The sequence below is a fragment of the Schistocerca americana genome, chromosome X (genome assembly GCF_021461395.2).
Source record: "Schistocerca americana isolate TAMUIC-IGC-003095 chromosome X, iqSchAmer2.1, whole genome shotgun sequence".
Lineage (NCBI taxonomy): Eukaryota > Metazoa > Arthropoda > Insecta > Orthoptera > Acrididae > Schistocerca > Schistocerca americana.
In genome coordinates, this window is record NC_060130.1 from 628,732,012 (window position 1) to 628,804,100 (window position 72,089).

Consider the following 72,089-nt stretch of genomic DNA (forward strand, 5'->3'; position numbering starts at 1 on the left):
ACGCTTTCCTTGCCATTGCCAGTCTACATTTTATATCCTCTCTACTTCGACCATCATCAGTTATTTTGCTCCCCAAATAGCAAAACTCCTTTACTACTTTAAGTGTCTCATTTCCTAATCTAATTCCCTCAGCATCACCCGACTTAATTCGACTACATTCCATTATCCTTGTTTTGCTTTTGTTGATGTTCATCTTATATCCTCCTTTCAAGACACTGTCCATTCCATTCAACTGCTCTTCCAAGTCCTTTGCTGTCTCTGACAGAATTACAATGTCATCGGCGAACCTCAAAGTTTTTATTTCTTCTCCACGAATTTTAATACCTACTCCGAATTTTTCTTTTATTTCCTTTACTGCTTGCTCAATATACAGACTGAACAACATCGGGGAGAGGCTACAACCCTGCCTCACTCCCTTCCCAACCACTGCTTCCCTTTCATGCCCCTCGACTCTTATAACTGCCATCTGGTTTCTGTACAAATTGTAAATAGCCTTTCGCTCCCTGTATTTTACCCCTGCCACCTTTAGAATTTGAAAGAGAGTATTCCAGTCAACATTGTCAAAACCTTTCTCTAAGTCTACAAATGCTAGAAACGTAGGTCTGCCTTTCCTTAATCTTTCTTCTAAGATAAGTCGTAAGGTCAGTATTGCCTCACGTGTTCCAGTGTTTCTACGGAATCCAAACTGATCTTCCCCGAGGTTGGCTTCTACTAGTTTTTCCATTCGTCTGTAAAGAATTCGTGTTAGCATTTTCCAGCTGTGACTTATTAAACTGATAGTTCGGTAATTTTCACATCTGTCAACACCTGCTTTCTTTGGGATTGGAATTATTATATTCTTCTTGAAGTCTGAGGGTATTTCGCCTGTTTCATACATCTTGCTCACCAGATGGTAGAGTTTTGTCAGGACTGGCTCTCCCAAGGCCATCAGTAGTTCCAATGGAATGTTGTCTACTCCGGGGGCCTTGTTTCGACTCAGGTCTTTCAGTGCTCTGTCAAACTCTTCACGCAGTATCATATCTCCCATTTCATCTTCATCTACATCCTCTTCCATTTCCATAATATTGTCCTCAAGTACATCGCCCTTGTATAGACCCTCTATATACTCCTTCCACCTTTCTGCTTTCCCTTCTTTGCTTAGAACTGGGTTTCCATCTGAGCTCTTGGTATTCATACAAGTCGTTCTCTTATCTCCAAAGGTCTCTTTAATTTTCCTGTAGGCAGTATCTATCTTACCCCTAGTGAGATAGGCCTCTACATCGTTACATCACGATATGATATGTTGTTGCAAATAAGGTGGTGGAAACTATGGACTACCATTTGGCGAGCACGTATCTCTAAGTTTCCCTTTGTTCATGTTCGGTCAATCATGGCGCCTGTGCTGTTAAATCCTGGCGATATGTCTTCTCTTTTTTCCTTTTTTTTTTTTTTAGTACACATTCCGAAGCGCTGGTGTTGGGTAGCCTCTGGTTTGTCCTTAGGATTTCAGTGAGGAAGGACTCCCACGCCAGCAGGTATACAAGTCTGTATCGTGTTGTTTTGAGCACTTCGATAGCATTCTTTATGCATGTCAACTTCACTCTTTCTAGTGTCGTCATATTTTTCTCTGTAACATGTGGTCCAATGGTCTCTAAGCCGTATATCAGTATTGGCAAGCTTTTGGCTCAGAATAGTGCCACTGCTGTTTTAAGCTGAGGGATTTAATGTGTTCTATTTCATGAATAGCCATTATTGCTTGGATCGCTGACTCTGTTACATGTTTTGTGAAACATTTTGCCCTTGTTTTTATCGTGACCGCTAGGTACTTGAAGTCTGATATGCTGTTCACTTTTCTGTGTCGCATGGAGATCTCAGCCTATGCAGGTGCTCTACCTCCATTTCTGAGACCATCATTTCTGTTTTTGCCACATTTATTTCGAAGTCGTGTTCGACGCATGAATCTTCCATATGGTTTATTGTTTCTTGTAGCTTTGCAATGTCCTTTGAGCCTATCACAATATCGTTTGCATATACGTATGAGACTACAACCTCCCTCTGGGGTATTCTTACAATTTCTTTCACTGGAAGGATAAATAACAAAGGACTCAGTGGGTCGCCCTGAAATTCCCCGTTTGTCTGGAGTATCGACTCTGATAGGGAGTGGTTATCTGAGGTCCTTATTTCGTTCCTTCGCAGTTTTACACTTATGATTCGTGTCCACATGTTTTTTCACATAGGATTTCCTTTAACTTTTCTGTCACTAGCTTTCTGTTCATACAGCCAAGGGTTTTTGTGGAGTCTATAAACAGTACACATAATTTTTCTCTCTCTTCAAGGGCTTCCCATATGCTCTTTAGCACGAGTTATATTGCGATCAGAGTTGGTGTTAGTTTTCTGAATCCCATTTTGCTTTCGGGGAGGTATTCGCCGAGTGTTTCTATTATTCTTTCCGTTATTATTTTTGTGAATATTTTGAAAGTAAGGTTTTCTACTGCTATGCCTCTGTATTTGCTAGGGTCCTTGGGGTCTCCTTTCCCTTCACTGTTCTGGAATGGCAACTGGTTTTTTTTCTGTTAATGGCACCTTTAACCTCTTCTGTGGTCAACAGGATCCATTCCGAAGTTGTTTGTGGCAACGTATCCTGTTTGCCCTCTTGTCTGCTTTTAGCGCCTTCTTGTTCAGTATGTTGTCGAAGTGCGTCTCCCAATCTTCAATATTGATGTAATGTGTTTCGGTTCGTTTTCTGGGCCTTATTACTGTATATGGCTCTCTTGTGGCTTCATCTACTAGTTTCTTTCCTTCTCTTTAGCAGAATGTTCTTTTCTTTTAGAGTTTTCTTATAGATGTATCGTTTTACGGCGTACGTCCTGAGGAGTGTAGGGTTCCCTGCGCACCGTTTTAGGAGGTGAAGACTTTCTAGTACATGTTTTCTTAGCGTGCAGCACTCCGCGACGGACGATTTTTTCGCTTTTCTTTTGTTCCTGGGACTGGAGGCTTGTCCTAGAAGTTCCCGTAACGCTTCTGTTGCTTCCTCTAGTCGCGCTTTGTGTATTACCATTTCAATTTCTTTTATTCGTCTGATTTTGCGTCCAATTTCCTGATGTCTGTTGTTCTCGAAGGTGCTTGTTCTCTTTTTCTTGTGATTTTCACCACTCTCCTTGGATACGTGTTTCCAGTGGGATATGTTTCCGGAGTGGTTTGTGGTTTTCAGTCCAGAGAAGTGTTATATTACCCCTGGTTGGTCCTCTTATGAATAGTATGTCGTTCTTTTGTCATTGTGGGAAATACAGGTAGGAATGTTGGGATTGTTTAATAGCGTAAGGAGACAAAACTGTAGGAGAACTTGGAGCAGAAGTCGGAGCCAAGAACTGCAACGAGGCCGCAGCCAGACAGTAGATGCTGTTCACTGAACTGCGCGATCGGCTCCCGTGCCTCGGACCACGAGCTCTGAAATCACGTCGCAAACCGGACATCGGCCGCAGCCGACCGTCGCTCCTGCTTGATCAGCACCCGTCAGCAGCAGCAAGACTTCCGTGTCAATGCCCTGTGGCCAGCCTTCGAGAAGCCACTCCGGCTCGATTCACTTCCGCGTCGTCGACGATTACGCCTGACCCCGGTCATTGCCCTGTTCAAACTCAGCCATTCCGCGAATTCAGCGCCAGGATCCAGCATTTAAGCCCTGGCCCATTCGAGTACGTCACGTTCGGGCACGGCAGGACCACACCCTGCGCCTGGCGTATGTAAGCCGGGAATCCTAGCTGTGAACTCTGCCGCCGCCGGACCGCGAAGGAGGGACCTCTGCCTGCCTGCCCAGCCCGGGCAGTCAACACCGAGCCATCCGCCTGCCCCTGCTCCTCACGGCCGAGACTTCGACTCCGGGCACCACATCGCCGTGCCAATGGAACGGCGCGACCGTCCGCTTAGAGAAGACCTGGTGCCGCCACGACCGCAGCGCGGCTGCGCCCTGAGCTTGCCTCACATACCGGAGACGCCAGCGCAGCGCTCTGTCCCTCGCGCAGCGTATGCACACCGCCCGCCATACGTCAACGTCTGCAGGTGTAGCGCCGGAATACTACGAGGATCTCCGGGCCGCGCCGGAGAATGGAGCACAGTCAGAAGAATGTCTGAACTGTACGAATTAGTGAAGAACATACCTTCACTAGGGTCCGCCTCTGCTGCTGTCCACATCCCCGATCTTCGACAGAGAACCCAGCCCACGCTCAGACAGCCTACGTCTCTCATCTTTACAACAGAATAAAGTCTTCCTCCTGCAACAGTTACACTATTATTTTTGCTTTATAGTTTCGTACAACCATTCTAAAGTTTAATTCTCTGACAATAATTAGTGGTTTTCGTGTTTACTCGGAGTGATCAGCTGGCCTATTTCACTATTATAGCAATGGCTGTTTTATTCTGTTGGAAGAAGCTGATATTATTGTAATCTGTATCGTTTTTGTCAGGAGTGTATATTCCAGTTTAATAGATGTGGTTATTGGTGTTAGTTCCGGTTTCACGAGAACAGTTCAAAATGGTTCAAATGGCTCTGAGCACTATGGGACTTAACATCTGAGGTCATCAGTCCCCTAGAACTTAGAACTACTTACACCTAACTAACCTAAGGACATCACACTTATCCATGCCCGAGGTAGGATTCGAACCTAACCTGCGACCGTAGCGGTCGCGCGGATCCAGACTCAAGCGCCTAGAACCGCTCGGCCACACCGGCCGGCCACTAGAACAGTTATTCGTGCAATGGGTCTTCCTCTGGCGCCTTGTTTTGCGTGTAACTGAGTGCAGTAAAATTGCGGGAGTTGCCAGTTTTCGGCTAAGAATGTTTCTGTTAGGATTGCTATGTTATTTCATTTTCATTATTTTAAATATTTGTTACGTGTCTGTGTACGTAACATCTATGTACTTATTTGACCTATGCTCTTTGACCATAACCTCTGTTTTTCAATGTACACACATTAGATGTTGTTAGTGCATGTGCTTCTAAAGTTACTAACGTATAAAGTGCCACTACTTTATCAAAGACATGATACCAGCACTACCATGGTGCCTGCGATACAGTTCATGTGTAACTGGTTCCACTGGCTCTGAGCACTATGGGACTTAACTTCTGAGGTCATCAGATCCCTAGAACTTAGAACTACTTAAACCTAACTAACATATGGACATCATACACATCCATGCCCGAGGCAAGATTCGAACCTGCGACCGTAGCGGTCGCGCGGTTCATGTGTAAAAAACGAAATATTTTAGCAAAAAACGTGATAAATGTAGGATGAAAACGATATAGATAAACCAACCATATGTAAGTACTATAAAATTTTAGATCACATGTCGCTTAGCCACTTAGCCAATGTTTCATTTGAGTCTGTTTAGTCATCATGACTTTTATTGTTTTTTTATTTAAACAATGATCTCTAGCTCTGAGTGTGGAAACGTGTACATGAATGTAAATCACCTCAAGATGGACGCATATCCGCAGCTCGTGGTCTAGTGGCTAGCATTGCTACCTCTGGATCACGAAGTCCCAGGTTCGATTCACAGCCGGGTTGGGGATTTTCTCTGCCCGGGGACTGGGTGTTTGTGTTGTCCTCATCATTTCATCATCATCATCATTCATGACAGTGGTTAGATTGCAATGTGAAAAAATTGGACCGTGTGAAAAATTGGGACTTTGTACGGGGGCTGTTGACCGCGCAGTTGAGCGCCTCACAAACCAGACATCATCATCATCAAGATGGACACAGTCCCGAAACCGGTCGTGAGTTAAATAATATCACCTTCTATTGTGGCTGGCAGCGGTTATTATTCTAGTCTGTAAAGGAACTGTCACGGTGTTGAACTGCATCCATTTTGGATAAAACACACGTAAATGAAAATGTAGCAGCTATTTCAAAGTCGAAAAGCAGAAGTTCCTTCACCAGGCATCGAGATAATACATTTGTGAATCATTAACAATTTCATTTTTACGGAGTTAGTTAGTTTGGTGATTCATGTGGCCTGTTGACCGTCGTCCAGTAACATTCCTTCTTTCCAATGTTTCGTCAGCGTGCGTGGCTAGCATTTACAGGGGATTACTAGTGACGGTTATTCTGCTCGTCTAAATCTCAGTTTATAGTTACATTATTCCGGTGATTGATTCCTGGGCATATTGGAAATCACCCACTTACATTTATTCTTCCCGTAAAGTTCCCTCCGCCACACACCATTGGGTGGCTTGTGGAGTATAATGTAGATGATGTGAAGATATAAACGCTAAATGAGGAAAATCCTGATGCAATAAAGACAATATTATGAAAATGGTAATTGCTACTCACCATATAGCGAAGATGCTGAGTAGCAGGCAGGCACTACAAAAAGACTGTCAAACAAATAAGCTTTCGGGCAAAAAGGCCTTCATCCGAGTGAAACACATGGAAGAAGAGAAATAAGGACGGACACTGACTATAGGCTTTTTGGCCAAAAGCTTATTTGTCTGACAGTCTTTTTGTTGTGTCTACCTGTGACTCAACACCTCCGCTATATGGTGAGTAGCAACAATCCTTTTCATAACATTGTCAGTACAGATTGAGGTACACACCGGTGACAGTAAAGCGTCGAAAATGCTAACCACATACCGCGAAGAGTTGAGAAGAAGAAAGTCAGTAGATGATGTGCAATATACCTGAGAAACAACCACCAGGTGAAGTCTGAAAACGACTGACGCGATTTCCTGAATAATCGTATTAATTTCAATCTTTCCATTTTGCAGAACAAGAAATCAAAATGAATGTAATGTAATCCAAAATCTCCAGAAACACGATAGTTCTCACACAGACGCTTAAGAGAAGAAAACATATTTCCATTTCTTTTTCTGAGTTAAATTGGCTGAGATAGTTGAAGTACATAACTTTTCCAGTCGCACAGGGTAGCCATGCAGTCTTGTGGGCGCCTTGCCATGGTTCGCGGGGCTCCGGGGCTCCCCCCCCCCCCCCCCCCCCCACCCCGTTGAAGGTTCGGAGGTTCGAGTCCTCTCTCGATCATGGGAGTGTGTGTTGTCCTTAGCGTACGTTAAAGTTACATTAAGTAGTGTGTAAGCCTAGGGACCGATGACTTCAGCAGTTTGGTCCCGTAGGAACCACAATTTTCCAATATTTTTCCATCATAAAATCATTGGGGCTCGAGCTTTGAAATGCATGTTACCCGCAAAGGCTAATTTTTTTTTCGAAGGATAAATTGATGTATCTCGCTTTTGATACTGTGTACGCCACACGGGATTAGCAGAGCGGTCTAGGGCGCTGCAGTCAGGAACTGTGCGGCTGGTCCCGGCGGAGGTTCGAGTCCTCCCTTGGGCATGGGTGTGTGTGTTTGTCCTTAGGATAATTTAGGTTAAGTAGTGTGTAAGCTTAGGGACTGATGACCTTAGCAGTTAAGTCCCATAAGATTTCACACACATTTGAACATTTTTGATACTGTGTACAAGGCCCTGGAGACCCACATCATTACGTCCATTGCAGTACATGTTACTCAAGGGCAGTAGATTGCGGTTGACGCTGCGTGTGTTTATAATGTGCGATGTTTTAAAAACCAATTATATTTGAGTTTGTTACAAATTTTGCGAAGGTGATCAGGTCACAGAGGTTGATCTTCACAACGATGGGTATATCAGGGAAAACATCACTTAACTACAGCGCCCAGTCTCATTTATCACTTTATTAGTAGTGCCCGTCAAGCAAATGAGTTTATAGTGATCACCTGCAATTCCTCTTTTAAAAATAGGGGTGGCGTCAACTATTTAAAAAAACACAGTACAACTAACGTCTGCAATTTTTCAAGTTTCAAAACACGAAATAGGCCAACATACCTTATTTTTAACTTTGAACAGTACAGATATTGGTGCGGTAAAATGGTAAGCTATATACAAAAAGCAATATCCAATTTCGAAACTGGAATCCTACGACATTAGTATTTCGATATGTAAATACATCATAACGTTACTGATAGACGTTTTGAACAACATCAAACGATTCCCTCCTTTATCACAGTTTTACAAAATCTAGATTTTTGTTATTTTCAATTTACTTGTGTCCACAGCCGTGCAGTATTGCAGAAAGGACCACATTTCCCGCCTGGACTGTTATTCTACGTGTTTATTCACCACTACTGCCATTTCGCCTATTACGGCATTTTCAAGTAATAGCTCAATATGAAGTGTGTCAATACATCGTTCCTTTTAAAAGCGCAACAAGGACACTGTTCTTTCATCAGCCATATTTATATATTCCATCTGTATCGTATGATAGGAGTCTTCGTCACTTACATAAAAGAACTTAGTACTTCATGTAACAACAGCTGCCGAATCCTTGTCATCTTCGCACATAATTTCCACCGTGCCTCCACCAGAAAATGGTATAGGCATGCGTATTCAGAAACATAGATGTGTAACAGGCAGCATACGGCGCTGCAGTCTGCAATACCTATATAAGACAACAAGTGGCTGACGCAATCGTTACATCGGTTACTGCTGCTACAATGGCAGGTAATAAAAATTTAAGTGAGTTTGAATGCGGTATTACAGTTGGCGCACTAGCGATGGGACACAGCATCTCCGAGGTATCGATGAAATGGGGATTTTCCCGTACGACCATTTCACGAATGTACCGTGAATATCAGGAATACGGTAAAACATCAATAATCCGACATCGCTGGGGCCAGAAACAGATCCTGGAAGGCCGGGACCAACGACGACTGAAGAGAATCGTTCAACGTGACAGAAGCAAAACCCTTCCACAGACTTCAATGCTGGGTCATCAACAAGTGTCAGAGTACGAACCGTTCAACGAAACATCATCAATATAGGCTTTCGGAGTCGATGGCCCACTCGTGTACCCTTGATGACTGTACGACACAAAGCTTTAGCCTTACCTGGGCCCATCAACAACGACATTGGAATGTTGATGACTGGAAACCTGTTGCCTGGTCAGACGAACCTAGTTTCAAACTGTATCGAGCGAATGGACGTGTAGAGGTATGGAGACAACCTCACGAATCCATGGACCCTGCATGTCAGCAGGTGACTGTTCAAGCTGGTTTAGGCTCTGGAATGGTGTGGAGCGTGTGAAGTTGGAGTGATATGGGAGCCCTGGTACGTCTAGATACGTCTCTGACAGGTGACACTACGTAAGATCCTGTCTAATCACCTCCATCCTTTCATATCCATTGTGCCTTCCAACGGACTTGGGCAATTCCAGGAGGACAATGCGACATCCCACACGTCCAGAATTGCTACAGAGTGGCTCCAGGAACACTCTTCTGAGTTTAACTACTTCCACTGGCCACCAAACTCACCAAAGATGAACATTATTGAGCATATCTGGGATACCTTGCAATGTGCTGTTCAGAAGAGATCTCCACCCCCTCGTACTCTTACGGATTTATTGACAGCCCTGCAGGATTCGTCGTGTTAATTCCCTCCAACTCTACTTCAGACATTAGGCGAGTCCATACCACGTCGTGCTGCAGCCCTTCTGCGTGTTCGCGGTTAGGCATGTGTACCAGTCTCTTTGGCCCTGTAGTTTATGATACTTGTTACTTATCAGAGGTGGTCGACTTAGGACAGGGGTTGGACAAAAGTATGGAAACACCGTGAGCAATGCATGCATGAACATAAACGCAGATCCTAGCCAAGCCTGAAGGCTGCGTTGGTGTACTTGACCACGAGCGACAGGTGTGCAATGTCCTCAGTACGTTTCAAGCATCAGTCGTTGTCAGAACAGAGTTCAGTGCAATTGTGATTTCGAACGCTGGCAAGATGTTGGTGCTAGTATGGTGGGTGCTTCCTTAGACAAGGTAGCTGAAGTGTTTGGTTTTTGAAGAAGCACCGTATCGAAGACTTATACCGCACACAGAGAAATCGGAAAAACATCATTTGCTAACAGAATGAGATTTTCACTCTGCAGCGGAGTGTGCGCTGATATGAAACTTCCTGGCAGATTAAAACTGTGTGCCCGACCGAGACTCGAACTCGGGACCTTTGCCTTTCGCGGGCAAGTGCTCTACCATCTGAGCTACAGAAGCACGACTCACGCCCGGTGCTCACAGCTTCACTTCTGCCAGTATCTCGTCTCCTACCTTCCAAACTTTACAGAAGCTCTCCTGCGAAACTTGCAGAACTAGCACTCCTGAAAGAAAGGATACTGCGGAGACATGGCTTAGCCACAGCCTGGGGGATGTTTCCAGAATGACATTTTCACTCTGCAGCGGAGTGTGCGCTGATATGAAACTTCCTGGCAGATTAAAACTGTGTGCCCGACCGAGACTCGAACTCGGGACCTTTGCCTTTCGCGGGCAAGTGCTCTACCATCTGAGCTACCGAAGCACGACTCACGCCCGGTGCTCACAGCTTCACTTCTGCCAGTATCTCGTCTCCTACCTTCCAAACTTTACAGAAGCTCTCCTGCGAAACTTGCAGAACTAGCACTCCTGAAAGAAAGGATACTGCGGAGACATGGCTTAGCCACAGCCTGGGGGATGTTTCCAGAATGAGATTTTCACTCTGCAGCGGAGTGTGCGCCGATATGAAACTTCCTGGCAGATTAAAACTGTGTGCCAGGAAGTTTCATATCAGCGCACACTCCGCTGCAGAGTGAAAATCTCATTCTGGAAACATCCCCCAGGCTGTGGCTAAGCCATGTCTCCGCAGTATCCTTTCTTTCAGGAGTGCTAGTTCTGCAAGTTTCGCAGGAGAGCTTCTGTAAAGTTTGGAAGGTAGGAGACGAGATACTGGCAGAAGTGAAGCTGTGAGCACCGGGCGTGAGTCGTGCTTCGGTAGCTCAGATGGTAGAGCACTTGCCCGCGAAAGGCAAAGGTCCCGAGTTCGAGTCTCGGTCGGGCACACAGTTTTAATCTGCCAGGAAGTTTCATATCAGCGCACACTCCGCTGCAGAGTGAAAATCTCATTCTGGAAACATCCCCCAGGCTGTGGCTAAGCCATGTCTCCGCAGTATCCTTTCTTTCAGGAGTGCTAGTTCTGCAAGTTTCGCAAGGGAGCTTCTGTAAAGTTTGGAAGGTAGGAGACGAGATACTGGCAGAAGTGAAGCTGTGAGCACCGGGCGTGAGTCGTGCTTCGGTAGCTCAGATGGTAGAGCACTTGCCCGCGAAAGGCGAAGGTCCCGAGTTCGAGTCTCGGTCGGGCACACAGTTTTAATCTGCCAGGAAGTTTCATCATTTGCTAAGTCACAGAGCGGACGAAAGTGTGTGTTGAGTGATCGCCACGTACGGTAACTGAAGAGGATTGTGGCGAAAGAAAAGAGGACGATAGCTGCTAAAGTCACTGCACTATAACTTCTCAAAGGGAGCTCCATAAGCAGGTAATTGCCGGTTGCCGGGCGAGCTGGAATCCCAAAACCACTCCCCAGTTTTGCAAATATCTGGAAATATGGTCCCGAGGTTATAAAGCCGGCCGGTGTGACCGAGCGATTGTAGGCGCTTCAGTCTGGAACCGCGCGACCCCTACGGTCACAGGTTCGAATCCTGCCTCGGGCAGGGATGTGTGTGATGTCCTTAGGTTAGTCAGGTTTAAGTAGTTCTGAGTTCTAGGGGACCGATGACCCCAGATGTTAAGTCCCATAGTGCTCAGAGCTATTTGAACCATTTGAGGCTATAAAACCTGCACAGTAAGAAAGTTTCTGGTTGGCTGAGACTTGTTTCATTGTTTCACACTTTTTCCAACTTCTGGACGAGTTTGTGTCCGAAGAGTAAGACATGGTGGGGATTTGGTGATGATTTGGGTGGTGTTCCATAGGTCCCACACATGCTCCGCGAGGTCACATTACTGCCAAGGATTATGTGACCGTTTAGGCTGACGACGTCCATTTAATTGTACAATATTTGTTCTCCAGGGATGATGCTGTGTTACAAGACGACAGAGCCCCTGTTCACAAAGCTCTCATCAACCAGGACTGGTTTTGTGAACACGAAGATGAATTGTCGGATCTCCTGTGGACATCACAGTCAGCAGATCTCACTGTTATTAAGCTTTTCTTGTCTACTTTGGAGAGAACGGTGCGTGATCACTATCCATCTCCACCGTTGTTATCTGAACTTGCCACTGTTATCCAAGAAGAATGGTGTTAAATACCCTTGAAAACTATACAGGACCTGTATTTATCGATTCCGAGACGACTGAAAGCTGTTTTGAATGCCAATGGGTATCATACACCGCATTAGGCATGGTTATGTGTTGTGACTTCTTATTTCCATATTATTGTTCGTCTCTGTATGGTCGCAACTGATAATAATTCGTTTGACTGTGTAGATCTCAGTTAAAAAAATTCAAGTTTTATGGAACTGATGGCTTTACACAAAACTTGTTTTGTGTCATGCTTATAGACAAAATGAGACAATGTCGCAAAGGTAGAAAATGTTAGTGACTTGGAAATAAAAGCACAAATGGAGTTCAGTTTTGGTCCCCTTCTATTCCTTATACACACATCAAAAGTGTTTTTTATCGCCTCGGTTCAGAGAGTTCCGGAACCTGTACAGAAAATTGGAATAGAGGTCAACATAAACATCATTTCCGCCATTTTTATTGCTCACGAAAACCACACATTGCATGTTGTACCACCGTACAGCGAGACATTCAGAGGTGGTGGTCCAGATTGCTGTACACACCGGTACCTCTAATACCCAGTAGCACGTTCTCTTTCATTGATGCGTGCCTGTATTCGTCGTGGTATAATATTCACAAGTTCATCAAGGCACTGTTGGTCCAGACTGACCCACTCCTCAACGGCGATTCGGCGTAGATCCCTCAGAGTGGTTGGTGCGTCACGTCGTCCATAAACAGCCCTTGTCAATCTATTCCAGACATGTTCGATAGGGTTCACGTCTGGAGAACATGCTAGCCACTCTGGTCGAGCGATGTCGTTAGCCTGAAGGAAGTCATTTACAAGATGTGAACGACGGGGGCAGGAATTGTAGTCCATGAAGACGAATGCCTCGCCAATATGCTGCCGATATGGTTGCACTATCGGTCAGAGGGTGGCATTCACGAATTTACAGCCGTTACGGCGCCTTCCATGACCACCAGCGGCGTACGTCGGCCCCACATAATGCCACCGCAAAACATCAGGGAACCTTCACCTTGCTGCACTAGCTGGACAGTGTGTCTAAGGCATTCAGCCTGACCGGATTGCCTCCAAACACGTCTCCGACGATTGTCTGGTTGAAGGCATAAGCGACACTCATCGGTGAAGAGAACGTGATGCCAATCCTGAGCGATACATTCGGCATGTTGTTGGGCCCATCTGTACCGCGCTGCGTGGTGTCGTGGTTGCAAAGATGGACCTCGCCATGGACATCGGTAGTAAAGTTGCACATCATGCAGCCTATTGTGCACAGTTGGAGTCGTAACACGACGTCCTGTGGCTGCACGAAAAGCATTATTGAACACGGTGGCGTTGCTGTCAGGGTTCCTCCGAGCAATAATCCGTAGGTAGTGGTCATCCACTGAAGCAGTAGCCCTTGGGCGGCCTCAGTGAGGCTTGCTATCGACAGTTCCTGTCTCTCTGTATCTCCTCCATGTCCGAACAACATCAATTTGGTTCACTCCGAGACGCCTGGACACTTCCCTTGTTGAGAGCACTTCCTGGCACAAAGTAACAATGCGGATGCGATCGAACCGCGGTATTGACCGTCTCTGGCATATCAGCAGAGGACGTGGATGAGTTCATGGGAAATATTAAGGTTACCGCTGCAATCAGTGGTCGGTAGAGCAATTACTCTCTGTGTAGCTAATTTACGATTGACAGGCGAGGCAAAGACATACATGTTGTACCACAAACTTCTCAGTAAGGCAGAAACATTTCAGCAGCTAGATAATGGTTTACGACAACGTTATCAGAAGCAAAATAGACTAAGATTTTCCCATGAATATTTCAGTACCTTAATCAAGAAGCATAAGGAATCGGAGGAAACTTTTGCAGATACTACCCAGAGGATCAATGTGCAGACATACCAGCTGACACAAAATGCGGAATCGTATAGACTCTTGCTGCAGGAAACCGAGAGTAGAGCTTTGGAAGTTTTTCTACTACTATCCATACCGGGATGTCACATAGGACAAGGATGGGAAATCCTGTGTTACGTACAGAAGCAGTGTCAGCAACCTGAATGTTATAAGTGCTGTCATGGTGGACACTGAGCGCAGGATTGTGAGAAACAAAGACAGGAAAAAAAACCACATCAGAAGCAGTGGTTAAATGCTAATGGGACTGCCTGATGTAGTGTAGGGCCCCGCGAGCATGCAGAAGTACTGCAGCACGACGTGGCATGGACTCGACTAATGTCCGAGGTAGTGGTGGAGGGAAGAAACACCATGAATCCTGTAGGGCTGTCCATAAATCCGTAAGAGTATAAAGGAGTGGAGGTCTCTTCTGAACAGCACTTTGCAAGGTATCCCAGATATGCTCAATACTGTTCTGTCTGGGGAGTTTGGTAGCCGGTGGAAGTGTTTAAACTCAGAAGAGTGTTCCTGGAGCCACCCTGTAGAAATTCTGGGCGTTTGGGGTGTCGCATTGTCCTGCTGAAATTGCCCAAGCCCGTCGGAAGGCACAATGGACATGAATGGATGCATGTGATCAGACAGGATTCTTACATGCGTGTCACCTGTCAGAGACGTATCTAGACGTACCAGGGACCCCATATCACTCCAACAGAACACGCCACACACCATTACAGAGCCTCCACTAGCTTGAACAGTCCGCTGCTAACATACAGGATTCATGAGGTTGTCTCCACACCAGAACACGTCTATCCACTCGATACAATTTGAAACGAGACTCGTCCTACCAGGCAACATGTTTCCAGTCATTAACAGTCCAATGTAGGTGTTGACGGGCCCAGGCGAGGCGTAAGGCTTTGTGTCGTGCAGTCATCAAGGGTACACAAGTGGGCCTTCGGCTCTGAAAGCCCATATCGATGACGTTTCATTGAATGGTTCGCACGCTGACACTTGTTGATGGCCCAGCATTGAAATCTGCAGAAATTTTGATGGATTGCACTTTTGTCACGACGAGCGATTCTCTTCAGTCGTCTTTTGTTCGTTCTTGCAGGTTCTTTTTCCGGCCACAGCGATGTCTGCGATTTGATGTTTTACAGGTTTCCTGACATTAACCGTACATTCGTGAAATGGTCGTACCGGAAAACCCCAACTGCGCCAGGCACTTGTTGTGTTACATAGACGTTGCCGAGCGCAGCGCTGTATTCTGCCTGATTAGATATCTCTGTATTTGAATACGCATGCCTATACTACTCAGCATAGTATACCTTACTGTAATAATGCTCCAGTTTACAGAAAATCATACCGTATAGCAAAGCATCTCCAACCCATAATGGAGGAGTTTACAGATCATCAGTTAACGGAACGAAGGTATAATCAGTAGAGTGAGAGCCCATATGGTACAAATGTAGACATTGCTACAAACAAATCATCAGATATTGTTTACACCCAAACCTCCATATGTCAGACATTCAGATCGGTACCAAAAGTTGTATGTCGATAGAGTATCAACCAAAACACCAATTTAGTTCGTGCCATGTGCTGTCGTTAAGTAGAACATGCGTTAACGGTAACTAAAAGTAACACCAGAACTACGGATACAGGAAAAGTGAATCTGTGAATAATTATGTTGTATATATCGTGTAGGTTAATTGATAGAGCATGCGGTAGTCGTACCGAAGGTTGTCTGTTCAAATTAAATTCCATGCGCGACTTTTTTTTATGCGTGAAACTTTTATGTGTCAGAACAGTTTGAGTTTCCTGAGATGTAAAAGGGCTTTTAGAAGTTCGTAGCAATGTCCTTTTGGTAGCCTGCTTTCGCTTCGTTAGTTGAGAGAAGCAAACCTATAGAGAACTTTGTGTAGATAGGTGTGGTGTTCTGTTGGACATGTGGGAAAGAGCAGACACCACTCGTGATGAAGTAACTAGTATATTTGTACTTTCACAGAATAAACATAAACAATCGGAGCAGTAGAGTAAAGAAACAACTGCATCACACATGCGGAAGTATTAAAAGACCCATGTATCACTTCCAAGCACAAAACAGTGAAAAAAAAAAGAAAAAATTGTCATCTCTGGGATTAGAGTCAGGACCCTTCGTACGACGATCTAACTCTCTACAAACTTCCCCACGGAAGCTATACGTATTACCTACTCACAGTTATGCTTTTGCTGTGCTCCGTAGTTCTGGCATTACTTTTAATAAACGCTTACGCCCGTTACGCTGGACGAGAACACATAGTACGAACTAAATCGGTGTTTTGGTTGATACTCTATCGACATACAACGTTTGGTACCGGTCTCATTGTCTGATATCTGGAGGTTTGGGTGTAAGAAGTACATATTCTGTTACAATTACCACTACCTGAATGCGAAAACTGTGAGAGGTGCATAACCCATCATCAGTACTATGGAAATGTTAGACAATCTAGGACAGTGCCAGTACTTTACAACAATGGGTCTCAGAAGCAGACGTAGCCCCAACGACAGACAGAAGACTGCTTTCACAGACTCATGAGGATGTAACCTGTATAAAAGGATGCTGTTCGCGCTGAAAAACACACCAGTCACGTTCCAAAGGTTATTACATGGGGTCTTACATGGTTCAAAGCCGAAAACTTGAATTGTATATTTGGGCTATATCATCGTATTCTCGATGGATATGCCAGAGCATGTGAAACATAATCAAGGCAGTATGTAACTTCGCAGGACCGCAAACTGCACAACAACTACAGTAATTTCTGTGTTTATGCAATTATTAACGCAAATTTGAAAAGAATTTTGTGCAGACTGCAGAACCTTTGAATCGACTGTTGACGAAGGGCGTGAAATTCTAGTGGTCGGCAGAATGCCAAACAGCATTTAAAGCACTGAAAGCAGCATTATTTTCTGTTTCAGTACTAGTCTTCCCCGACTTTAGGAAGGAATTTGCCCTCTCCTGTGATGCCACCAATGGGGTGGATGGTTGTATTTTGAGCCAAAATGTCAATAAGTAAATGGGACAAGTAAAGATGTTTGAGGCGTTAATAACTTCTCAGCATAGAGAAGCTCACGTTCTTATATCACTAAGAGACCTACAAAATTGTTTGAAGGAAAGTATCACCATTTGTCCAATCACAGAAATGCAGACTGATGCAGAGATATGCAAACTGCAACTGTTTCGGGGAAAAGCAAAGTCAATGGAATTTCAAAAAGAAGTATTGACGTCAAGCGTCATTTTTGGAAGATAGGAGCAGATTGGATGTATTCAGCTTTTGCACACTAAGCTGTGTTCATGACTACCAATAGGAATGACGATGATGTTTGGTTTGTTGGGCGCTCAACTGCGCAGTCATCAGCGCCCATACAAAGTCCCAATTTTTACACAGTCCATTATCTTTTCAAAAGCCAATCCAGTCACTCTCATAAATGATGATAATGAAATGATGAGGACAACACAAACACCCAGTCCCCGGGCAGAGAAATTCCCCAACCTGGCCGGGAATCGAACTCGGGACCCCGTGATCCACAGGAAACAACGGTAGCCCCTAGACCACAAGCTGCGGGGAATGGAAAACCCCAGGGTATGGAAAAATTCACAATATGTAACAGCGGTATTTTGGTGAATGGCAGAACATGTGAGATAGCTGGGATGAACTTCCGCCTTCCAGCTACATTCAGTGGTTCACCTGTACTCCAATTATAACCCACTCTGTATTGTTCTGTCCAGAGAAACCTTTGCAAATACTGCGAACACAAAATTTAACCTTCTTTAACGACACCCCATATTCTGATCTCTTACACTCTCTAGCACATTAATAGCAATTCAGGAAGGCAAAATTTCCTTACGGCTGAAATGGCTCTGAGCACTATGGGAATCTATGGTCATCAGTCCCCTAGAACTTAGAACTACTTAAACCTAACTAACCTAAGGACAGCACACAACACCCAGTCATCACGAGGCAGAGAAAATCCCTGACCCCGCCGGGAATCGAACCCGGGAACCCGGGCGTGGGAAGCGAGAACGCTACCGCACGACCACGAGCTGCGGACTCCTTACGGCTAATGTTGCAACATATTCAGCAGTATAAAGAGAACCAATGCTAAAATGTGGTGACCATAAGCACTATGACCACTCATTCAGCAACTTGCTTACTTTGCTTTTGTCTCAGACACAGAAGTATCCATTGTCTAGGCATTCTGAAGCATCAGATATCTGTCAACTGGTTAATTAACATAACCAAAGAAATGTACATTAAGAAAAGAGTAGGATCATCATCACTTGAAAAGACGGAAATAAGGATAATATAGTACAATTGTGAAAATGGTTCAGCAAACCGAAACTTAAGAAAAATGGTACACCATTGGGAAACAAAAAGACAGTGTATATCGGTTAACTTTCACAAGAAAGAACGGAATGCAATGGCCACAATGTACAATTCTGTAACTAAATCTATTAGCTTGTTGTGTAGGATATTCAAAGACCAAATTCTGGGCGAATTTTTTTAATCAGAAGAGTTATATTGCACTGCAGAGTAATTCTATTTTACACATTTAAATTTTTTATTGTTCCACCGGGCTAGCTCAGAACAGAGAAGGCTAGCTCTGGGCTGCTGTACGAATGAGAATGACAACAATATGTACCGACGATGTAACGGACGTCACGGCATAGAACCAACATTGTCACACAATCTCTGAGCGAGGAAGGCAGAAATGCAAATGTTGCAGTGCTACGTATCAAGTTACTGTGAAGTAGCACTTCATAACTTCAGCGCCAGAGCGCCACTTCAGACTCAGACGTAGGCAGAAAGACCCGATCTTAATGACCAAGAATACTTAATGAATTATCACACTGAGCAAGGAGTGCCGACGGGACCGTTAAGGGGGGTAGGACATCAAACTGGCCGACTTGGAGCAGGAGAGGCATCACAGGACATTTTAATTTCCAATGTCATTACTTTTACAAACAAATTCATAAAACTTTGTCGGCATCACCAGGAAGGATTCAGGATTCACACTCATTGCCGTGGAAGTTCGAAAACATAACAAAATAAATTTATTTTACGTGTGAAATTTCATCATTTTTTCACTTGCTAATGGCTGCATTTGTTGCTATAGGTACACTTTTCTTCGTAAGTTAGAGAGATTCTTCGATGAATTTTGCACAGAATACATACCATACTTACAGGTGTATGAAACTCTAGAATTTATTTAATTGATGAAAAAACGAGTGATCTGTTGTATTTTAAACTTCATGTTTAGAAAAAACACAAATTTTGTAGTTAATTACCTCAATTTCTACCACAGCTTTTTAATAGATTTGGAGAATTCTAGAGTTTCATACACCTTTAAGTATGGTCTGTATGCTATGCAAAATTCATCGAACCCTATCTCTTACTTATGAAGAAAAGTGTACCTATAGCAACAAATGCTGCCATTAGTAAGTGAAAAAAATGATGAAATTTTATTTCGTTATGTTTTCGAACTTCCACTGCTATGAGTGTGAATTCTGAATCCTTCCTAGTCATGCTGACAAAGTTTTATGAATTTATTTGTAAAAGTATAGACGGTGGAAATTAAAATGTCCTGTGGTGCCTCTCCTGCTCCATGTCGGCCCGTTTGACGTCCTACCCCCCTTAAACGAGGAATGTGTGTGTGTGAAATCTTATGGGACTTAACTGCTAAGGTCATCAGTCCCTAAGCTTACACACTACTTAACCTAAATTATTCTAAGGACAAACACACACACCCATGCCCGAGGGAGGACTCGAACCTCCACCGGGATCAGCCGCACAGTCCATGACTGCAGCGCCTCAGACCACTCGGCTAATCCTGCGCGGCTCTTAAACGAGGACAAACGTGTTTATACACCCAGAGCCACCACGTCATAGGTGCAGGCTTAGCTCTTTAAATACTGAGGCTTTCGGAGAGCAGAGATATATTGAGTCGTTCTGCCATTCTGTCCATGTCCCCACAACCAGAGAGAATAACAGTCTATTGAGTTCCAGTGAAAACACAACAAGCTGGTCATTACTGGTGCCGGCCGGGGTGGTCGAGCGGTTCTAGGCGCTACAGTCTGGACCCGCGCGACCGTTACGGTCGCAGGTTCGAATCCTGCCTCGGGCATGGATGTGTGTGATGTCCTTAGGTTAGTTAGGTTTGATTAGTTCTAAGTTCTAGGGGACTGATGACCTCAGATGTTAAGTCCCATAGTGCTCAGAGCCTCATTACTGGTCTGCCTGCTACCTACTTGCCAACTTCAACACCGAGACGCAGGAAACTTGATGCACAACACACCCATGGTCTCCTCTTGCTGTCCACTGGGACATTGCAGATGAGGGGAATACTGGTGTGTGGACAGCCCTGCTCCACTACGGTTCATCACGAATGGTCACGCCAAGCAGGCATGGCGCATTCGCACACCCCCTGGCAGACTCGTGAACATCTGCTGCAGTCTTGTTCAGCTCATGGTGGATGACCAAGGCCTGTGGCCCCCGACAGCCGACATCCTGGCCCATAGTGTGCTGTCCTCATATGAACAGATGATTAGCTATCTTCGAGAGTGCTGAGATGAAAGCCACACGGCACTGCAGCACGTCTGGGCAGGCAAAGCCGTCTCGTCCACCCCACTACCGCTAGCGCAACACATGTCTGTGACACACTGACTGTGGGTCGACATCATATCTTGCTGACGAGGTGTCAGCAATTTCTGTACCGCATGCGCTTCCGCCTGGTCGCCGACCACTGCCATGAAGACATTTTATAACTCTGCCAACTCAGCATGAGAAATAAATGTTCTTGTAGATACTACTGTGACACTGACTACTCCAGGAGTAAAATGGACACTTTACCCCCTCTTCGTGGCTAGCCCCCCACTCACAACACGACCCCATCCCCTCAGGTTGCAACAGACCCATATATAGACTGCTATTAACATCACAACAACAGACCCATGTATAGACTGCCGTTAACATCACAACAGAAACGGCTGCATTTGATCTGGTGCTGTAACTCGGAAGCATGGACTGCTGACGAATGGCGTTGTGTTGTATTCAGCGATGAACTGCGGTTCTGATTACCCCAGATTACCATCGTCGGCGAGTAAGATGGCGACTAGGGGAGAGGTCCCACTGTCTCAATATTTTGGAGGAGCACAGTGATGTTTCTCCTGCCGTCATGGTGTGGGGAGACATCGGCACGACTTCAGGTCACAGCTGGCAGCAACTGAGGGAACTCTGACAGCACAGCGGCATGTCACTGGTATCTTACGTCCACGTGTGTTACCTCTCATGTGATAGTATCGAGGTGCCGTTTTTCAACAACGCAATTCTCGCCCACACGTGGAAAGTGTCTCTATGAAGTGTCAGCGTGATGTTGAAGTATATCGCGTTGCTAGCAAGATCTCCACATCTGTCCACAATAGAACCCGTATGGGACCAGTTCGGATGTCAACTCTACTCAAGTGCCAGCATCCAGGACATCAGCTATTACGTCAGTTGTGGGCTACCTTGCTTCAGAAGAGCATACAATGGCTTTACGACACACTTCCCGACCGAATTAGTGCATGCATCCAGATTAGAGGAGATACCATGTCTTTTTGATAAATCGGCTCATTCTGTAAAGTTCTGTGTAAATTTGATTGAGTTGTGTAAGCAGTGAAATAACATCACATACCCTTTCAACCAGTGAAGTTTCATCTCATTTTCTCCTTCTCATCTGGGAGTTCCACTTTTTTTTTCCAGACCGTGAATAAATGTATGAATACGGAATATACAGGGTGTTACAAAAAGGTAAGGCCAAATTAGCAGGAAACATTCCTCACACACAAATAAAGAAAAGATGTTATGTGGACATGTGTCCGGAAACGCTTAATTTCCATGTTAGAGCTCATTTTAGTTTCGTCAGTATGTACTGTACTTCCTCGATTCACCGCCAGTTGGCCCAATTGAAGGAAGGTAATATTGACTTCGATGCTTGTGTTGACATGCGACTCATTGCTCTACAGTACTAGCATCAAGCACATCAGTACGTAGCATCAACAGGTTAGTGTTCATTACGAACGTGGTTTTGCAGTCAGTGCAATGTTTACAAATGCGGAGTTGCCAGATGCCCATTTGATGTATGGATTAGCACGGGGCAATAGCCGTGGCGCGGTACGTTTGTATCGAGACACATTTCCAGAACGAAGGTGTCCCGACAGGAAGACGTTCGAAGTAATTGATCGGCGTCTTAGGGAGCACGGAACATTCCAGCCTATGACTCGCGACTGGGGAAGACCTAGAACGACGAGGACACCTGCAATGGACGAGGCAATTCTTCGTGCAGTTGATGATAACCCTAATGTCAGCGTCAGAGAAATTGCTGCTGTACAAGGTAACGTTGACCACGTCACTGTATGGAGAGTGCTACGGGAGAACCAGTTGTTTCCGTACCATGTACAGTGTGTGCAGACACTATCAGCAGTTGATTGGCCTCCACGGGTACACTTCTGCGAATGGTTCATCCAACAATGTGTCAATCCTCATTTCAGTGCAGATGTTCTCTTTACGGATGGGGCTTCATTCCAACGGGATCAAATTGTAAATTTTCACAATCAACATGTGTGGGCTGACGAGAATCCGCACGCAATTGTGCAATCACGTCACAAACACAGATTTTCTGTGAACGTTTGGGCAGGCATTGTTGGTGATGTCTTGATTGGGCCCCATGTTCTTCAACCTACGCTCAATGGAGCACGTTATCATGATTTCATACGGGATACTCTACCTGTGCTGCTAGAACGTGTGCCTTTACAAGTACGACACAACATGTGGTTCATGCACGATGGAGCTCTTGCACATTTCAGTCGAAGTGTTCGTACGCTTCTCAACAACAGATTCGGTGACCGATGGATTGGTAGAGGCCTCCACGCTCTCCTGACCTCAACGCACTTTACTTTCATTTATGGGGGAATTTGAAAGCTCTTGTCTACGCAACCCCGGTACCAAATGTAGAGACTCTTCGTGCTCGTATTGCGGACGGCTATGATACAATACGCCATTCTCCAGGGCTGCATCAGCGCATCAGGGATTCAATGCGACGGAGGGTGGATGCATGTATCTTCGCTAACGGAGGACATTTTGAACATTTCCTGTAACAAAGTGTTTGAAGTCACGCTGGTACGTTCTGTTGCTGTGTGTTTCCATTCCATGATTAATGTGATTTGAAGAGAAGTTATAAAATGAGCTCTAACATGGAAAGTAAGCGTTTCCGGACACATGTCCACATAACATATTTTCTTTCTTTGTGTGTGAGGAATGTTTCCTGAAAGTTTGGCCGTACCTTTTTGTAACACCCTGTATAAACATGTTGACACGAATACAGCGTCCTCTTAAAAGGACGCACTTCATAGTGAGCTATCACTTGCAAATTGCATAATGGCCGAATTCGCGATCGTGTTGAATAAATACATTTAATAACAGTCCAAGCTGAAATGTTGTCCCTTCTATAGCTAAAGGCTTGTATTTCAGCTTGCTTCCAGCTCGTCTCTGAACTGAAGTTTCCGTTTCCCCATTGCAACTCTGGACTGCTTATCAATATTCCTCTTGTAAACATACGATAATAATATGTTCCAATATTTACGTCATATCTTAAGCTAAGCTCGTCCTTTTACTTCGCAATTATAGAATTTAATTTCCTTGTGTATGTAATCCTCATATCTCAACAATTACGCTAGTAATAGCAACCATCTGGTGAAATAAAAGCTGGAAGGAAAATGTTGACAACTGCACAAAGATACTCAGTCATTTATGCGTCCAGTAGCTTGAAATTTAAATCGTCCGCTAATTAACCACAAGTTCAAGGCCGGTCTGAATAAGAGGTAACAGGTTGTGTGAACTACGTCAAGGGCGTCTAGACTGGCTGTCTCAGGTTCGGTTTCAGCCGTTCGCGCCCTTCACATACATACAAAAACAAATCAAGAATAGTTACGCACTGGAGAAACAAGAGTGAAAATATTTAGTGTATCAATAGAGATATCGTAGAATATGTCAAAGTACCCATGTTATACATTCTGACGTTACAATCTAGGACATAATTTCAGATACTGCATAATATTATCGTGTAAGTATGCTGTATTCTTATCCGTATGGTTCAGTACTTCAAAGGACAATTTTTCACTGGTGGAATAGTTCTAAATGAGGGACGTCACCATCATTATTGTCCCCCAATATCGTCCGTGATCACAGTAAACGAGCAAAACCCCTTTGTACTTGTGTAGCATACAATAGGTCTACTTATTTTCAGTTTGTTATTAACGTTTTGCCATTCGTTATGAAAACTAATAATAGTTTTAGAATAAGTATACAAGTTATTGACCTAGCTTCAGTGAATCGTCCAGATGAATGACAGACATATGAAATAGAATAAAAGTGAGTGGAACTTCCTAACTACGGCATTCGTGTGGTGACCATGCATTATATCGTTACCCAAATGAACTCTACGGATATGGTGGTTTTTATATGTATGTGGAGTATGGCTGATTCACGGACGCAGAGGAAAGGGGAAGAAAGAAAAGTAGAAGCATTTAAGATGTGGATATGAAGGAGGATGGAAAGGATAAGAAAGGTAGATGAAGTGAGAAATGAGGATGTTTTGAGAAGAGTGGAAGAAGAAGAGGCATTTTAAAAGCAATCAGAAAGAGGAAAAACAGTTGGCTTGGAAACTAGATAAGAAGAAATTGTTTACTGGTGGATGTTATGTAAGGAATGGTGAATGGAAGATATAGAAGAAAAAGAAATAGACACAGAAGACACTAGATGGTGTATGGTATAAATAGAAAACTATTGTGAGAAAGCGAAGAGGGTAGCAAATGATAGGACTGCGTGGAGAGCTAGATGCATCTATCTGCTCTAGGGCAGAACACTGACGATAATTTGTAAAAACGGAAAACTCTCAATGGCACCAACAGGTGGCAGAAAAAATGTCAGTACATGTTTTCATTTCAGCTTCGGTTCGTTCAAACCGTTTCGTATGATTTGGACGTTGGTATCTCTGCTAATACTGATTGATAACCACAGAATCAATGTTTATTCATGTATGGCCCAAAAAAAGGAATATTTTCTCTTCCAGAGTTGCCGATTGATCAAATCAATTGGTTGATTGGTTCAACATCAAATCACAGGTCGTCAGAGAATAAAACGCGGTTCCTTCTAGTGCGTCTCCATTCATTACGCTTTTCCGCAAAAAAATTTGTAGCATTTCGGCGTCTGTCCTTGATTATATAAACATTAGGCGCCTACACGCGTAGGCGCCGTCTCAACAAAGTACTGCAGAAAGTTAGTTGTAATATTTTCTTCGCCAGCAACCAGCAAGCTATTTTTAAAATGTAACGACCTATCTCATTGTAGTTTCCCATTGACGCTATTATTCTCAGCTTCTTCCAATACCTCTTGATGTTCCAAAGGGAGTCTTCGGTCATTTAGACACAGTTTGGTAGACTCCAATTTCTATTCGCTCTATGACTGGTGGACCTATTTCCTGTCAACGCAGTACGCCTGTTCCCCGCAAGTCGTCGAAGACTGTTGGCAAAGAACGCAAGTAGTATACCAGAATCATTTTCCCCACTTCCTGTCCCATCTGCGAACTGTACGCTGGAAGAGCTGTCGACACCTCTCTGCTTAAATCCCTTTTTTTTTTTTTTTTTTTCAAATTGAATCGTTGCGTTCATTACGCCACCTGTATTTTGATGGAAGTAGTATGTTTCTTGAGTCGTTTAGGACCGTAACCCCTCGGAAATTCTGAAACTAAGGCTATCCACGATGCACAACGCCTTTTTGCATTATAACCTACTTCAATTTGATGAGGATTTCTGTGACACTATGAACTCACGAGAAAGCACAGGCCACCTCTATGAATCATCACTTTTTCTTTTCATGTAATCTAACATAGCAAGGGTCCCAGATCGTCAAATAATATTCAAGAATTGACCGAGCAAAATTTTGTAGAGGACCTCTTTGAGGTTGAGTTACACTTTCTTAGGATGATTCGAAGAAATCTCATTATGGCATCGGCCCATCTGACCCTTTCATCTGCCCTTCCCACTGATGCATTTATGTGCTCGTTGTACTCCTCCGATCATATACTGTTAGATGTTTAATAGTTTTGCCTAAAAGCCGATCTTGTTATCAAATGAAACGGACGCTTTTGTCAACTTACGTATATTACATTACACACTGCCTTACAAAAAAAGTGAAGCATCCAAAAGACATGGTAGTATGTCAGGGTATCTCCGTACATGTAACACCATTGCTGGCTATATTATACATAATTAGTGTTGCAGTTTTCTGCGACATGTAGAACGGCCACACAGGGGCATTGGTATTATATGTAGGACGTGAACAGCAAAAGATGTTGACTCATCACTGTGAAGGACACGGAGATAATGGCGTACAAATGTAAGAGAGCATTATTAGCACCTGGCAGAGTTTGTAAGGAGCCTCCTTGTGGATCTCAGTTTGGCTGGCTTGTCGAACTCTACAGTATCCAGATTTTTGTTGCATTCAGATGTGACAATGGCCTGATGCCGGACTACATGGGAAAGTAAGGGCAAGCACACTCGTCGTTAATGTTCCGGTCGACGTCTGACCACAAGAGAGGATTGCCATAATTGTGCACGAAACACGGCCGAACCCTTTTACGTCTACATTTGCCATCCGGGAACAAGAAATGGACTCCCTGCCACGTTCTATGTTACCTCACACCATTGGTTGGACACTAGCAGCAGACGGACTAGAGAATTACCGTCCCATGCGTAAGCTGCCGTTAACACCACAGCACAAACGGCTGCATTCTGAATCCGCATCTCGTGTCCACTAGCTGGCGTTGCTGCCTCTGGAACACGGGGTCCCGGGTTCGATCCCCTGCCGAATTGGGATTTTCTCTGCCCGGGGACTGGGTGTTTGCGTTGTCCTCGGGATTTCATCCTCATTACCACCATTCGTGACAGTGGCTAGATTGGACTGTGTAAAAATTGAACTGTGTCAAAATTGGGATTTTGTTCGGGTGCTGATGACCGCGCAGGTGAGCGCCCCACAAACCAAACATCATCATCAGCTGCGTTCGGACTGTTACCGTGACCGGGGAGCATGGACTGCTGATGAATGGATTGTGTTCAGCGATGAATCGCAGTTCAGCACTGCACCTAATAACCATTGTCGGCAAGAGTGTCTGCGACCTGTGGAGACTCCAATTCCATTAGGACATCGTGTGTCCTCGTATGATATCTCTCGTGCAACAGTATCGTGCTATCATTTTTCAATATGACAATGCCTGATCGCACGTTGCACGCGTCTTTAATATCTGTTTGCATGATGTCGAGGCAGCATCGTGGCCAGTAAGATCCCCAGATCCGCCCCCTACGCAACATGTGTGGGAGTGGCTTGGATGTCAAGTACATCTAGAGCAAGTATCGAGCTTATCAAGGACCAGTTACAATAATTGTGAGCCACCTTGTCTCAAGAAAGACTACAACAACTTTATGATATCCTCCCTCACTAAATCGGTGCATCCATTCAGGCAAAACGTGGAGCAAAGCAACTCTTATAAGTTGGCTCATATTGCAGAGTTCTTTGTAAATACAACTCGGTATTGAAATCACTGAAATATCATCACAAATCTCCTCAACCCGTCAAGTTTCATTTAGTTTCATACTCGCCCTCCAGGTGCTTCACTTTTTTCGTCAGGCAGTACCTTCCTTGTCTGCGAACATCCTCATACATCTACAGAACTTATCACCATGTCATTTAGTTATATCGTGAACAGTAGCGTTCCTATCAACCTACCTTAAGCAGCACTGGAGGTCGCATTCCGGCTGTCTCGCCGTTAAGGAAGAACGACGTACCGAATTCAGTTTGCTAAGACGTAACGAGTCCAGTCTCATATCTGTTTGAATATTCTATATGCAAATATTTTATTTACTGGTGACGGTGTGGTACTGTATCGAAAGCTTTTAGAAACTTGGCATCAACCTGAGCTCCGCTTGTCCCTGCCTGTTGGATTTTATTAATGAACAGAGCAAACTGGGTTCCATACAATCAGTGCTTAAGGCAACCGAGTTGATTTCTACATAGAAGTTGTTCGGTATTAAGAAAATTCATCATCGAGGGGAAAATAAATCTTCCATGCGTCTGCAGGATACTGACATTAGTTCAACAGATCTATAGCTATGCACATATTTCCTGGAACTGATCGTATAGACGTGATCTACCGGCAGATTTTTGCAGTCACGCGGCACGCTTCGTTGTTCAAGTGACCTGTGACAAATTGTTGATGGAAGGGGACCAGTTCCTTTGAATATTCGGTAAAGAAGCTAACTGGTTACCCATTACACCCAGTGACTTATTTTATAAAAATGTCTCTCAGCACTATGCGACTTAACTTCTGAGGTCATCAGTCGCCTAGAACTTAGAAGTAATTAAACCTAACTAACCTAAGGACATCACACACATCCATGCCCAAGGCAGGATTCGAACCTGCGACCGTAGTGGTCACACGGTTCCAGACTCAAGCGCCTAGAACCGCACGGCCACACCGGCCGGCACTTATTTTATAAGCAGCGACTTTAGCTTTGTTCTAGGACCAAAACTTTTTACGATTTTTTGATAGCTCAACAAGTTTCTAAATCAATCAAAGCCCTGGCACAGTTTTCTTTATGCTTTTTTCACTTCGTTCCGTTTTTGTGTGTCAATAATGGATCGGATTCGTTTGAAAATGCGTATCAGCTCTCTCTGTTTCAGTATTAACGTCCTGATAGTGTTATTGAACCATAGTGATTTCTTCCCGTGTCTGCCTTCCAGGGCACAAAATTATCTAAAATAAGGCCCACAGGACACCTGGTATTTTGCTAAAGATCCTCTTCACTGTCGTACACAAACTTCAGTGTTTTCTGTTGGTTGCTCAGGTAGCTTCTAATCATTTGATTGGTAAGTAGGTGTACCTTCCTAACTTTCCCACCTTTCCTTTGGACACAAACAACCAGTGAATCGTTTCCTTTGCGTAGAATGAACCGTGAAGTTCGGGCCTGTTTGTCACCAGGACATCCTATACGTTTCCCTTACTGGTGGATTGTCTCACCAGCTGTCCATGATAAATTTCGGAAAATACTGTTAGTATAAATAATTATGTAAATAAAACAAAATTTTTAATGTAACACTTTTTAAATCGGATTAAAACGTATAAAATAATTTCTAGTAGCCCCATATTCAACCCCATCCAGATAATTCTGAAAATTTGTGAGTGTGAATTTTTAAAAATTATGAAAATACTTGTAATATTTATAACGATAAACGTGGGGAGCATGTAATCAATAATATTCATGAGGTGAACTATTCATGTATCAATTATATATTGTATGCGACCCATGTTTTGCGCTATTAATCCTACAAGTATTGTCATATGCCTTAAAAATTCACTGTCTGTATGCAGTTAGGCGGGTACAGCAAGCGTACAGAATCCACACTTGACCTCTTTCCCGATCTAGCTGCTATTTCCTTGCGTCGTGCCGTTGTTGTTGTTGTTGTGATCATCAGTCAGAAGACAGTTTGTTGCAGCTCTCCACGCTAGTGTCTCATGTTAAAGTCTCTATATCTCTGAATATCTACTGAAACCTACATTCATCTAAACCTGCTTACTAAGTTCATTCCGAAGTCTCCCTCTACAATTTTGCTCCCTACCCCCTCACACACAATCTTCCTCAATTACCAAACTGACTGTTCCTTGTGCCTCAGGATATGTCTTAGCAAACGACTCCTTCTTTTAGTTGAGTTCTGCCGTAAGTTTCTTTTTCTCAATTTAGATTCAGTACCCTCTCATCAGTCATTCGATCTGTGCATCTAATCTTCAACATGCTTCCGTAGCACCACATTTCAAAAGATTCTATTCCCTTCTTGCCTAAACAGCTTTTCTTCCAAGCTTCACTTCTGTACGAGGCAAAACTCTAGACAAATACCCACAGAAAAGTCTTCGTAACACTTATATTTGTTCATTTCTTGTACATACATTTACTCCCACTTTACATTGTACTCGTTGCGTTGTATTATGTTTTCCAGACAAATACCTACAGAAAAGCCTTCGAAACACTTAAATTTATTACCTTCTTATTCGTACTGATCGTCTCATTTGCCACTGTTTTCACTGCGTTGTAATATGTTTTTTGGATGCTTGAAAATGGCACTAATGCTGAAATTGCAATCGAAAAATAAAACGCTAACAGCTAAAATCATACTGACGTCGTTAAAAAAGCCTTAAATTTATATTAGACCTCCCAATAACGATCAGACCTTCCCTCTATGTAAGGCTGGACGTTGCAGGTGGATCAGTTTCATTCCTAGGTGAGGCGGCTCTTGCTGACTCAGTTGTACTTTCAGCAATGGGCGACACCTCACAGTTGTTAAGACACACGCGGACAATCATACAGACAGCACTCATTTTCACCCTCTGCCTAGAGAGTCTCCAATCAGCGACTGTCGACCATTCACCCTGAGGTGGGGACGGTAGCAAAGGGAACTTGTTCATCTTCGATACTGTGAAAGACATATCTTCTATTGCAAGCTCTTTGGTTTTATATTTTTGGAGGAGGTAATATGGACCATAACAAGAAAAAATATCTGGTAACTATAGGATCTAAAATGCGTATCTTAAGAGATATGAGCACTTCTTCATTAGAAGAAATATGTTTTACTGAGTCGAAGACGAACAAATGCTCTTACCTCCTAAGGTAAACATTTTAGAGCCCATGTTTACCAGACTTTTTTCTTGTTTTGGTCCGTACTACCATCTCTGAAAGTTGCCTACTCTATAATTTTAGCAACAACAGTATCGGTACATGTATTCCACGGTCAGAGGTATCAGAACGATTTTCGTTTATAACTTTCAGCTTGATCGTTTCCAGAGGAGGGTACCTTACCTCAACTTTATACATTTTCCCTTCTCCATCATCCTTGAAAATTTGTGATGATATCTTTGTGCCCTCATAGAAGTTTTTGTAGATGTTCCTGTAGATTTTACTTTATGTTTTAGCTGACTTCCAGCACGTCCTCGTGGATTCATGGATGAGGCAGCGTGTTGTACAATGCCAGCGATGTCTTTTGATTTTACTGGTTATGTGCGAGTCTCCAACTGCTCCGGCACAACCGCTGTATGAGCGAACACAATTCATAACGTCTCAGACAAAAACATTTAATTATGGGCACAGTATACATTCACACATAAATACTAACTGCAAAGTGAAACTGTATTTAGTGCACATTTGAAGCTAACTTGTGTATTTATTTATACTTCGGTACCATCTATGTAAGGTGCTTTGTTAGAGAAAGTAGATGAAACATCTTTGGCTGACACCGTAATGTAAGGGGCAGTCTAATGAAAACGAGACACATGGAAAAATGTAAGTACACTGTTTATTATTTCAAAAGCAAACGCCGTAACAGTTAATATATTTATCTCACTATGAGACAAGACGGTCAGTACCTACATGGATAAATGTCTGGCGCTGCCCATGGTACCATGGTTGTACCAGGCGTGCGCCTCTTCGCCCGAAGCAAATCGACGGACACGAATGTCTTTCTTCAGAGCTCCAAAAATATAGACATCGCACGGGAAGAGATCGGAACTGTATGGAGGATGCGTAACGGCTTCTTAGCGAAGCTTCTGCACCGTACTCACATGTTGCCGACGTCGTTTCGACTACGCTGCAGGAGTTTCGCTGGGAAGCCTTATACACGTCTTCCGTACAGTCCCAACCTCTTCCCATGCGAGTTCCACATTTTTGGAGCCCTGATGAAAGGCAGTCGTGGCAACGACTTGTTTCGGACGAAGAGGAGCACGCCTGAATACAATCACTGTTCTGCAGGCAAACAAAAAAGGTCTTCGACGAAGACACTGACTGTCTTGTGGGATACAGATGGCGAGTACTCTTAAAGTAATAAACACTACACCTACTTTTTTGCAGCTGTCTGTTTTTCATTTGACTGCCCGTTGTGTAAACGACAAGGTCTTCAGAAAGTAGCCTTAAAATTGTTTGGTTTCTTCGGGACGTATTTCATCTGTATTTTAGTTTGTTAATCAAAATCCCTTCTTCCAGACGTGATTAAAATTTTCGTTGTTAGTGATATTTGCCTCCTTTCATTACAGTGACATTAATTCAACTGACTTACATCTGTACGATACGGTCCGTTCTTCCAAAAATGCTATCCACACGTGCCTTGTAGAAGAACTTCGATAGTGACGTTCGGAAATCGTAGGCGGAAACATCAGAAAGTTTGAGCGCAGGAGTGCTGAGGTAGCCTAGTGACCCATAACAAGCACGACATCCGTGTTCGAGTCTTACCTGACACAAACATTCCGTTGTCACGTTGTCACAATATGTTCATTTCCTGGAAGGTTCAGCAACTGTGACAGGTTTTCACTGAAATCTTTTCGTATCGTTGTGTCTTCATTGATTTCATTCACATAAAATCCATATTACTTCCGTTGCAGCGGGATGAATTCAGTTAATTGCTTACCGTGTCAGATTTTAGGATAGAATATTTCGGTAAGTTGCATGCAGACATTGCCACAAACGAAACAGCGATATAAGCAAAGGAAACTACTTACGAGGGCAAAATTAGTGCAGGACAAACTGGCCAGCGTAGCTGTAGACGAATGGTCTGTCTGGTGCTGCATTGCGTACGCCGTAGCACAGGTAAGGAAGGCCCCTTTCAGTGGGGCGTCTCGGCGGCAGCCAGAACGCACCCTCGGGTGTGCGCCCCCGTCTCGCAGGGTAGGCGCGCCCGCACGGGGGTGGTCAGCCTGTAGTATTGATTACTCTCTATCCTCAGCCCCATTGGCGCTCCTCCCCTATCCCGCCGGCGGACCTGCGCATCCCACTTCTCTTCGCGGAACTGATTACCGTATTTTCATAAGTGTTCTACATTAATTCTCTTTTCCTATTCTAATTAGTGACCAGTCGAAATACGCGAATAAAGCAGGAAACGTTCACGAGGCTGTAAAATTAAGTAAATCACGCGCAACAGGAGTTGAAGTCGAAGGAAATGAGCTCAGTAAAAACGCGCAATCCGTTGGGCGAGATGAGAAATCTAAAGACACGGAGAAACGACAGACAGCGGTTATCAAGGTTTCTACAGCTTTTTGTCACGGCGATTTTTATATGCATTCGCAAGACCTGTGTAAGTTACAAGACATGTCGACTTCGATAGTAGCTGGAATGACAACTGTTCGATACTAATGTACGAATAGAATTAATCACTGGCACGAATTCAAATGTCACGGTATACTGACATAACGAACTACGAAATAACGCACAAATTCTCCTATGTCACAAAGACTGTCATTCGATACAAACCTTATATTCGCTTCCCAAGGAATACTGGGGGCGGAGCCACCGTTTTAGAACTGATTTTTTAAGGGTTGAATATCGTCTATTGCAATTTGGATACCGAGTTCACTGGAAATGATGGGGCACGACCCAACAGTATAGAAAAATAGAAGTTGGCGAGAATATGAGGAACGACCTCAATGTGTATGTAAAACTGTTCAAAAAATTCTAGATCCAATGCTTCCGTTCTAAACTTATTTCGAGATTGCGTTTTGAAATTTTGTCCGCTTACGATAATGCGGAAAGTGGAGTGAAGACCGGACCGTACGCAGAAATGGAAGTTGTCCAGAACTGGAGGTACGACGATGTCGTGTCGGTAAGGGCTAAGGCTTTCGCGGTTAGCAAACGGAACAGCGGCGCAACGATGTGGGCGTGGCCGTACCTGGAGATAGAGCGTCGGCGTCCGCGACGACGAGAGACGGCGGCTCGAGCAGCGCCGGGGAGAGCGGGCGCGGCGACGGCGGCGGCGGCCGGTGGCCGGGGCCCAGGCAGCCGGCGGAGGCGTCGGCCTCTGCCAGGGGCGCGCCGACGCTGGCGACGCTGGCGACGCTGTGGCGCGGGCTGCGGCCGTAGCTGCGCGGCTCTGGCGGGCACAGCAGGGCGGGGCTGGCGCTGCCGCTGCCGCTGCCGCTGCCGCTGATGCTGGCGCCGGCGGTGGCGGCGGGCCCCGGGCTCAGGCTGCGCCGCTGGCGCTCCGCGTCGTGCGCGCCGACCGCCACGCTGGCGCGCCGCCCCCGCGCCGCCCGCGGCTCCCCGCCCACGCCACCGCCGCCGGGGACCGGCGTGCTGCTCGCGCTGCGGGCTGCCCGCCGCCGCCGCGACGAGCACGACCTGCTCAGCATCGCTGCGCACACACAAAGCGTCGCTTTCTATTACCGACATTCTTCCCTCGTAGTCGACAGAAAATATGTAAACGACACCGTCTTCAGACACCTGTGACTCCACTACGAGCTTCTAACTGACGGAACTGAAATTCCGGTCATTGAAATAAATTCAATAGCACACTATAAAGCTTCTAGTCCTCACTGTAAATGTTCCGCACTAATATTCGCGCGGGATACAAATTTTTACATCTACATCTACATTTATACTCCGCAAGCCACCCAACGGTGTGTGGCGGAGGGCACTTTACGTGCCACTGTCATTACCTTCCTTTCCTGTTCCAGGCGCGTATGGAAGAACGACTGCCGGAAAGCCTCCGTGTGCGCCCGAATCCCTCTAATTTTACATTCGTGATCTCCTCGGGAGGTATAAGTAGTGGGAAGCAATATATTCGATACCTTATCCAGAAACGCACCCCCTCGAAACCTGAACAGCAAGCTACACCGCGATGCAGAGCGCCTCTCTTGCAGAGTCCGCCACTTGAGTTTGCTAAACATCTCCGTAACGCAATCACGCTTACCAAATAACCCTGTGACGAAACGCGCCGCTCTTCTTTGGATCTTCTCTATCTCCTCTGTCAACCCGACTTTGTACGGATCCCACACTGATGAGCAATACTCAAGTATAGATCGAACGAGTGTTTTGTAAGCCACCTCCTTTGTTGATGGACTACATTTTCTAAGGACTCTCCCAATGAATCTCGACCTGGCACCCGCCTTACCGACAATTAATTTTATATGATCATTCCACTTCAAATAGTTCCGCACGCGTACTCCCAGATATTTTACAGAAGTAACTGCTACCAGTGTTTGTTCCGCTATCATATAATCGTACAATAAAGATCCTTCTTCCTATGTATTCGCAATACATTACATTTGTCTATGTTAAGGGTCTGTTGCCACTCCCTTCACCAAGTGCCTATCCGCTGCAGATCTTCCTGCATTTCGCTGCAATTTTCTAATGCTGCAACTTCGCTGTATACTACAGCATCATCCGCCAAAGGCGTCGACGAAATACAATTACATAATTACTTTTTCGTTTTACTTGCTACTCTTCTGAGCTGAACTCAATCCGAACAGGCCTCCGAAGGTCCAACGTCATCGACCGACCGCCGTGTCAACCTCTGCTGACACACGTCATTGGATGCGGATTTGAAGGGGCAGGTGGTCAGCATGCCGCTCTTCCGGCCACTGTCAGTTTCCGTGACCGAAGCCGCTACTTCTCAGGCAAGTAGCTCCTCAATTGGCCTCACAAGTGCTGAGTGCTACCCACTTGCCAAGAGCGCTGGGCAGACCCGGATGGTCACACATCTAAGTGGTAGCCAAGCCCGGCAACAGGTATCTCCCGCCCTTCACGGGAACAGGTGTTACCACGGTGGCAAGGTCGTTGCCTTTGCTTGCTACACTGCCTATTTATTCACGTTCCAGACGTGTTTCGCCTTTTACATCAAGGCGTCTTCAGTTATATTTAATTTGAAATAATAAAGATTTTCTTATATATGCGAAAACTTACATTCGGGACACAAAAGTCATGGGATAGAAATATGCACATATACATATACCGGTAGTATCGTGTAGACACGATATAAAAAGGGCTGTGCAGTGACGGAGCTGTCACATGTACTCACGTGATACATGTGAAAATGTTTCCGAAGTGGGGCCGGCCATTGGTGGCCGAGCGGTTCTAGGCGCTTCAGTCTGGAACCGCGCGACTGCTACGGTCGCAGGTTCGAATCCTGCCTCGGGCATGGATGTGTGTGATGTCCTTAGGTCAGTTAGGTTTAAGTAGTTCTAAGTTCTAGGGGACTGATGATCTGAGATGTTAAGTCCCATAGTGCTCAGAGCCATTTTCTTTTCCTTTCCCGAAGTGATTATGGTCGCACGATGGGAATTAACAGACTTGAAGGCGAAGTGGTAGTTGGAGGCAGATGCATGGGGCATTCGTCTTCAGAAATAGTTAACGAATTTAATATTCCTAGATCCACAGTGTGAAGGATGTGCCGAGAATACTAAATTTTAACCATTACCTCTCATCACGGACAACGCAGTGGCCGACGGCCTTCCCTTAACGACCGAGAGCAGCGGCGTTTGCGTAGAGTTGTCAGTGCTAACAGACAAGCAACACTACTTGTGAGACGTACGACGAACGTATCCGTTAGGACAAAGCGTTGGTGTTAATTGGCTATGGCAGCAGACGATCGGCGCGACTGCCTTTACTAACAGCACGACATCGCCTGTAGCGCCCTTGCTGGTTTCCTGACCATATCCGTTGGACCCTAGACGACTGCGAAACCGTGGTCTGGTCAGATGAGTCCCAATTTCAGTTGTTAAGAGCTGATGGTAGGGGTCGAGAGTGACGTAGACCCACGAAGTCATGGACCCAAGTTGTCAAAAAGGCACTGTGTCAGCTGCTGGTGGTTCCATAAAGGTGTGGGCTGTATTTACGTGGAATGGACTGAGTCTTCTAGTCCAACTGTACCAATTATGATCTAGAAATGGTTATGTTCGGCCATTTGGAGTCCACCTGCAGCCATTCATGGACTTCATGTCTGCAAACAAAGATAGAATTTTTACGGGTTACAATGTGCCTTTTCACCATGCCACAATATTGTTCGCGATTGGTTTGAAGAACATTCTGGACAATTCTACATCGACAAGAATCCTATCGAATATCTATGGAACGTAACCGAGAGGTGAGTTCGTGGACAGAATCCTACATCGGCAACACTTTAGCAATTATGCAAGGCTGTGGAGGAAGCATGGCTCAGAATCTCTGCAGGCGACGTCCAACGACTTGGTCGGTCCACGCCACGTCGAGTTGCTGAACTACGCCGGACAAGAGGACGTCCGACACGATATTACGAGGTATCCCACAGCTTTTATCACCTTAGTGAATAGTTCGTGGCATAGTTTATACACTGATAAATTACTGCTAGTAGTTTTTCGTTTGTCCGGCCGAAATGTGAGTTCCCTCATCTGGCCGCAGGTTAGAGGTCGCAATGCCACTTCACTTATAAAACATCGACGCAGTTTCGCTTCACGATATTTTTGTTCTGTAGCGTGAAAGGGAAGTAGTGGTTGACATGGGAGTGAGACAGGGTTATAGCGTATCCCGATGTCATTCAATCTGTACAATGAGCTAGCAGTAAAGAAAACCAAAGAAAACTTTGGAGTCGTAAATAAAGTTCAGGGAGAAGAAATAAGAACTTTGTGGTTTGTCGATGGCACCGCAGTTCTGTCAGAGACAGCAAAGGACTTGAAAGAGAAGTTGAGCGGAATGGACAGTGTATTGCAAAGGAAAAATGGATAATGGGATGTAGTCGAATGAAATCAGGTGATCCTGAGAAATTAGCTTAGGAAACGAGACATTAAAGTGGTATTGCTATTTGGGCAGCAAAATACCTTATGATGGCCGAAGTAGAGAGGATATAAAATATAGATTGACAGTGGCAAGAACAGCGTTTCTGAAGAACAGAAATCTGTTAACATCGAATACAGATTTAAGTGTTAGGTAGTCTTTTTGGAAATATTTTCGTGGAATGTGGCCATGTATGGAAGTGAAACATGGACGATAAACAGTTTAGATAAAAAGAGAATAGGAGCTTTCGAAATGCGGTGCTGCAGAAAAATGCTGATGATTATATAGGAAGATCACATAACTAATGAGGGAGTTCTGAATAGAATTGGGCAGAAAAGAAATTTGTAGCTCACCTTGACTAGAAGAAGGGATCGGTTGACGGGATACATTCTGAGATATAAAGGGATCACAAATTTAGTATTGGAGGGAAGTGTGGAGGATAAAAATCATAAAGGAAGGCCAAGAGATGAATACAGTAAGCAGATTCAGAAGGATGTAAGTTGCAGCAGCTATTCGAAGATGAAGAAGCTTACACAGGATAGAGTAGCATTGAGAGCTGCATCAAAACTGTCTTCGGACTGAAGACCACAACTACTGCTTCTCATATTTCGTAAGCTAACTGCTATGGAACACCATTACTGATCTAACAACAATAGCGTCTTTTTTCTTAGGAGAGCAGTTTCTGTCCTAAATGTTTGTTCACTTGATGTCTGTTTTCTTATTTGTTTACGTAAGTGTTGCCACCCTAACCACTGTTTCTCTCTCTCTCTCTCTCTCTCTCTCTCTCTCTCTCTCTCTCTCTCTCTCTCTCCCCCACACACACACATCTGTGTGTATGTGTGTGTGTGTGTGTGTGTGTGTGTGTGTGTGTGTGTTCGTGCTTGCGTTCGAATTTGCATGTGTATGTTTAGACGTCTGCGTTTCTTTATTTGTGACAGAGTTTTTAAAGTTTTCTTAAGATATTGTGAGTATGAAATTGTGGGTAGTGGGGGAGGGGATTGCAGTTAGTTGAATGTTGATCTAATGCCTGTCTGGAAGTGGATTAAAGAGTTCTAGATGTTCAGACGATTAGACTTTTGTTTTATAGTTCATTTGGATGGTAGCAAGGAAGAGCGAGACGAAAGGTGTTGCGTGGAATGTTTCCTGAAGGTCACCTATTGTAGTGTGGCCACAAAAACAAACTTGTTGGTTAATTTTTGTTTGAATTCTGGTACAAGCCTGCAGTCCTGGTATACATCAAAATCTCTGCGCCACCGTACAGTAGCGCGCCGCTGCAGGACCCAAGAAAAAGTGGAGACCATTAATAAAGTGAAATATCGAGCGGTAATTCGTTATCGGCGGCTGCAGAAATGTTGCACCTGTATCAGAACAACCCAAAGGGCTAGAGCAGTCATTTGACTCTGCTGCAGCCTTCCCGTTGATCCCAGACAAACAAACGCCCTGTGAACTGCTCACAGCTTCGAATGTTCAATATCTGTTTACTGCGTAATCACAAGCATCTGAAAATGGTATCATTTAAAGATCGCCCAAAAATAACTTATTTATTTTATATGGACTCTAGGAGCCAAACTATTTAGCCAATTACATCGTTATATCGTATATTTGCAAACTACATCATTATTTTATACGTTTAGAGAAAATTTTCAGTTCTTTGCGCTCATAATATTTTAATCAAATATTGGCACTCCAAATAATAAAAACATGTAAAGTTTCTTAATTTTTCATTGATGAGTACAAGTAACAGTACTCATTTGAGGATGTTCATAATTGACAATCGCATAACATTCCTAGTAAGATTTCTGAGATACATCCTTGGACGCAAATAAATAGTACAGACGTAAGATCAACGCTATGAATACAAAAAATTAGTTGACACGTAAGTGATTTCAGATGGTTTCTTCTCCTGGCACCAATTGCCCTGTGTGCATTTGTATGTGTCACTCCAATAATGCAGTTGTTGAAATTTACAGACGAATCCTTATCTCATGAAAAATCTAGAGATTTGGATTTTCTGCTGTGGAGCAAAGTTCGTTGCACTTGCGGGTAGAGGAATTTCTAGAGGTTAAAACTGCTATTACGGGGAGATGTGTAAGGAATCACATTGTCCATTTTCATTTCAAAAAGTACATCGTAAGTGAGGTACATCTTTGGGGAACAAAACTACTTATAACGGAGAGAGGCGGCGCAATAGTGAAGCACTGCACTTGTATTCGGGCTGATCAAGGCTAAAAAACCCGTCCGACCATCTAGAGATATGTTTCCCGTCGTACCCTGAAAAATCTTAGGGTTAACGGTGGATAGTTCATTTGATAAGGGGATGGCTAATTTCAGTACGTTCCGCTGTTCAATACGCATATGAGCTCTATCATTAACAGTCTTGTAATCGAAGTGGCGTTCAATCTCAACCTCCCCAACAATTTGTGGTATTTTTTGTTTTCGGCCCCACACATTTCAACCCAGTTCGCATTTAGTAGTTGTCCTCTATTTTATTAGTGACATTTTGGTCGAAAATGGTTTGTAAAACAAAAAGACAGAACTGCTAGTATTTTTGCTTCAAACCAAAACCATACACATTATAAAAACGTATGTAGGCATATACTGTATGTATGTATGCGTGTTCCACATCTCCTCCTGAACCGCCGGTTTCAGGCGAACTTGGTATACGCATCACTCACTGCCTGGAAAGAATCACTGTCGTGGTAAGAACCACCTACCTATTACAAGGGTAGGGATGAGGGTGAAAAAGCAGTGTAGCCCACGACTCGCTAATATCCATACTTTATTTATTCAGTACTTGAGAATGACAGCACTCGGTGACTTACAACAAACTTACGCATAATTTCAAACCCCTAATAAACTTTATCTCGCTGACAACCCGCACAAAGTCTTGAAAGGAGAAATATTTATTGCTTACTACATTTTCGCAGGTCATGCAGTAAATTTGCCGCATGAAGCATGCCGATTTAATTCATTACTGCTTTACTGCTAACTGTATTCGCGACACATTTTGCAAACAGTATTCACACATACCACAAATGTATCAACAAAGCTCAGGATTACGATGTCATAAACATTGAAACTTTAGGTGGAAATTCGCTAGATATGTATCCAAATACGCGAGAAATATGTTAGATACATGTGGAATATATTTTACATGTGCGTATGTGGGCAAAGCCACGCGTAAAAAGCTCATCCTAAACACCTGGAACGATTTCAGTCAAATTTTGTTACACATATTAGTTAAGATCTGGTAAGAAATACTATGTCAGTACAGACCAGCAACCTCCTACTGAGGTGCTGGTAATAACGTGGAGAGAGAAGAGGGAAAGGAGGAGATGGGAACAGACGGGGAGGAGAACATGGTAGAGAGAGGAGGACGGCGACATGGACAGAGAGAGGGGAGAGGAGGAGATGGACAGAGAAATAAAAAGCTGAAGAGATGGGCAGAGACAGGGGGAGGAAGAAATTGGCAAAGAGGGGGAGGAGGAGATGGACAGGGAGAGGGGGAGGTGGTGATGGACAGAGGCATGGGGATGTCGAGATGGAAAAAGAGAGGGGCTGGAGGAGATGGACAAAGAGAGGGGGAGGAGTGGATGGATAAAGAGAGATTAGGAGGAGATCGACAAAGAGAGGGGAGGAGGGGATAGGATTGGATGGAGGTAAACGAGATTAACAGAGGGGGAAGGAGCAGACAGACATAGGGGGAAGAGGCAGATGTACAGAGAGAGGGAGGAAGAGTAGAACATAGACAGAGAGAGGGATAGGAAGAGATGGATGGAGAAAGGTGTGGGAGGATATGGACAAAGAATGGGGTGTGGAGGAAGTGGACAGAGAGAGGGGGTGGATGAGGTGGACTGGGGTAGAAGGGAAGGAGGACATGGACAGAGAGAGGGAGGAGATGGACTGATACACTGGTGTCCAAAATTAAAGCAGCAAACGGTAATTTCTCAAGTTTGCGCTTATTTTTGCATAAAACAGTATAAATGGTGGACAGTAAAGTAGAAATAATGTAAAGAATACAGAACGTAAACACTGAGACATGCATAACGTTAGACAAAAATATTCTTGGTTTTTTCCAACGTAACGGATTTACGCACACATTCCGACAACTGGTTAATGCGCTGTGTGAACAGCTCTAGCAGCAATACAGACAACGACGGGACATGCTGTAACTCATGTCATCAATTTACTTTCAGGCAATAACGCCCAGCTTTCCTACAGAGGTGCTCTCAACTCTTGAGCAGTGGTTGGTGTATGCTGACGTGATGCAACCCGTCTCCCTGTTGCATCCCAGACATGCTCTATGAGATTCAAATCCGCAGAATTGGTATGCCATACGATACGTGCAATATCTTCCGTTTCCTATAGAACATCACCCATCCGTGCTCTAGGAGGTCGAGCATTATCGTCCATCAGTACGAAGTCTGGGTCCACAGCGCCTTGCAACAACTGCACATCAGACCTGACAGCAGTTAAATATTGTCGATTCTCCCGCACAATTTCATGAAAAGGTGTTCGCGTAGTCAACATAACCCTTGCTTACATCATTAGGGATCCTTCTCGATACCGGTCTCTTTCCAAAATGTTTTGGTGCCGAAATCGTGTCCCACGTTCCCTCCAGATGCGAATCCGTTTAGAATCACTCTCCAGACCAAAACAGGACTCATCTGTGAAAAGAACATTAGCTCACTGTTCGACCATTCCAGACGTTCCTTTCGTGAAGACACGTCAGAGGTACACATACAGCAGGTCTCCGGCACTAAACTCAACTCTTCCGAAACCTTCTGTACATCGTTTCCCTCGTTACAACACGCCCAGTGGATGCTGCGAGGTCAGATGCCAGTTGCCGTGCGGTACTAAGGCGGTACCGTCGTACCCTACAGCCAAATAACGGTTCTCTCTTTCCGATATCACACGTGGTCGGTCCTGCCCTGGTCTTCGGGATACAGTTTCGATCTCTATTAATTGTCGCCACACCTGAAAAACAACAGAACAGTTCATATTAAGCCATCGGGCCACATTAGTTTGCCACTGTCCTGCTTCCATTCTTCCTACGGCTCTCCACCGCAGAGAGTCAGGTAGGTAGGAGTTTGATAGGTGCCCTGACGTCATCGTTGGCTTGGTTGTCCGTGGAACGGAATGCCATCTTCCGTGCAGAGCACGATCGTACGAACATCCGATGACATTTTCCATCATTATGTCGTGAATTAGACAGAGGAAGGGAAAATAGCGGTTTGTAGCTATAATTATGGACACCAGCGGAGATGACTGGAATACATATATACCCGAGTAATGCCGGGTGCTCAGCTAGTAACATTAGAAAAAGTTCCACACATATCACATGCACATATAATTTTTATGAGGTACTCTGTTGTGATTAATAACATTTTTAAAGCTTACAGCTTGTAATCAGCAAAAAAATAAATTTGTTTGGCTACGTTTTGATTTCTACACCGCATGGCGATAAAAGTGAAGCACACGAATGAAAAAATATCATTTGCACATATAATGTTTCTGAGGTACTCCGTTTTGACTCATATCATTTTTTAAAGCTTACAGCTTGTAATCTGCAAGCAAATAAATTTGGATGACTGTGTTTTGATTTCTACACTAGCTGGAGATAAAAGTGAAGCACAAAGAATGAAAAGAGGGCATGAAATGAAATTTCTCGGGTTGAGAGGGTATGTGAAGTTATTTCAGTGACTACAATATGGAGTCAAATTTATAAACAACTTGGCAGTATGAGCCCACTAATCAGTATGACACTGTACCCCTCTGATCTGGATACATGCACTAATTAAGTTTGGGATGATGCCATAAAGCCGTTGTCTCCTGTCTTGAGGCAAACTAATCTATAACTGCTGTAAGTGGTCCTTGGTATCCTGGATACTGCCACTAGGAACCAGTCCCACACGTGTTCTGTAGGGGATGAGTCTGAGGATCTTACTGGCCACAAGAGAACCTCAAAATCATGCAGACTGTTCATAAAGACAGTTGCCATGAACAGACAGCATTGTCTTCTTGAAAACTGGAACCACAATGCTATCGCATTAGAAATAACACATGAGGACGCAGGATGTTCGTGACGTACCGTTGGGCCTTTAGTTACCTCAATCAGTACCAGCCGTGACCTGAGGTCACATCCGACGGCTCCCCACACCATGACGCTAGGAATAACATCGCGGTGCCTCTCAAGACCACATTGGAAGAATTGGAACCTCTCCGCAGGTCGCCACCACTCTCGCCGAGGATGGTCATCCGGGTAGAGCAGAACGGCGAGTCATCGCTGAACACAACCCGACGCATTCATCAGCAGTCTATGAACCCCGGTCACGGCGCCACTCAAAGAGCCGCCGCTTGTGTTATGGTTTTGACGACAGGCTACACATGGGGCAGTTATTATCTAGTCCAGCTGCTGCTAGTGACCACCCGATGGTTGAGGATGACAGAATTTTTCAGAGAGTCCATTACTTGTTCTCGAACAGAAAGTGCAGATGTGAAAGGGTTACGCTGTGCTTATTGCACAATACACCGAATCACACTTATGATGGACAGACATGGTCGATCGGAACACTGACGACGATTATGCTTGCCCTCCTTTACCATGCAGTCAAACATTGGGCCACTGTCGCATCCGAATGCCTCACAAATGTGTATATGGCACGATTCGACCATCTGGCCAAATGGGGACCTGTATTGAGACTCCTTTCAAACTTTGTTTGGTGCTGATGAAGTTGTTGCCCGACAGAATTTAAAAAGAATAATGATTTGTAATCCTTAATAAATCTCTGTTGTTACGTGTCAGTTATTTTTTTCGAATATAAATTTGAAATAATTATATGAAGACTCCTGATAACGTAGACGATGACCGAGCGGTTCTAAGCGCTTCAGTCAGGAACCGCGCTGCTGCTACGGTCGCAGGTTCGAATCCTGCCTCGGTCATGGATGTGTGTGATGTCCTTATGTTATTTAGGTTTAAATAGTTCTAAGTCTAGGGGACTGATGACCTCAGATGTTACGTCCCATAGTGCTTAGAGCCATTCGAACCATTTGAACGTAGACGAAACTGCATCAAAACATGTTTGGGGCACAGAGCAAAAATACAAGTAATATTCTCTTAACGAAGGCAGATTTCCATCAGTAAGTTTCTATCAAGCAACCACCCAATCGGGGCAAGGGGTTAAATACCTAGGTAGATAATAATATGGTTCCACTTTCCTTATCCATCACAAAAATGACTGATTAGACAGAATATCAGGGAGTGCAATTTAATACCGTGTCGCTCTACCTTCGGCACTTCAAATGGCCACATTATGTCGTGACACGAGTTCTTCGCGTCTACGGTGTATATTTTTCAGCAGATGACATCTGTTGTGCTCGTACATATTACAGATTTTATGTCGGTTGCTGCTAGGTTTTCATACTGCAATGGATTAGCGTCCGAACAAGCAAGTCTTTCGTAATAACATTCACGTAGTACGGTGGTTTCATGGTGACTTGCCAGTGATCTGCAAGTCTCGGAATCAGATGTTCTCACGGAAGATGACGCACCTCGTGTCGCCGCGCGGAGTGGCTGCGCGGTTTGAGGCGCCATGTCGCGGACTGTACGGCCCCTCCCGCCGGAGGTTCGAGTCCTCCCTCGGGCATGGGTGTGTGTGTTGTTCTCAGCATAGGTTAGTTTAAGTAGTGTGTAAGTCTAGGGACCGATGACCTCAGCAGTTTGGTCCCTTAGGAATTCACACACCTTTGAACATTTGAGCATCTCTTGGCACCGCGCGGGATTAGCCGAGCGGTCTGGGGCGCTGCAGTCATGGACTGTGCGGCTGGTTCCGGCGGAGTTTCGAGTCCTCCCTCGGGCATGGGTGAGCGTGTTTGTACTTAGGATAATTTAGGTTAAGTAGTGTGTAAGCTTAGGGACTGATGACCTTAGCAGTTAAGTCCCATAAGATTTCACACACATCTGAACAGCTCTTGCCGTTCATCGACTCCATGAGAAACGAAATTTAATTCACTGGGTGCGACAACTTCTTTGGAATTCGGTTTGTGATCCAGTACCAATTATATCAGATCCACTGCAGTTGTAACTGACATCGTTTTTATGTGAGCTAGACCAAGTGAACAGCTCTTCGGCCTTGGGGCATCATTAGTAACAACGTTCCGTTGAGGGAACATTTATGGTACTGTGCTCCCTACAGACTGACTGCTATTTGTTACGCAGAGTGGAAGTAATCTTGGTCTTTCACTTACTTAGACATCCGAGCCTCATCAATAACTGGTGGTTTCACCGTGATTTTTATACTTCCGATAAAACCGGCGATGGTACCGCCTAGACATCTAAACGGAAACACCATCTTCAACAACATCCGCATACAGTGATGAGCCAAACCATTATGACCACCTGCTTAACAGTTTGTTTGTCCGTCTTTGGAACGAAATACATCACTGATTCGGCGTACTACTGATCCGACAGTTTGTTGGTAGGTTGTGGAGGTATGTGTCATTATATGTTTATGCACAGGTCACGTAATTTCCCGCGTCTGGCCATCCTGATTTAGGTTTTCCGTGATTTTCCTAAATCGCTCTAGGCAACTGCCGGGATGTTTCCTTTGAAAGGGCACGGCTGACTTCCTTCCCCGTCCTTCCCTAATCTGATGAGACCGATGACGTCGCTGTCTGGTCTCTACCCCCAAGCAACCCAACCAGGTCACGTAATTCGCGCTAGTAACGGACCTCTGATTTGCGTACGTGGTGATGGCGCCCGATAGCGACCCAGATGGGTTCCATGGGATTTACGTCAGGCATAACTGGTCGGCGAGACATCAACGTGAGTTCACTATAACGCCCCTCAAACCACTGTAGCACGGTGCACTCTGCTGAAAGGGGACATCGCCGTCAGTGAAGATATCAAACATAAAGGTATGCAGGAGGTTCATAGCGGTCAGCGTGTCTTCAATTACTACCACAGTCCCATGCAAACGCAGGAAAATGTTTCCCATAGCATATTTCTGCTCCTACCAGCCTGTGGCAGTGGCGCGCTGCACGTTCCAAGCCGCCGTTCACCTCGATGGCGGCGTTTGTGTAGACAACCATCGACTTAGCGCAGGAAAAATGTGATCTATCCGAAGACCTGGCACGTTTCCACTGATCGACGGTCATATCCCGATGGTCCTGTGCCCACTGCAATCGTAACTGAAGATTTCGTTAGGTCAACATGTGAACACGTAGGGGTGGTCTACTGCGCAGCTCCATCTTCAACAATGTACGATCAGTGGTGTGCTCTCAAACGCTTGTGCGTGAACGAGCATTGCGCTCTTTCGGAACAGATGTCACAGATCACCATCTATCCTACTTTACAGAGCAGACAAACCTCCGAACCCCACGTTCTGTGAAGAGCCGTGGACGACCATCCACTTAATGCGTAGTGTTAGTTTCACTGTCCTTCTACCTCTTTCCATAGATGTTCACGACAGTAGCACGTGAACGTTCGATCAGCATCGCCGTTTTCAAGATACTCGTTCATAGGTTCTGTATAATAATAATCTGCCCTTTATCGAAATGGCTTATCTCAATGGGTTTCCTCATTTGCAGCCCATTCCTTCCCAAGGGTTGTCCCCCGTCCGTGTCTGCTCCGCTTACATACTTTTTTACCACGTCACATGCCCGCAACGCCAGCAGGCGGCATCCAACGTCAAGATGGGCAGTAGTCATAATGTTTTGCCTTATCAGCGTATACACAACGGAAAAAATCGCAACACGAAAAACTAATTAATATAGAGTAATGAAACTACGGGAATACATTTGGCTAGGTAACATATTTAAGTTATTAACTTTGCAATATCACACGTTAACTGTGACATAAGCTATTGCAAATGTGAAATGCTGGTACAAGGATTTCGTGCCTGTTGCACTTGATCGGTCAATACAGGGGCGGTTAAAGGTGTTTGTGGATGACGCTAGAGATGTTGTCGATGACGTCCCATATGTGCTCGACTGGAGACAGATCTGGTGTTCGAGCAGGCCAAGATAAGATATTGACACTCTGTACGGCATGTTGGGTTCCAACACTGGAATGTGGGCGAGAGTTATCCTGTTGGAGAACACTCCCTGCTGTTCGTGGATGGTCGAATCACCAGACTGACGTAGAAACGTGCAGTCAGGTGCGTGGGATAGCCACGAGAGTGTTTCTGCTGTTACACGAAATCGCACGCTGACCATAATTCCAGGTGTAGATTCACGGTGTCTAACACGCAAACTGGTTGCGTACAGGCCCTCCATTGTCCTCCTTCTAGCCAACACACGGCCATCACAGGCACCGAAGCGGAACCAGATCTCATCAGAAAACACAATGGACCTACACCCTGCTCCCCCTCCCCCTGCTCAGGGCTCTCGCTTGGCACCACTGAAGTCGCACATGGCTGTGGTATGGGGTCAGTGGAACGCACTCTACAAGGTTTATGGCTCGAAGCCGTCCCTAAAGTAATCGATTTGTAACAGTTATTTGTGTCATTGTGGTGCCAACTGCTTCTAAAATTGCTGCTGCAGATGCAGTACGATACACTAGAGCCATACACTAAACACGATGGTCACGTTTAAAAGTTTGTTACAGTGAAAAAATAAGGTAACGGCATCGCCATTCAAATAGACTCCTAACCACTTACGAGATGGTGGAATTGATTGGAAAATCACATCGGAAAGTACAAACAGGATAAATCACATTCCTTAGTTTCACAGTCACTCTTACCAAAAATATCTTTTCTGAAGCTGATTGCTTGGAGTCCACGAAAGAAGCAACGAAAAGTTGTAGCTTGTTGTCAGTACTGGAACAAAACGACCAAGAATAAACTTCTCAAGAATTCGCATCTATTCGGGGTAGTGCTACGCCGGGAACATCACACGTGTCAGCTCCTTTAATGCAGGTGCCTCAGCAAGGTCTACCTCATCGGCTGTTGATCCTTACGAAATTGCTTCTGTTCCTGCGGCAAACAAAGTGAAAAACAATGAAGGGCGAAAAGCGGTAGGATCTGCCCCGATAAATGGCACTCCTTACAAAACAATGTCACAGAAATGGAAACTGAAGTTTGAGAAAGAGGGTGAAATCTCATCCAAAAAGATGAAAGCTGAGAAAAATGAAAGAAAAAGAAAAAATAGAATCGTAAATGGACGAAATAAGCAAGGATATAGTTCAGATGAGTCACAGATAGCTGAACCGGCCACGCCACTCATTGATGATGACTTGAGTGATTTAGACTTCTCAGTTGGAAAAAGCAAGCCAGACACTGAAGATGCAGAATGTATTTTTTGTGAAGGAAAACTTTTCCAAAGAGGTGCAAGGAGAGCTACAGGTTAAGTGCATCATGTGCAGTATATGGTCACACAACGAATGTGCTGGAACTGATAAAGACATTTATATTTGTGACTTTTGTCAACTGATTAGAATGTTTTGCATTATGAAAACACATTTTTTGCTTAACCACTGTGATTTAAAAGTGTAAATGTCATATTAGCTTTCACCTGTTTTGTAAAATGTTTCTAATATTCTATTCTTTCAATAAATTGTTTGTCCTTCCTCTTACTGAGTTTTTCTCAAAGATGTTTCAATATTTTTGGGACTAACCCAAATTTAGACTACACCTCGAAGTTGTGTCAATTTGTCACTGTTTTTTAAATTCAAAATAAGAAAAAATAGTGAGAGTCTACTACTTTTCATCATAATGATTAAAAGCAGGACACTTCAGAGTGTGATTTAGGGCAAATTTTGTTTTAAATTTATTTGCAACAGAACTTTCATCTTAAAAAGTAAATGGTAGCCATAATTCAGACAACTTGCTCTACTAGAAAAAGTTATGTATCAAAATCTATAGTGTGACATTATCGATAACTCATTTTCGGCAAGAAACGTGTGTGCTACCACCAACTTGGTTAACCAAGTTTGACCGGAGAGTGACATTTGCGTTTCCTGAATGTTTCATTACAGGAGTTACTAAACGACGTTAGTTTCTTGCAAAAACGCTTTCATGTATGTTGAAATTTCCTCTCATTTCTCCACCACAGTGTGACGTCGCTTCAGGAACTTCTTTCTTGCAAAACTGAATGGTCGTGGAGTTCATACAGCATGGTCAACTAGACTGCCAGACCCCAATCCACATTTTAAGAAGCTAGCAGAAATTGCTATTCTCTGAAGAAGAGATTTCTGACATAATCAGCCTGCAATGCAGAATAAAGGCCTGTGACACTATGTGAAGGCACGCAGACATGATGATCCATTTTCAGCAATCCTCTCTACGAAGAGTCGAAGTTTGCTGTACACACCACGACAGTCACTTTAAACAACAATTATGTAACTTCACTGTAGCTCAAGGTCTTGTGTTTCTATGTTACTCTCTTTTTCTTGCTTGCATTGCACTCGTTCCGTATATAACTAAGACATAACTCAATATTCATACTTGATATTGTGATTATTGGTACCTGTCCTTTAAAAATAAATCCAACAAAAGAAATAATAATAAAAGGATACATATTCCTTCTCATTGTTCTTTACTTAAGCCAACTAGCTACGGAACGTAGTAACAATTTCAGGAAAAATTGAGTGGGCAGAGAGAGGGGGGGAGAGAGAGAGGGGGGCAGAGAGAGAGAGCAGGAGAGAGGGAAGTGGACGATGTCTTAACTGACGTTCAGTCGTGCAGACCATCACATGACACATCAAGCGGTGCCTTGTATTTTGCGGCGCAAACTACTAAAACGTGCCCATGTTGTGCAGTCTTGCTACTCTTTTTTTTCTTGGCTGTGGCAGAAGCTCGTCACCTGGCTAATGGCCTGACTAGGTCGAGTGCAGCCTTTAATCGCCGCGGCACTAAGAGGAGGGTCGTGGCTTATAAGAGGGTACAGAAATACTCAAAAGTACCCTTCAGATTTCTCACTTCTAGGAAATTCGATTGCATGCCACTTAATGACGTGCGGACATAGGAACGTGGGGAAAAAAACCAATTTTGTGTTTACAGCTCAGTACGTTATGTGGATTCTGACTAGTAACGAGACAACTGAACATCACAGGTTGTGTTCAAAATGACCACCGGCAGTGGCAATACACGCTTCCTGTCTAGTAAGGAATGATTGCTGCACACGTGCTAGCGTTTCAGCGGAGATGTCCCAGCAGGCAGCAGTATTACGTCGTTGCATATCATCGGGTGTAGTTGGTATTGTGACACTTATATCGATTAGAAGTAAGTTTATATTATGTAACTGTGTATCTGCAATTTATGAAGTGTGTATTCTGTGGCGTTTAAACACATGACCTACGGCAAGAAAATTAGAGATTTTGTAATATATATATATGAAAAAAAGGAAAAAAAATATGCTGAATTGGTAAATTATTATAATATGAATATGTTTCTAAAAATAAATGTTTGTTAAAAGCTGATTCATGCTTATAGCACTTGTATTTGTAACATGTAAACGCTGTTGGGAAGTCGCTCCTCAACGGGAGTGACATGGCGCGATGTAAAAGGTGGGTTGGTTGAAATGGCACTGAGCACTATGGGACTTACCATCTGAGGTCATCAGTCCCCTACAACATAGAACTACTTAAACCTAACTAACTTAAGGACATCACACACATCCATGCCCGAAGCAGGATTCGAACCTGCGACCGTAGCAGTCGTGCGGTTCCGGTCTGAAGCGCCTAGAACCGTTCGGCCACCGGGGCCGGCTGTAAAAGGTGGGGTTGGCCGTCGAACTGAGCGGCTCCTTTGTGTGAACGACACGAAGTGTGTGGCTAGTCATAACACGACGGTGCTAAGAGAGGCAATTGGAAGCTGCATTATAATGGATTGGCCTCAGATGTGGATCTGGCTATTATTTGGTATTCACGGCATAATGGAATGGCTTCAATATGTTGAAAATCCGATGCCAAGAAGATTGTATAGAGCATTCATACATCAAGAGCCGTGAGTACAGTTAGCCGCCATATTGGTCGTACGTGCAATCTATGAACGCTACAAATAATTCAATACCTTCTCTTGCTGACAGTACGGGTAATGTAACGGATGACGATAAACAGAAGGCCGGAATTCTGAACCTAGCTTTCAAAAACTCGTCTACGTTAGAGGACTGCAGCACCAATGCCCCCTTTCAATTATTGAACTACCCAAGGATGGCTGACATAGTGGTTACTGTATCTGGGATTGTAAAATTTAAGATCCTTAGATGCCAGGAAGGTATCTGGCCCAGACGGTATCCCCGTGAGATTTTATGTTGACTACGCTACAAATATTGTACCATTCTTATCCATCATCTATCAGAGATCATTGGAACAGCGGAAAGTTTCAGGGACTGGAAGAAGGCCCAGGTCATACCCAATCTATAAAAAGGGCAGAAAATTAGATGCACATAATTAACGGCCAATTTCACTGACATCGATTTGTTGCAGAATCATGGAACATATTTTGTGTTCAGACATAATGACCTTTCTAGACTCTGAGAAGCCCATCTGCAGAAACCAGCACGGTTTTAGAAAACAGCGGTCATGCGAGGCACAGTTGGTCCTCTTTGTGCATGATATATGGCAGGCTCTAGATACCGGCTCCCAAGTTGATGCCATATTCCTCGACTTTTGAAAGGCGTTTGACTAAGTTCCGCACTGTCGCTTGCTCCAAAAAGTGCCCGCTTATGGGCTATCCGATGACATATGCGGTTGGATAGAAAGTTTTCTAACAGACAGAGAGCAGTATGTCATCCTGAATGGGGAGAGTTCAACAGAAACAAGCGTAACATCAGGTGTGCCCCAGGACAGCGTAATAGGTCCGCTGCTTTTTACAATTTACATAAACGATCTAGTTGATGGTACTGACAGCGGCAATAGACTATTTTCCGATGATGCTATAGTCTACAGGAAAGTAGTATCACACAAAAGTTGTGAACAAATCAATGAGGATTTGCAGAAAACAAATGCGTGGTGTAATGACTGGCAGTTATCTCTCAATATTAGTAAGTGTAACCTACTGCGTATAACAAAGCGAAAATCCCCATTAATGTACGAGTACAAAATAAATGCCCAGTCTTTGTGAGCAGTACCATGCGTCAAGTATCTGGGTGTGACTATTCGAAATGATCTCAAACGGAACGATCAGATTACACAAGTTACGGGTAAGGCGAACTCTAGATTGCGGTTTATTGGGGTCAGATTCAAGAGATTGAGAAGATCCAAAGAAGAGCGGCAAGATTGGTGACTGGTACATTTAGCCATCAAGAGAGCGTTACAAATCTCATAGAAAGTTTGAAGTGGGACATACTTATAGATAGACGACGCGCTAAACGGAAGGGGCTGCTCACTAAAAACCAAAATCCGATCTTCGCCGAGGAAGTAGAGAATATATTATTACTGGCTCTGAGCACTATGGGACTCAACAGCTGAGGTCATCAGCCCCTAGAACTTAGAACTACTTAAACCTAGCTAACCTAAGGACATCACACACGTCCATTCCCGAGGCAGGATTCGAACCTGCGACCGTAGCGGTCGCGCGGTACCAGACTGAAGCTCCTAGAACCGCTCGGCCACTCTGGCCTGCTATATTATTACTACAAACGTTCAAATCGCGCAATGATCACCATTCAAAGATAAGGAAAACCAGAGCTCACACTGAGGCATTCAGACAGTCGTTTTTCCTTTGCGCGATCCGCGAGTGGAACAGACGGGGCAAATATGACTTTGGCGCGAATAGTGCCCTCTGCCACACACGGCTTGGTGGCTAGCGGAGTATATATGTAGATGTAGATGAAGGAACAGTGGCCACAGCAAGAGAGCAGTATCTGATAGTTTCATCATCGGTACAAACAAATGGTTCAAATGGCTCTGAGCACTATGGGACTTAACTACTGTGGTCATCAGTCCCCTAGAACTTAGAACTACTTAAACCTAACTAACCTAAGGACATCACACACATCCATGTCCGAGGCAGGATTCGAACCTGCGACCGTAGCAGTTGCGCGGTTCCGGACTGCGCGCCTAGAACCGCTAGACCACCGCGGCCGGCTTGGTACAAACAGCAGATTTGCCTTGCTACCTCAGTTAACTAAGGTAGAGGCTCAAGGAGATGTAAGTGTTGTTAATACGCAACAGACTTCCACCAAGAAACCAACTGTTTCAAAAAAAGTAGAAAGTAGGAGTCAAATCCTGTTGTTAGGAAGTAGCCAAGGAAGAGATGTGAGCCAGTTCTTGCAGGAAAAATTAGGTGACATGTACAAGGTCACAAATTTTTCCAAGGCCAATGCATGTTTTAGTAGCCAAATGATAGAGAAAGTAAGATCATTGTGCAATGGTTTTACAAAGCAGGATCATGTCGTGATAGTCGGTAGAGCAGGTAACAATACTGACAGAGATCAAGGCTACAATATTGAGTATGACCTGGTAAAAATAGTATCTGCAGCGAACCATACAAATGCTGGCTTGGTTCCTGCTTTCATGCAATATGATAGGCCCTAAATGAAAAGCTCTGTCAGGAGTTAGATCAGCTGCTTCGGGCGGATACTTTGTCAGGTATGGGTTCGGCTCCTACTGATACTATTTGAACGTGGGACTTCACAAGGCATGGTCTGCATCTCAGTTGTAAAGGGAAGTGTAAATTGGCCAGGATGACAGCAAAACCGTGAAGGGGGAGGACACTGAAACTCCTCAGAGTACCTCTTTTTTAGAGTAAGATCAGAGCCCAATGATACAACACTGAATGAAATTATTCTTAATGAGAGCCTCAGACATGCAGGTACTAGAAATGTTAAAATATCAGAAGATTTTCATAACAACACAATGAAAAAATGTTAGTATATTCCATCAGAAATCAGGGGATTAAAAAACAAAGTAGATGAGCTTCTTGTTTGTTTAGAAGATTTAGAAATGGAGGGTGGAACAGATGTACTATGCCTGTCGGAACATCATACAGACGCAGATATGGAAAAGGTAAATGTAGGTGGATATAAGGTTTCAGTACATGTAAGCAGAGACACTACAGACAAAGGAGGAGTTGCAAATATATGTTAAAATTTGTCATAATGTGAAAAATTTGGAAACTAAAAAATTCTGTGAAGAGCAACATACAGAAGAATGTACCTCTGAGCTTAAACTATAACGTGCCTCTGAACTAAAACTAAATAATGATACTTTTAAAATTGTAGCTGATTATAGGTCTCCATTGGGAAATATTCAGCTATTTCTAAAAAAACCTTGATTCCTTATTGTGCTCCGTGTCAGACAAAGGGAAGAAAACCACTGTTTTGGGGGATTTCAATGCAGATTTTCTGGAAGAGTATAACAGAATGAATTATCTTGAATTATTACCTGTTTTTTTTCAGTTTGACATTAGTTATTGATTTTTCTACTCAGCTAGTGCAGGAAAGCAGCACACTGAAATATAATGTTCTTATAGACCAATACAAATTTGATCAAATAAAAACTTTTCCTGTTAAGAATGGTCTTTCTGATCATGATACACAGCTAGTTACACTATAAGAAAACAATGCAGTATAATTGTAAGAAACCATCTAAAAATCGTGGCTTACTAAAATAATAAAAATATCTTGTAAACAGAAAAGGGAATTGTGTCTATAGCTAGAAGGTGTAATAATGCAGAAACAGTTAAACGTTATAAAAACTACTGCATTGTATTAAGAAAATTTATTAAAAAGTTCATAAGTATGTGCATTATGCCTGAGATTAGTACCTCTGATAATTAAAACAACTTTGAATATTGTTAAAAGAGAAACAGGGCAACCGAGCGCACAGGACGACTGCATTTGTATAAAACTCAATGAAAAAATTGTTAACAAAAAGTCAGAAGTAGAAAATATTTTTAATAATCAATTTTTAAGTGTTTTAGAGAAAATAATATCCAGCTGACTACAAGAAAATGCAAGGCTGTGCATGAAGGAGGTAATGCCTTTGCAATTTCATGAAATTGAAATTCAACCCACCTCTCCAACTGAAATTAAGAAAATAATAAATTCACTCAAAAGTAAAAGCTCACAGGGAATTTTTAACAGAGTACTAAAAGCTTGTTACCAACAGATAAGTAGGATTCTCAGCCACATATGTAGTAGCTCCCTGGAACACGATATTTTTACATATAGATCGAAATATGCTATCAGTAAATCATTGCATAAAAAGGGGGATAGGTATGATGTTAATAGCTACCGCCCAATCTCACTTCTGACATCTTTATCCAATATTCTCGAAAACGTAATGCATTCAAGGGTGGCTTCACAGATCAGAAAAAATGAAATACTAACAAAATGTCACTTCGATTGTCAGAAAACCTATTCAATAGAAAATGCTATATATGCTTTCAGTGATCAGATATTAAATGCTCTGAATAGTCGAACATTACTATTGGGAATTTTTGTGATCTCTCAAAGGCTTTTGACTGTGTGACTCCTGAAATTCTTCTAGATAAGCTTAAGTATTTTGGTATGAGTGGGCCAACGCACAAATGGTTTAATTCATATTTTCCTGGAAGAATGCAGAAGCTTGAAATTAACAGTGCACATAGTCTGCAAAAATTAGCAGTCTTCTGACTGGGGAGCTATCAAGAATGGTGTCCCACAGAGTTCAGTCTTAGGTTCCTTATTGTTCTTAATATGTATTAATGACTTGCCACACTATATTCACACAGAGGCAAAGATAGTTCTTTTTGTTGATGATACAAGTATAGTAATCACACCCAGCAAACAAAAATTAGCTGAGGAAACTGTAAATAACGTCTTTCAGAAAATTATTAAGTGGTTCTCTGCAAATGGACTCTCACTTAATTTTGAAAAAAACACAGTATATACAGTCCTGTGCAGTAAATGGCATAAAACTATTCGTAAATATAGACTTTGACAAGAAGTCTGCTGCTATTACAGGGTATTCAAAATTTCTGGGTGTGTGAATCGATGAAAAATTGATATAAAAGAAACAGATTGATGATATGCTGAAACATTTGAGTTCTGCTACTTATGCTATTATGGTTATTGCAAATTTTAGTGATAAACATATCAGTAAATTAGCCTACTACACCTATTTTCATATGGAATCATATTTTGGGGTAATTCATCATTAAGAGAAAAATGTATTCACAACTGTATCACTTACGAGATTACAAATAGTATTATGCGGTAAGTGTTACATAAATCTCATCGAATCCATGTCAGTTGTCGGAGGATGGATTATATTACATAGTGAGCTGAGTTATCGTGATCGTGACATTCCTATAACACCGAGATGGTACACTAAAGTTAGCGTTTGCGCACCGCAGACGTTGCGTCCTATGGCGGCTGTTAGGACCTGAGACACGGTCAGCAGTTGACGTGTGTCGCATAACCTTTCACAGAAGCAGTAGATGTTCATGACCCGAATGAATATCATTTATTGACAATCGAATCATTTATTGACATCGAACATGGAGAAGAAGGAAGTTCGTTTTCCGATTGATGAGTGTACGTCATTTCATACCAGCAAGAGGTAAATATTTCTTGTGCTGAGTTAGGAATGTAAAAGAAATGAACTAGCTGTTCGACTTATCTGGCGGCTTCAAAGATATGTAAATTAAAACATTTTGACATATTCACCACTTTTTACTTTTTACTGTAAGTACCCATGCTATGTAATATAGTACATTGTATCAAGTAAAGTAACATGATACATGATGTCATGACGTATAATATGGTACATGCTATGAGGTCATCCAACATGGCATTTGTTATGTTGTGCAATATGGCACAACGAGTCACTAAATTTTGGGATGCATCCATCCCCACTCTGGGATACTTCCTATTATAGATGCTGTAACATTTATATCGATCAGAAGTAGGTTCATATTGTGTAACTCTGTATCTGTAACTATGAAGTCTGTATTCTTGGTTAGTTAAGGTCATTGATTTGTGACAGGAACTTTAGAGTTTTATAATATATATGAAAAAAGTAAAATGATTTGTTACAATAATGAATTTTTATAAAATGTGTATGTTTATAAGAAAGACAATGTCAATTGGAAGCTGGTTCATGCTTAGGGCACTTGTATTGTATAATGTAAAAGATTTAGTGAAGTCCCTCCGCAACGAAAGTGGCATGGCGATATGTAAAAGGTGGTTTTGGCGGTAGAACTGGGCGGCTCCTTGGTGGGAACGGTGCGTAGTAAGTGGCCAGCCGTAGCACGGTACACTTCGACGGTGCAATTGGAAGTTGCTTTGCAAGGGATTTTTGCATCGGATGTGGATATGGCTATTGTTTGGTATTCTCGGCAAAAAGGGATGGCTCTAATATGTTGAAAATTCGACGCCAAGAAGAGATTTTATAGAGCATTCGAACATCAAGTGCCGTGAGTACAGTTAGCCGCCATGTCTCTTGCCACCAAAACTTAGCCACTGCCTCACTAACTTCATACATTCTGATATGTATATGGGCATGGACCAGTTAACTTGTATGAGGGGATTTAATAATAATCCAAATACTATAAATCTGTGTTTGGAACCGTATCTTCTATCTTGATCACGAAACTGTGCAAGGTCCTCTCCTAAATGCTACTAAAACCGTGTATCCTGTTTTAAATGAACTATTATTGCTTTCAAGTGTCCTAAAATGATTTCTTTTTGTTTTTCATATGTGAAAGGAGTAGCAAAAGTTAAAGCTAAAACCACAAAAGTGAAGTCAGATGGGATTTACCTAAAGTACTCTCAAGTTATTGCAAAGTACAGTTTTGCAAGAATACAGTGCCAGATCGTGTAAATGTTATTGTCTAAAATACCTGCTTCACAGGTGGTAAAAAGGAGACAAATAATTTAAACTTGTTTTAAAATTACTGGTGTCTTGATTCCTATCATGAATGATTCCTATTTTTTTAAAGTTAGTTGAGCTCATTACTGAATTCCTTTGCCTTGCAAAGTAGAGTATTACAATTGAAGTTAAGGGGTAGCTTTATTTGAATTAGTCTTTTCTCCGGAAATAATCATAGAACTTGACTAGTGGCATTATATTAGTTTATGGATCCCCATCATATTCTTCACATATTAGAAAGATAATTGAACTATTACTGCTGCTAAGGAAAGAGTATAAACAGTGCAATTATGATGTTATTTATCGTTATTTGTGGTTTTACATGACAGTTAAAATAGAAGCCCCTCATGTCCAAATGTAGTTCTGCACTTCATGCAGTAACATTTCAGTATTGGTTTAAGTAATGATCTTGAGTGTAGCCGTTATTAGTATGAGCTTAGTACAAATTTGCTTTCTATGATTACTGGTGTGTGCATTATTGGTAACTGCTGCTACACACAGCTCAGAGTGCCCTGTGACAGTTTGTATCCTGTGTGCTATTCAAATGGAAATATTAATGAAAGTAACTTCAACAACCAATATTCGATTTTATTAAACATACATTTTCCAAATTAATGTGCGTAATTGGGCTGTCGACCGTTCATTTTTTAATTCACATATGAATTTTACCACTTTCATTAACTCCTCAAGATTAAAGTCCCTTTAGTTTTTCTGTTAATTTCACCATATTTAAAATTATAGTCCGATACCTTTACGCATTAGGCACTCGCGCTGTCAAAATTTAAAAATCCTCTCAGAGGGTAACATTAGCTTGTTCCACGGCAGGCTAATGTTATAATGCACCCCCACTCTCGGATACTTCGTATCGTAGATCCATCCCACTGTCTAGAAGCAAAAAAATTTATGTCTATTTGTTCTCACACCCTTCACCATACATGTAACGTGTATGTGGCAATTGACCCTGAATAAGGAAAAGTGTGAAGTTATTCACATGAGTACTAAAAGAAATCAGATAAATTTCGATTACTCGATAAGTCACACAAATCTGAAGGCTGTAAATTCAAATAAATACTTAGAGATTACAATTACAAATAACCTAAATTGGAACGATCAATAGATAATATTGTGGGTAGAGCAAACCAAAGACTGCAATTCATTTGCAGAACACTTAGAAGGTGCAACAGGTCTACTAAAGAGACTGCTTACACCACGCTTGTCCGCCCTATTCTGGAGTATTGCTGTGCGGTGTGGGATCCGCATCAGGTGAGACTGACGGATGACATCGAAAAAGCACAAAGAACGGCAGCTCGTTTTGTATTATCGCGAAATTGGGGAGATAGTGTCACAGACATGATACGTGAATTGGAGTGGCAATCATTAAAACAAAGGCGTTTTTCGTTGCGACGGGATCTTCTCATGAAATTTCAATCACCATTTTTCACCTCCGATTGCGAAAATATTCTGTTGGCACCCACCTACATAGAGAGAAATGATCATCACAATAAAATAAGAGAAATCAGGGCTCGCACAGAAAAATTTAAGTGCTCGTTTTCCCGCTTGCCGTTCGAGAGTGGAACGGTAGAGAGACAGCTTGAAGGTGGTTCATTGAACCCTCTGCCAGGCATTTTATTTATGTAGATGGTTGGTTTGGGGGAGAAGTTGTCCCTCTGGAAAAAAGTCAACCCCATCCCCCCATAAAGAAATTTAACAAATAAAAAACAATTTAGTGTCCCCAGGAACAAATACATCCCAGAAAGTTTATCCCACAAGACAAATATTTTTAGCTATTATACATAAAATTTTGTTTTAGATATTGTGTGTGTGTGTGTGTGTGTATGTGTGTGTGTGTGTGTGTGTGTGTGTGTGTGGTGTGCGTACTCTTCAGCCTTATATTGTCTACTGTTTAGTATGGCTGCTGAATCATCCTGATTTTGGGCACAGATCAGGGACTTCAGCCGAAAAATTGCAAGACGCAAGTTTGCCAACATGTTGTAGCTAAGAGAGGTCACTGCGTTGGGTAAGTAGGGTTAAGTCGTAAAAAAACGAGAATATGTCAAGATTTTTTGATGTAATGTCTTTGAAGGTAGCACATAAATCGAAAAGCTAAGGAATTCTTTTAAATCCCTAACTCTGCCGGGGACATACTCGCCTTTTTGTGCTATGAAAGGAGCATTTTTCATTAAGGTTCCCAACGTTTACTGCACCATATTTCTTTTTGCATTAGACCGACCTAGCTTGACGACCGGTGTAGGTTTTTGTTGATTCGGGCGGCGACTGATCCGGTATAGATTTTCTTACTGTCTTTCGAACCTTGTTGCTTGAACTGTGGTTCAAAATGGTTCAAATGGCTCTGAGCACAATGGGACTTAACTTCTGAGGTCATCAGTCGCCTAGAACTTAGAACTAATTAAACCTAACTAACCTAAAGACATCACATACATCCATGCCCGAGGCAGGATTCGAACCTGCGACCGTAGTAGTCGCTCGTTCCAGACTGTAGCGCCTAGAACCGCACGGCCACTCCGGCCGGCTGCTTGCGCTGTGTATTGGTACTCTGACTAGTCCACGGTTACCTACTTGGTAACCGTCCAGGATAGCCTACTGTATCCTCAGAGCACACAAGCCTGACCACCACATCACCGGGAGATTTTCGTTTCATTTTTAATTTTTTTTCGTATATTTTATGATATTGTTACTTTGTTTCCTTTTCTGATTTTTAATTTTGTTTAATTTTTTGTTTCTAATTTTTGTTTTATAGTTACATCTATTCATAAAAAACATGAGGCTGTGTATGAAAACATGAAAAATAACCATAAATATTTAAGACAGTGCACAAAACAGCAGCAAACATAGCTACAATACCGAAGGAAATATTAAATACTGTACGAAGCTTATGACAATAATGCCGTTAAATAGTTCACACTACGCAGAAAAACTTACGATACGACCATATTACACAGATAAACTTATTTAAAAGCTTATTAGATCGCAAGCTGAACGATTCTCGCAACAAATAAACAACTGAAAAGTATACATCTTGTTATTATTTCTTATCTTAGAATTCTTGTCATTTTTTGTTTAAAGTCTGCAGTAACAGAAATTGAAAATTAAAATACCGCCCTAGAAAAATTAAGGTGATCAATTTCGACGCGAAATGTAGCAACAACAACTTAAGGTTGTTTCCTCCGTAAATAAATTTTCTACAGCACAGCATAGTAGTTTTTGATGAAAACGGGGTAAATAATTTACTATTGGTTACAAATAAGGTGACATTTTTTCTGACAGTATTTTTATAGCAACATCTGAGTTAGTTTAATTTTCTGCATTATTCCGGTTTGGTACATGCGTTGTTTTGTACGTCCAGAGATTTTTCACTGATTTTAAGCTACTGGTGAATGAAATCCTTAAAGTATAAACAACAAAACAATAATAAACTGTAATAACCAGTTTTTTAATTGCATTCAAATGCAGTGCTTAAAATGCAACGCATTTCTACGAATGGCTCTGAGCACTATGGGACTCAACTTCTGAGGTCATTAGTCCCCTAGAACTTAGAACTAGTTAAACCTAGCTAACATGAGGACATCACACACATCCATGCCCAAGACAGGATTCGAACCTGCGACCGTAGCGGTCTCGCGGTTCCAGACTGCAGCACCTAGAACCGCACGGCCACTTCGGCCGGCGAATTTCTACGAAACGTAGTTTCATACGCAAACGCGTGATTTTTCCCGCATAATACCCGAACGATGAAAGATTTTTTCAGTGCCTCTTATAGTTAAAGTAACAATATATTTTTTATTAGCATCTGTGTCACCAAACCGTCTCAGCACGTGTGATTCACGTAAAATCGGATTTTATGTGCAATTTATGTGCAAATTTAGATCACTATATCGTGCAACGGTAAAGCTTTCACAAAGCAACAGGAAGACCATTGAATGCATTTATTTTTCTACATCTTACAAAATTTGAACCAAGTTTAAGGTATAGAGGTATAGGCTCAAAACCTTCCCAGAAATACGTGTTATTTGCACGGAAAATCCAACCGAAGAAAAATTCTTTTTCAAACGGCTAAGATTTGTCTTACATTAAGGTCAGTACGCCGGTGGACCAAATTTGAACCACCTGTCTTGCTCCAGTCCTGAGCTATTTACGGGTGACTGTTTTTGCACGTCAAATTCGAACGGTGCACATAAAAATGGTGCCATTAGCTGAGCATTACTGTTAGCCCAATCAAAATCGTTAGCAAAAAGGCTTAATCAGTTGCATAATTTACCCGGCCGCCAGTTCCAGTTCCAGTTCGTCTTTCAAACTGTGTTTAATATACTGTAACATAATTACAGCAAGACAGATGTTCGAATGGCTATACAAATGGCCGCAGGTACGTGCTACCCAAAAAACTTTTCACTGCAAACAGGAACCAAGTTCCAAGATACTACTCCCCCCCCCCCCCCCCCCCCCCCAATCCCTCCTTTCCAAGAAACCACGATTCTGCGCGACCTTTTCACACATATTTGTTACAGCGCGTCGCAAGGAGTCACTTCTAACGTCGTATAGCAACGTCACTAAAATTATTTTTCCTCCTATTCATGAGCAGCAAAACGAATATATGTTAAACACTTACGTGTCATAAGAAATATATCTTAACCGCTTACCCGAAGCCTGTAAATGGGGCTATCGGGGAACAGAACGATGCAGTGGTGTGGATACCGGAAGATTCCGACATCGACCGAACATGTTTAAGCACAACACTACGTGTATGATCATAATGCAGCTTGTCTTATCACCTAAACGTACAGACGAATTCAGCTCAGTTTGTTTTCTTCAGTCAAATCGATCGACGTTCTCACACACGAAACATGGACTGTGAGGAGCTGATAGTTCAGTTTAAGAAAAAAGTTTGTGACATCCTGATGGCGAAAAATTTCGATGTCGGCACCTAATTTGGAATATATGGACTGAAATGCCAGCTTTATTGGAGACCACAAGTAGGCGATACGTTATCGGAAATTTAGGTGTAAATAATAGACTCAAAAAAGTATTTGTTCAAGTGAGCTAGGTGACATACATACTACGACAAAACAAAAGAAGCATCACAAAGGTGCGACGGAAATCGATAGATACGGTGTAGATGAACAGGCAAACAAATGATTACAGTTTCAGAAAAAATTGATGTTTCATTCGAGAAAAAGAGCTTCACAAATTGAGCAAGTCTCGTTGGTCCACCTCTGGCTCTTATGAAAGTAGTTATTCGGAGGGACACTGATTGACTGAGTCTTTGGACGTCCTCCTGAGGATATTGTGCCAAGTTTTGTCTAAATGGCGCGTTAGATCGTCAAAATCCCGAGTTGGTTGGAGGACCCTGCCGTAATACTGCAAACGTCCTCAAGTGAGGAGAGATCTGCCGCTGATGACAACCAAAAGGGTCCTGCTATGAAAAGAAATGGCGCACCAGATCATCACTCCTGGTCGTCGGGCCGTATGGCCGGCGGCAGTCAGGTTGGTACCCCACCACTATGGGACATCTCCAGACACGTCTTCGGTCTGAAATCTTGTCTGGAGTAGACTTGTCTTCAGTGGAGAGACCCGCTTCGAACTGAGCCACGATGACCAGCGAAGCCGTGACTGGAGATGCCCCAGACAACGATAGGACACCAACCTGGCTGTCGTCCACCATATGGCCGGAAAACCAGAATTAATGGCCTTGTGTGCCATTTATTTTCATAGCAGCATCTCTTTCTTTGCTATCCGCAGCACCGATACAGCACAGCGGGACGTCGACGATATTCCACGCCCCGTTTCGGTGCCCTTCATGGCAAGTCACCTTGGGCTTACATTTCAGCAAGATAATCCCCACCCGCGCACGGCTACAGTTTCTGCTGCTTGTCTTCGTGCTTGTCAAAACATTCCTTAGCCAGCAAGGTCACCGGACCTCTCCCCAATTGAAAACGTTTGGAGCATTATGGACAGGTATCTCCAACTACTTCGGCATTCCAACGCGCCAGTTGGATATAATTTTGCACGATATCCCTCAGGAGGATACCCAACAGCTCCATCAATCAATGCCAAGCCGAATAACAGCTTGCATAAGGGCGAGATATGGACCAACGCGTTATTGACTTGCTCAGTTTGTGAAGCTATTTCTATTGAATAAATCATCAAACTTTTCTGAAATAATTGTAATAATTTGTTTGTCTCTGCATATACATCACATCATTTACCGATTTCTGTCCCATTTGGATGATTCCTTTTTTTTTCTTAGAGGGTATCTTATGCTAAGTCACTGTAGTGAGTCTTTAAGTCGTGCAGAGTGTTTGTAATCTTGAGAACGCTTCTATATCTCTTCATAAAATTTGTCCGGTTTATCCAATAACTGGGGAAATAGTGTACAGTACTCGCCCCTTTCTTTTCGAGACAGGGAACTCGGGACGTGATATAGCAGCATATTAAAAACAACTTGATGACAGAGCCAATTGCATTAGTTATTTTACAGATGCATCGTGGTTCACGCGTGAATATCTCTCTAGTGAGAGTGTGTCTAGAATGGAGGTATGTCCACATTCAGCCTCTGAATCAGTGCTGAAGTGTAGTTCAACGTGTGATGTGCGAGATGTTGGCGTAGGCCACCCAAAATATAGAAAGTGTAATGAGAGGCTGGCTTCGCTCGAGGGTTATCCGTTAGCTATTAAGCAGCGTCCTGGCAGCCTAAGTGCGGCTCAAATGCCTCTGAACACTATGGGACTTAATAAAAAAATGGTTCAAATGGCTCTGAGCAGTATGGGACTTAACATCTATGGTCATCAGTCCCCTAGAACTTAGAACTACCTAAACCTAGCTAACCTAAGGACAGCACACACATCCATGCCCGAGGTAGGATTCGAACCTGCGACCGTAGCGGTCACGCGGTTGCAGACTGAAACGCCTAGAACCGCACGGCCACACCGGCCGGCCTGGGACTTAATATCTGAGGTCATCAGTCCCCCTAGAACTTACAACTACTTAAACCTAACTAACCTAAGGACATCACATACATCCATGCCCGAGGCAGGATTCGAACCTGCGACCGTAGCGGTCGCGCGGTTCCAGACTGAAGCGCCTAGAACCGCTCGGCCACTCCGGCCGGCACCTAAGTGCGTCAGGATTCTTCTAGTGAACATCAAGTGCGAGACACTCCTGTGGCTGGAAACCTGTCTACACACCGTGTCAGGTCAGCATAAATGCAGAAAGGCAGTTGTCTATCAATCGTCGGTAGTTGAAACGTTCGGTGAATAATGGTGCCTCGAAGAGAAATTGGGAGATAAGCAGGTGAACCATATGCTACCAATGCAGGGGAATTTCTCAAGATGTTAAAGAGGTCACTCCACCAGCAATTGGTGGTACAAGATGCAACCAGCTGCAGGTTTGTGACCACGTCGGAACGAACAATGTTCTCACCCAAGTTCTGACGTTATACTTCATTCGTTCGACTAGCAGTGAAGGTGAAAACCACGAGTCTTGTCAGTGGTGTGTAGATGAAGCTCACGATCTGTATCACTGTTCTTAGAAATGACCACGGACATCAGCTTTTGAGTTGAGTGGACACACTAAACAAAAGACTTAGGCAATTCTGCGACAACGCATTTACGACTTCCTAAATTGTTGAGAGCTGCAGACTGCCTATATGGACTGCGGTTGCACTACACACCAGATGCGGCTACCACTGGAGCTGACTGTGCGTAAAATGGAGATAAGGATTTTTTGAGTTGAAAAGTCTCTTTCCAATCAGCATAAAGGTTGCTACAAATGGCCCCTAAATACTCATATCAGACATAAAAAGTCCCAAAATATATAATATTGTGACACTGGTACTAAGTTGTAAAAGCATTTGTAAAAAGGGACCAAATTTTGAAGCACGGTTGGAAAGTTGTGTGGCCCAGATGATACTAATCACTGACAATTGGCTAAAATCAAAAACTGATAGTAGTGAGATTTTTGGAGCAGGTCTAAGAGTTTACCGCAAGGACAGGCTGTAGGGTGTGGGTGGTGACATTTTTGTAGCAGTAGAAAAGAATCTAAAATCACTTGAAGTAGAATGTGAGTCTGCATGTGAGATGATTTAGGCACAAATAACCATCACAAACGGAATAAAAGTTGTAGCCATCAGGTTCAGCAGCAGATAACATCAGAGAAAACCTGTGTTGCCTAGTACATATATTTCCAAGTTGTGCTGTAATAATGCGGTTTTAATCAGCACATAATTCATTGAGGAAATTAGAAGTTTTTAAGTGGTTTACGGGAGAAAGTCTCCTATGAAAAATTTATAAAATCTGTCTCTAAAAATTACCTGAACAGATGGTTCAGCATCGTAGTTACGTTGTACACATACTAGAACTGTTGGCAACATACAAATCCATCGTCTGGGGGTGTTCACATGCAGACGAGGCTCAGTGATGATGATGCAGTCGCAACAGCCGAACGGTTTGGATGTGGTTTTTAGCGAGTTTCACACATCCAGGTAGGTACCAAAGTTCGGCCTCAGATACACGATACGCAAATATTTAGAAAACCATCTCAGACTTGGACACGAGATTTACTCTAGACACAGACAGATAAGGTATACCAATTTCATACCCGGGAAAGTATACCAATTTCATACCCGGGAAAATATTGGCTTCATGAAGGGCATCTGGCTACTGACTACCATTAATAATGCTACAACCAATCATATAATAAATGCCGCACCTGTCGAGAAACGGGGAAAAAGCAAAGAAGAAGTACAAAGACGTAGAAAGTAAGTAGAAACTTCTACATATTCAGTAAAATGGATAATGGGGGAGGGGGGGGGGAAATTGATTTCTCAGGCAGAATCATGTGATTCAGACAACGGAAAAATAATGAATGATGTTTTCAGTTGTTGCTTGACAAAGGAAAATCAAGGAACTTTTCCTACATTCAATAGCCGCACCCTTGCTGAAATGGATGTCATAGTAAACAGTACCAGAGATGATGAAAAGTCGCTTACACTGCTAAGGCTCAATAAGGCTTCAGGACCCGATTGAGTTTCTATCAAGTAACATGACTGAAGCGGCACACAGGTAATACAATGGACTCGTATTAGCGGAACTACCCGTGATTTCCCTAATTCAGTAAAGCCAATAAGCCAAATGCCGAAATGGTTCCTTTGAAACGGCACGGCCGATTAACTCTATCAGTCCTCACCAACACGAGCTTGTCACCATTCCTAATAACCTTGAAGGCGACGGGATGTTAAACATTAATCTTCCTTCTTTTTTATATCATTTGTTAAACAGCGAAAGTGAATTTTCTCCACTCTTGGTCATAGCTGACCGCAATTCCCTTGAGCAGAGGTACGTTCACTGTGACTGGGAAAAGGCAAAGTTCATATCCCGCGAAGAACGATGTGGAACTGATCCACAGAACTATAGTCCCGCATCACTCACGTCTGTTAGTAGCAGAATACTAGACTCTAAGCTGAAATATTACAACAGCATTATAACAATCTACAACCTGATCCACTTCGATCTTCAATCTGATGCTGAAGGTCATCATGTGCCCGTCACATGGGCTCACCCTCAACGTCACAAGACACGTCCCCTTATCTATGACGGCATAATCATGACGTTAGAAGTCACACCCCTTATTAAATGACGACACATTGGCGGAAAATTTAACTATTGAAAGATGGTCATGGTGGTAAATTTAAAAATGCGAGATGGTTATGGCGGGAAATTTAAAAATTGTGTTGGTCGTAAACTACAACAATTTTTTGGAATTCATTAAAATGACACAACCAATCACAGTGGCGTATTTTTACCTAAAATGAAACAGATCATCAGTAGTTACAGCCCACTGTGTTCGAAAGTATCTGATTTTGTTTTGCACCATATTCAGAAAATGTATTGCGAATACTACAACATTTTGTATGATTATATGATAGCGGAACAAACACTGGTAGCAGTTACTTCTGTAAAATATCTGGGAGTATGCGTACGGAACGATTTGAAGTGGAATGATCATATAAAACTAATTGTTGGTAAGGCGGGTACCAGGTTGAGATTCATTGGGAGAGTGCTTAGAAAATGTAGTCCATCAACAAAGGAGGTGGCTTACAAAACACTCGTTCGACCTATACTTGAGTATTGCTCATCAGTGTGGGATCCGTACCAGGTCGGGTTGACGGAGGAGATAGAGAAGATCCAAAGAAGAGCGGCGCGTTTCGTCACTGGGTTATTTGGTAACCGTGATAGCGTTACGGAGATGTTTAATAAACTCAAGTGGCAGACTCTGCAAGAGAGGCGCTCTGCATCGCGGTGTAGCTTGCTCGCCAGGTTTCGAGAGGGTGCGCTTCTGGATGAGGTATCGAATATATTGCTTCCCCCTACTTATACTTCCCGAGGAGATCACGAATGTAAAATTAGAGAGATTAGAGCGCGCACGGAGGCTTTCAGACAGTCGTTCTTCCCGCGAACCATACGCGACTGGAACAGGAAAGGGAGGTAATGACAGTGGCACGTAAAGTGCCCTCCGCCACACACCGTTGGGTGGCTTGCGGAGTATCAATGTAGATGTAGATGTAGATGTAGATTTCCAAAAAATTGTGTGAGCTTTTTCATCTAGATGTGTAAATTGGTGCTATTTAGTACACACAAACACACACACACACACACACACACACACACACACACACACAAAATAAAATTGCCTCGTCAGTAAATTTCGTTGTTTTTATGTTTTATTCTTTTAATAAGAACCTTCAAGCGTGTGTAGTATCATTTCATACTGGTTAACTCAAGTGTTTCAGAATGATATGACAGATTAATGATCAGCCTCCTATTAAACTGAAGGAATCTTCAAATAAAATAATTGACGTGTATATGTTTTTATTACATAAATCAGTTATAAAAAATATTTAATGTTTTTACACTTTCATACATGCACAAAATGACAGTTACCTTTCTGTTGCAGTACAATTCACATTTTACATTTAATAAAAGCATACTAAAATCAGACAACATTAACATTGTTTTTCAGGTGATAGTGACCCCAAGCAAAATATCGCTTTATCTAGAAATATATAACATTTTATCATATACCGCTGATAAAGCTAGCTTGTGCTATTTAACTGTAGAAATTAAATGTCTTTTGGATTTAATAACATATGCACACACGCATGTGGTTCATGGTGTGGGTTCCTGTAGTCATGTCCCAGTTCATGAACCACGGGCAACGTATGAGTGGCCAAGTAAGTGGTCCCGGCAGTCGGGATACCAGTTACTTTGGAATAAGGCTGGGCATCTCGGACATATTCTGAGTCGTGGTCACCTTTGTGCTCATACGGCAAAGACTACCAAATCCACCGGTTAGTCCCTCAACCGTTAGAGGTAAAACTCAATGGGACTCGGGGCAAGTAAGGCTAGCAACCTGCTTCCCTGGTACTTTAAATATGATGCTGGCAACAATCAGAGCAAAATGCCTCGGACCTTTGGAGGTGACGGAGTCCCACCTCTAACTGACAAACCACGGACTCCTAAGATACGACTTGGTAAACAAATGGTAATGAGATGGGGAGCTATTAATATCAATGGGGGCTACTCTGGGAAGAAGGTAGAGCTGGCAGAGGCTGCAACTAAGATGGGGCTGGACGTTTTAGCTGTTAGTGACATTCCGGTAAGGGGTGAGAAAGAAGTGGAAGTGGGAGAATACAAGGTCTACCTGTCAGGAGTCAAAGCAGGAATAGCACAATGGGGTGTAGGGCTTTACATCAGGAAAGAAATGGAACCTAGCGTAGTTGCAATAAGGTATGTAAACGAACGACTGATGTGGATAGATTTGACAGTGTCTAGCAAGAAAATTAGGATTGTGTCAGTATATTCGCATTGTGAAGGGACAGATAAAGATAAGATGGATAGTTTTTATGAGGCACTCAGTGATGTAGTTGTTAGAGTAAAGGACAAGGACAGTGTTCTGCTCATGGGTGATTTTAATACCAGGATTGGAAATCAAACAGAAGGGTATGAAAAGGTTATGGGTAAATTTGGAGAGGATATGGAGGCCAACAGCAACGGGAAACAACTCTTGGATTTCTGTGTCAGTATGGGCTTAGTAATCACAAACTCCTTTTCTAAACATAAGAACATTCACCGGTATACTTGGGAAGGCAGGGGAACCAGATCTGTCATTAACTATATAATAACAGATCAGGAATTCAGGAAGGCTGTGAGGGACACACGTGTATTCAGGGGATTCTTTGATGACACTGATCATTATCTAATCTGCAGTGAAATTGGGATTGTGAGGCCGAAAGTGCAGGAGGTCAGGTCCATATGTAGGAGGATAAGAGTGGAGAAACTTCAGGATAAGGAAATCAGGCACAAGTACATAACAATGATCTCAGAAAGGTACCAGTTAGTTGAATGTAGTCAATTACAGTAATTGGAAAAGGAATGGACAAGGGACTGGGACACAGTACTAGAAGTGGCTAAAGAATGTCTTGGAACAGTAGTGTGTAAAGGTAGGATGAAGTAAACAGCTTGGTGGAATTACACAGTCAAGGCAACCTGTAAAAGGAAAAAGAAGGCGTATCAAAAATGGCTACATACTAGAACTCAGGTAGACACAGAAAGTTATGTTGAAGAAAGAAACAAAGCCAAACATATAACTGCAGCATCCAAGAAGAAATCTTGGGAAGACTTTGGAAACAGGTTGGAGACTTTGGGTGAAGCTGCTGAAAAACCATTCTGGAGTGTAATTAGCAGTCTTCGAAAGGGAGGTAAGAAGGAAATGACAAGTATTTTGGACAGGTCAGGTAAGCTGCTGGTAAATCCTGTGGATTCCTTGGGCAGATGGAGGGAATATTTTGAAGAGTTGTCCAATGTAGGTGAAAATACGATCAGTAATGTTTCAGATTTCGAGGTACAATGAGATAGGAATGATGATGGAAATAGGATCACATTTGAGGAAGTGGAAAAAATGGTCAATAGACTGCAGTGCAATAAAGCAGCTGGGGTGGATGAAATTAAGTCGGAACTCATCTAATACAGTGGAATGTCAGGTCTTAAATGGTTACACAGGATAATTGAAATGGCCTGGGAGCCGGGACAGGTTCCATCAGACTGGACGAAAGCAGTAATCACACCAATCTTTAAACATGGAAACAGAAAAGATTGTAACAACTACAGAGGTATCTTTTTAATCAGCGTTGTGGGTAAAATCTTCTAAGGTATTGTTGAAAGGAAAGTGCGCGTATTAGTTGAGGACCAATTGGATGAAAATCAGTGTGGGTTTAGGCCTCTTAGAGGTTGTCAGGATCAGATCTTTAGCTTACGGCAAATAATGGAGAAGTGTTATGAGTGGAACAGGGAATTGTATCTATGCTTTATAGATCTAGAAAAGGCATATGACCGGGTTCCTAGGAGGAAGTTATTGTCTGTTCTACGAGATTATGGAATAGGAGGCAAACTTTTGCAAGCAATTAAAGGTCTTTACATGGATAGTCAGGCAGCAGTTAGAGTTGACGGTAAATTGAGTTCATGGTTCAGAGTAGTTTCAGGGGTAAGACAAGGCTGCAACCTGCCTCCACTGTTGTTCATATTATTTATGGATCATATGTTGAAAACAATAGACTGGCTGGGTGAGAT